Source organism: Ceratocystis lukuohia (assembly GCF_044167205.1).
Source record: "Ceratocystis lukuohia strain C4212 chromosome Unknown Supercontig7_pilon, whole genome shotgun sequence".
Taxonomy (NCBI): Eukaryota; Fungi; Ascomycota; class Sordariomycetes; order Microascales; family Ceratocystidaceae; genus Ceratocystis; species Ceratocystis lukuohia.
In genome coordinates, this window is record NW_027263526.1 from 169,992 (window position 1) to 241,565 (window position 71,574).

The 71,574-nt window shown below is 45.5% G+C and overlaps 10 protein-coding genes across 10 annotated transcripts in view; 5 read left to right on the forward strand and 5 right to left on the reverse strand.

The window, feature by feature from the left end:
- HOO65_070027 (reverse transcriptase family protein) overlaps positions 1 to 1,968 on the reverse strand; it is a gene marked incomplete at both ends in the record, with an annotated part of 4,599 nt that extends 2,631 nt beyond the window's left edge. The window contains one exon of the mRNA XM_071001222.1: positions 1 to 1,968. This exon is cut by the window's left edge and continues 2,631 nt beyond it. Coding sequence (XP_070856745.1) covers positions 1 to 1,968 — 1,968 coding nt within the window.
- A 1,183-nt stretch (positions 1,969 to 3,151) lies between these two features.
- On the reverse strand, positions 3,152 to 3,661 carry HOO65_070028 (Importin beta-related nuclear transport receptor; the record flags this gene model as incomplete). The annotated part of the gene is made up of 1 exon (XM_071001223.1): positions 3,152 to 3,661. One exon carries the CDS (start codon positions 3,659 to 3,661, stop codon positions 3,152 to 3,154), a length of 510 nt encoding a protein of 169 aa, XP_070856746.1.
- A 2,331-nt stretch (positions 3,662 to 5,992) lies between these two features.
- Positions 5,993 to 9,605, reverse strand: HOO65_070029 (Vegetative incompatibility protein HET-E-1; the record flags this gene model as incomplete). Its single annotated transcript, XM_071004832.1, has 7 exons — positions 5,993 to 6,751; positions 6,811 to 8,333; positions 8,392 to 8,470; positions 8,769 to 8,943; positions 9,006 to 9,287; positions 9,356 to 9,494; positions 9,551 to 9,605. 7 exons carry the CDS (start codon positions 9,603 to 9,605, stop codon positions 5,993 to 5,995), a joined length of 3,012 nt encoding a protein of 1,003 aa, XP_070856747.1.
- A 3,040-nt stretch (positions 9,606 to 12,645) lies between these two features.
- Positions 12,646 to 13,388, forward strand: HOO65_070030 (uncharacterized protein; the record flags this gene model as incomplete). Its single annotated transcript, XM_071005163.1, has 3 exons — positions 12,646 to 12,811; positions 12,912 to 13,152; positions 13,217 to 13,388. 3 exons carry the CDS (start codon positions 12,646 to 12,648, stop codon positions 13,386 to 13,388), a joined length of 579 nt encoding a protein of 192 aa, XP_070856748.1.
- A 3,854-nt stretch (positions 13,389 to 17,242) lies between these two features.
- Positions 17,243 to 21,226, forward strand: HOO65_070031 (Retrovirus-related Pol polyprotein from transposon TNT 1-94; the record flags this gene model as incomplete). Its single annotated transcript, XM_071004813.1, has 2 exons — positions 17,243 to 17,930; positions 18,165 to 21,226. The coding sequence occupies 2 exons, from the start codon at positions 17,243 to 17,245 to the stop codon at positions 21,224 to 21,226; spliced, it is 3,750 nt and encodes a 1,249-aa protein (XP_070856749.1).
- Positions 21,227 to 28,392: 7,166 nt separating this feature from the next.
- On the forward strand, positions 28,393 to 32,991 carry HOO65_070032 (reverse transcriptase family protein; the record flags this gene model as incomplete). Its single annotated transcript, XM_071001224.1, has 1 exon — positions 28,393 to 32,991. The coding sequence occupies one exon, from the start codon at positions 28,393 to 28,395 to the stop codon at positions 32,989 to 32,991; it is 4,599 nt and encodes a 1,532-aa protein (XP_070856750.1).
- Positions 32,992 to 50,432: 17,441 nt separating this feature from the next.
- On the reverse strand, positions 50,433 to 50,885 carry HOO65_070033 (uncharacterized protein; the record flags this gene model as incomplete). The annotated part of the gene is made up of 1 exon (XM_071001225.1): positions 50,433 to 50,885. The coding sequence occupies one exon, from the start codon at positions 50,883 to 50,885 to the stop codon at positions 50,433 to 50,435; it is 453 nt and encodes a 150-aa protein (XP_070856751.1).
- Positions 50,886 to 56,214: 5,329 nt separating this feature from the next.
- Positions 56,215 to 60,513, forward strand: HOO65_070034 (Retrovirus-related Pol polyprotein from transposon TNT 1-94; the record flags this gene model as incomplete). Its single annotated transcript, XM_071001226.1, has 1 exon — positions 56,215 to 60,513. One exon carries the CDS (start codon positions 56,215 to 56,217, stop codon positions 60,511 to 60,513), a length of 4,299 nt encoding a protein of 1,432 aa, XP_070856752.1.
- Positions 60,514 to 62,163: 1,650 nt separating this feature from the next.
- HOO65_070035 (Copia protease) lies at positions 62,164 to 63,117 on the reverse strand (the record flags this gene model as incomplete). The annotated part of the gene is made up of 4 exons (XM_071005128.1): positions 62,164 to 62,320; positions 62,377 to 62,640; positions 62,882 to 62,916; positions 63,097 to 63,117. The coding sequence occupies 4 exons, from the start codon at positions 63,115 to 63,117 to the stop codon at positions 62,164 to 62,166; spliced, it is 477 nt and encodes a 158-aa protein (XP_070856753.1).
- Positions 63,118 to 64,477: 1,360 nt separating this feature from the next.
- Positions 64,478 to 64,693, forward strand: HOO65_070036 (uncharacterized protein; the record flags this gene model as incomplete). Its single annotated transcript, XM_071001227.1, has 1 exon — positions 64,478 to 64,693. One exon carries the CDS (start codon positions 64,478 to 64,480, stop codon positions 64,691 to 64,693), a length of 216 nt encoding a protein of 71 aa, XP_070856754.1.
- Between the last annotated feature and the right edge of the window lie 6,881 nt (positions 64,694 to 71,574).

Here is a 71,574-nt window from a genome sequence, read left to right on the forward strand (position 1 = left end):
GACGCCAAATTCCTGGGTGAGCTCGCGGTATGGTGCTCCTAAGAGCGCCCAATCGTTGTCGGAGCGGAAACATTTGACGTTGCGGCCATGTTGATTTTTGACTAAAAGAATAAACGCGCGGAGATGTGGCACAACCTCCTTGCGCCGACGCAGAGGCCAAAACCAGTGTGCATGGCTGATCTGGTCGACCAGGTGGAGCCCCCATTCCATACCGTTGTAAGCGCGGTCCATCTGGATAAAGTCGAAGCAGACTCTGTCGAAAGGATTGATTGCCTGGATCTCATTTTGGTTTGATCGGCGTGAGACAATTGCGTGTGCCTTTGACAGAGCACAAGTCTGGCATTCGATGGTGGTTGGACCATGTTCCACCCCCTTCACGCCATCGACTGCTTTGACAAGATGTTTCATTACATCAGGGCCAGGGTGACCAAGCGCCTGATGCCATCTATTTTCTGCGGCGGTGATGGGCTTGCGGGGTGTTGCGCTTGTGACGGCAAACGCGCTGCTCTGGAAGAGCTCCATAGGCGTGTCATGGCCAAAGTTGACGAACAGGTGGCCATTTAGTTCTCGTAGGCGCGCAAAGACAGGTTCGTCGTCGGAAAAGAGCACATTGTCACGAGTGTTGAGGTACACTCCGCGAGATTTGAGCAGTTTGTTAGATACCAGGTTGGTGAGAAAGTCCGGCACGTAGGCAACATTGGTGAGTTTGATGAACTCGGTCTTTTCAGGGCCACTGATAGGTATGACAACCTCTCCGTAAGCCTCTATTTTGACCTTCTGGCTGCCGGCAGCGAGCCATTCATTCTGCACCTGGCGTGTCTCGGTGAAGGCCATACGTGAGTTGGTGACGTGGACGTCTGAACCAGTGTCATAAATCCAGCTGTCTCGGAGGCGCTCGAAGTGATCGTGATTTTGGACTGAGAAAGTCCCGGCGGTTGAGGAGGTTGCGAAGGCCTTCTTGATTTCGATGCCTGTACTCGCGTTCGACGGCTGATCTGGCTTGTTCTGCGCAGATTCTGGTTTCTTGACGTACTTGGTTGAGTTCTCGACTGACTTGCGTAGCTTCCAGCTATCAGCGAGTTTCTTGTTTATCGAATCGTGAATTTGCTGGTTCGCCTTCCAGTCCGATGGGCGAAGTGACGGGTGGAGGTACAGGCATGCACTGAACCGATGCATCTCTCCACATAGGCAAGCCTTTTCCACGGGCTTCTGTTTTGGCTGATCGGTGGTTGCGACAAAGGCTCCCGTCTGAGGCTGGTAACCTCTCAAAGCGTTGACCAACTGGCACTCCTGTCCGAATTGAACCAGAATATCTTCGAAGATGACTTCTTTGTTCTTTATCATTCGGGAGACCACTCGTTCTACCCAACCTGTCGGTGCGATGGGGCCAACAGACGCAAGCAGGGCTTCAACAGCGCTGGTGTTCTCAGCCTCTGACAACTCAAATTCTGTGAGAGTTGCGTGGGCTGCTAGCAGGTTGTTGATCCATACTTCAAGACCCTGCTTCTTCGGTGGCTGAAGGGCCGTCCTCCAGGCTTCACGAGCCTGTCTCTTCATCTGGGCGGTGGACTGATTGAACCGTTTGTAGAGAGCGGCGATCTGGTCCTTGGCTGTGTGTTTTTTCTTTAGCAAAAGCCGGCTGAGACTGCCGGAGACGGTTTGACCGATGAAGTCTGAGATTACTTGCAGAGCCTTCTGTTGCGCCTCATATCTCTTCAAATCGAGTGCGAAGACACGATACTTTCGCTCATACAAGGGGTCTTCCAGATCGGGGAGATGAGGTTCAGTAAGTAAGGTCTGGGTGGCGGGTGCCGCAGTTGCAGCTGCGTCAACAGTGGTTGGTGGTTCTGGTGTGAGGAGATCCCATACTGATAGGGAAATGGATTTAAGCTCTAAGCGGTGGTACCAGACATCCCAATCCGACTGAGAGGTCAGCGTGACCTCAAGTTGAAGCTTCTGAGTAGACATCTTGATTAGCGAATGTAAAGTTGCGTTAATACAAGTGAGGCGGGAAATGTGTTAGTTAGGGTGAAACAAAAGACGAGGTGACGAGAACAAGTGTAAAAAGTGAATCAGTAATAGCGAGTGCGAGTGAGCGTGAGATTCTGTGTTTTTTGCAAGTGGTAGACGTCAACCGGGCTCATAACTGTGAGAACCAACTTAGCGAGTAGTCTGAGTCTTTAGTGAAGACTTAGGTGCGGGAGCGTGTGTAAAGTTGATCTTGTATTGTCTGTCCGTTCTATCTGCTAACGAGTGATGGTACGAGCTACTTAAGTATCTGGAAGTGAACCCCTTCTCCAAACCATACCTGTCCTTGTGACTGAATCTCCAACCATTAGTTCACGATTAGTAGTTGGAGTATACGATTGTGACGTATGAAGAGTAGTCACGAGGGAAAGATGTGACATGGGTGAATTGCGCTCAGACCCATCCCTGCGATCACATGCTTGTAGTAGAGCCGAGGAAATGCTGCCGACGGAAGCCGAATTTTCACAGAGTCAACACTCCAGGCCATATCAATCCCAGTGCCTGTACTAGGGTCGTACTCTTGGTTGGATTTACAAGGCCCTTACCTACCAGCCTCAACATTACCCACCAGACCGTAGCATAGTCATCCAGTGCAGATTATCTCACCTGAACTTGCAATGACTGATAGGTTCAATTATGTTTTCCTCGACTTCCTTACTAGTAAAGAGTTTAGATGTTGATAAATGGACACATATATTCGTGATTTATGTCGCAGTTTCATGTTTTTTCTTCTGATCCTGACTGATCAGCTATAATTGTTGTCGCGTAGCGGCAGCAATGTATGTGAGCGGCGCAGAGGTTACTGTTGGGACATGACTATGACCTCTAGGTCCGAGTTGTTGTGGAGAATCTACCGGCCGGTAGAGCATCGGCTAATCGCATGGCTTATATACGTGTCCCGTCTAGTTAGTCTGAAAACTGCAGTTGCTTAATAGATGATATCGGCAATTACAACACTAGGCATATGTAGAATAGCTCGTATTGTTTGAATCAGTTGGTTTAGAATAGATCTTGATGTTTAAATCAGTTGATTTATCAAAGGCATTACTTTTACGCGACGTCCTTAGGCTTTCATCCCTTTTGTTTGGTGCTCATGATAGGGTGTCAACCCTTTTATGGGTGTTCAGCCACAAGAGGTGTGGGTCTTGATTGTGAAAAAATGGGGCATGCATGGGACGCCACTTAACCTGTATAGAGCGCCACTCAACACCCCCTCTCTGCCGTAGGTAGAGGCTGACTCGATCACGATCGACTCATGTGGAGGTTTGTCGGGATCCAAGCCACCAAAGAGGACCTTGTTGTACTTTTTTGTGAGGGGGGCCGACGACAGCGGCTTAGTTAGGGCGTCTGCTATTTGGTGCCTGGTGTCGGTAACAGATCCATCAGCAACCTTTTCTCGAATATAGAAGTGGTCGGCCCTAATATGCCTTGTGGCCCGCGATGTAGCGTCCGCCCGATTCGCTGTGGTAAGGGATGCCTTGTTCTCTGCGAAGCCTGTGATCTCAATGTCGTGTCCTGTTTGTGTTGCGAATGATTTCATGAACATTGCTGCTGCCATAGCGTCTGACATAGAAATGGGCTCGGCTTCAAGCGTGCTTCGTGCAACAACGTTTTGTCGTCGTGAATCCCACATGACAGGACCTCCAGCTTAGTATATGACAAACCCTGTAGTAGATTTGGCGCCGGGACCGTCAACCCAAGTCGAGTCTGAGTACATGTAGGCCTTTATGGGACCGGTGACATGTTTCTGTGGAGCTGTGTAGCTCGTTTTCAACCACTTGGTGGTGTTCATGTACCTTAGTAAGTGCGTGAGCATTCCGTCGTGCGAGATTCTTGGATTGTTGAAAGCTGGCACCAGTCTGCTCAGCGCTGGTGAAATGTCGGGTCTTGTCATAACACGCACATACATGAGACACCCAACAAGTCTTCTGAAGCGCTCGACTAACTCCTTGTCCAGTTATATCTCATGGGGATCTATTGGTCTGTCCTGCCACGGGTTTGATGGTGGTAGTGGAGCCGGGGTTTGGCTTGGCTAGCTGGCATTGGTTCATGCCTGCTTCTTCCAAAATGCTGTCAATGAGGATTATCTGGTCAGCATCGATTGCATTGGTAAGATCGATATTTCTAGCGTTTGTTCGGGGAAACGCAGGCTCATAACCTGTAGAATAGATCTTAATGTTTGAATCAGTTAATTTAATCAAGGTAACGTAAGTTACAAGTGAGCGCCTAATCCAAGTCAGTGCCCAATCTTTTTACCACCTACATTGTAGATTCTGAAAGACCCAACTTAGCGAGTAGTCTGAGTCTTTAGTGAAGACTTAGGTGCGAGAGCGTGTATAAAGTTGATCTTGTATTGTCTGTCTTCTATCTTCTAACGAGTGATTGTACGAGCTACTTAAATACCTGGAAGTGAACCCCTTCTCCAAACCATACCTGTCCTTGTGACTGAATCTCCAACCATTAGTTCACGGTTAGTAGTTGGAGAATACGATTGTGACGTATGAAGAGTAGTCACGAGGGAAAGATGCGACATGGGTGGTTTGCACTTAGCGCCGTCCCTGCGGTCCGAGTGCTTGCAGCAGAGCCGAAGAAATACTGCCGAAGGAAGCCGAATTTTCACAGATTCTTTTATAAAAACACAATAAAGCATCTTATTAATTAAAACCAAGTGTTATTCTCTTGTCTAGATATCTCAGAAGCAATGTGACATGATCTTGAGTTATGACCGGCTTTACTACAAATTCCACACCGCCTTTCCCTCGCCGGCCCCGACCTTCCCTGACTACCACTTCTGGATGATTCCGTCATCACCTGCGCATCAACATCTTTCTGATCAATTTCATCCCTTCCCTCGCCTACAGTGAGCTTTCCTCCATTTTGTAGCCGGGTCCTTTTTGCTCTACGCTGCTTACTAACAGTCACATTTGCCTGTCGAAGAATCTGGTTCTCAGACTTCAATAAGGCATTCTCATGCATTATTGTCTTTGTTCCCTTTGAAAATGACTTAAGTGCCTCAAGAATTGAACATCAAGCTTTGATATGACATTTTCTGCATTCATGGGAACAAGTCCAGCTCCTCGAAAACCTCCCTCAATATTACTTGTTGTCATGGCGGCTTCATGGGCGGCGTGAAAAGCTGAGAAGAATTCAGTCTTGGAAACATGGGTTATCGAGCACCGGGTCAGGTGCTTAATTTCTCGGCCATATGCCTTCTTTAGTGGTCCAAAGCACCCAACATCAAGAGGCTGAAGTAGTTGAGACGAATGAGCCGGCATACAAGGTGTAACGATGTGGTTTTCTTCACAATATTTCTCAAAATCAACTGAGTGGTGACTTTCATGCCCAACGAGGATCAAAAGACGATAGTGACCAGTTGATCGGCTCTTGGTATGTCGGTCAAAGTGCCTGAGCTAGTCAAGACCTGTCTTATTATCAGTCCAGCCATTATGGGTCGTCGTAATAGCCCAACTGATACAGTTCGCCCAAACGTTAGGGTTAACATCGGACATCAAGGGACTTCTTCCAAGGGCCAAGTATTCGATCCAGAACATGGTAGTGATGGATATATAAACCGGCCGAGATTCGTCCCTCGGACTAGACTTAGATAGACACAGAACAACTTCAATAATCACTGATTTTCCCTCTTCCTCTTCTTCACAGGACATTCAGTACGTCCTCCTAATATCTACTGATAAAAGGAAAGTTGTTTGATTTTTGGTGCTCATGCTTATCGTAAACGTTAGACGAGAAACCACCACAAATCACAGATCTCTTTTTCTTGTCAATCCACGAATATTCTGTATGTCCGACCAATTTGTACTATTAGTTCTGACTTTGGTAAATTGATGATTAAAACCAAAAACTTGATTTACGAAAATAACCGAATGATAAATATAATCTAATGAGGAATGGAATCTGCAATGTTATGGAAAAAGTTGGACTGGGCCGCTTTGATGCTAAAATGCTAAGGATGAGAGGTGGACTTGAATCCTGTAACGGTGATGTGATGAGAGGCGGAGGCTAGCGCAATAGTGTTAGATGAAAATGCTGATTTCTCAGGACGATATGATGGTGGCAGCCAAAGCACGCGTTGTTGATTCTGCATAATCCAGACATCATCCTTGCTAATAGTATAGCTGTGAGATCGAGGGGGAAACGAGGATGCCTTATCGACAAAGGGTGGCGAAGATGATTGTTCACTGTTCAAGAACACTGTTTGGTCCACCATGCCAAAATAGCCCTCAAGGGTCTGCAGACACGCACCAGAAGTCGCATCCCAGATCTTGACTGTGGAGTCACCTGACCCTGATGCCAGTCGCTGTCCATCATTCGAGAAGACCACTGAATTCACAGGATAACCATGGCCCGCAAGAGTGTGCAGACACGCACCAGAAGTCGCATCCCAGATCTTGACTGTCTTGTCACCTGACCCTGATGCCAGTCGCTGTCCATCATTTGAGAAGACCACTGAATTCACAGCATCACCATGGCCCTCAAGAGTCCGTAGGCAGACATCCCAGTTTTCTTCCACTCGTGGCTTCGGCTCAATCCAGTCTGGTTCTTCATGCCTGTATATTTGCCTTATCAAGCTATTTGTGGGACTGAATATGAGAGCCGAAACATAAACCTGCAGTGGCGCAGTTTCAATAACTCCCCCATAAGAGAGGAGGAATCGTTGAGCGTCTTTCACAATTCCTTGGAGATCTTGCGATGCTTTCTTCTGCTACACATTGTTAATCACTGTTCCATCGCAGTCCTTCTTTTCATCACAAATTTACTTACCAAAAACGGCGTCAGCTTTTCCATTATCCTTCCAGCACTTGAAATGGTGCGCAGAAGGCTGATTGCCTCTAACCACTGAAGGTACTTTTCTTTAAGAAAGGCCAAGATCCTATCATTCACATTGACTGCATCATCTGCTGCAGACTCGCAAAGATGATCAGCCCAGAAGATGCAGAAATACTGAATAGGAGCTAGTGGATTAGGCTCAGGGACTGAGACCTCATCAATCAGGCACCCGGGTGCCTGCAATCCGTAAATGTCACGCTGAAGCTTTTTGTGCAGTATATCAAGTGATCGCAAGAGGACCTTGTGGTGCTGGTGTGACAATCCAAAGGGTAGGATCTCTTGCAATGCCTTATTCTGAAAATAGTCCTTCGCTGACTGGTGCACAAAAGACACAACATTGTTATGAATTGTCAAGAAAGACCCGCACGAGGCGATGAGTTCTTCCACTTCTATTGTTCGCTCGTCTTCAAGTCCTTCGACAAGGACACGCAGCTCGTCCAAAGTGAGAGGTCGGTACACAATCAACACATAAGCAACAATATCTTTACAGAGCTGTGCATCCTTGGACTCGGAGATGTTCATCATCATTCGCTGGTACAGTGGATCAAGCCCAGGTGGGAGGGACTTCATCGTATCCAACATGTGCCGGTTTCTGACTTGTGAGTTGGAAAGCTCGTGGCAAACCAGGGCTACCCAGAGGAAAGTACCGTTTGAATTCGTCTTCAAATATTCGAGTATGGCCGCCTTCTTCGCCTCATCGCATTTTTTTGTGCGCATAAGTTGATCCACCTTGAACTCGATAAACGAATCGACTGCCGCAGAGACTGAATCTTGGTTTATTTCAAGGTGTATCTTGACCTTATGCTTCGCATCTTCTAGGGCGTCTTGAATATCTAGCCAATTGCGGCTCGACACAATCCATTTGACTGGTAAGGGCTTGATGATAAATTTTAGCAGCTTTGGTCGATCTGCACTGCACTCATCCAGGCCGTCGACAATAAGAATGACATCCTTGACGCCAGGGTCGTTCACCATCGCGGTTAGTATGTCGCAAAGATCGTGCCAAGGCATTTCAGTTTTGAAAAGCTCTCTCTTGTAATCATACTTTTCTCGCACATGTTTGATGAGCCGTGGATTGCAGCGTGCCAGATGATGTATGAGGCCTCGCAGTACAGAGGTAGCCGTATTGTGCCGATTGCTTGTAGCTTGGCAAAAGAAGTAGGACAGAGTCGATGAATTTTCCAGCATCAACTCATCGATGATGCCACAGAGCAGCATTGTTTTGCCCTTGCCGGGATCTCCTTTGATCCAGAGTATTTGTGATTCGCTTCCTTTTCGGAACTGTTCGAAGCTGTTGTGGCTGATAATCCATTTATAGGAGTCTTCGAGTAACCCCCCCTTTGTGCTTTCAATAGTTTTCTTGTCTGTGCCGGGATCGGCGATGAAGAGATCAGAGAGGCATTGCTTATCGTTTTCGTCCATGTCGTAGTTTTGTTGACCTTCTGTTTGATCATTTCCTGCCACGTAAGTATTAGCTCAAATCTAAACAAATTTGTCAAACGGGTCGAGTAATACCATTTGCAACCAAAGCGTTGACACAGTTAGTAACAAGGTCGTCATTCTCCTTGAGATAGTTTTCTGTATGTGCTGCGATCTGACTAGATAAGGTAGAATCTAACAGAGTAACATCCTCAAGACCAGTTATGACGTTGAGTCGGTGATAATTGTTTGTGCCTCTATATCTATGTTTGAGGCGTTGGTCGACGCCTTTTGAGCTTGACACCATTTTCTCAAAAGCCGAGGTTATAGAGCTTCGCAAATTCTTAATTTTAACGACATCGCCAAGGCCTGTGCCAAGGCTCACGGCTATCGTCTCGTGGCGTGGAAAAAGCTTCTCGGCCTCCTTGATGAGGGTCTCACACGGATTATTGTTGCCAAAAGCCTGCGTCGACGAATTCAATACGCTCTCGACCAAGTTCGATAGGCTTGAAAAAGGCTACAGCTGCGGATGTCGCCCTTGCAATCTCCCAAACCGTGCATTCGGCAAGCCTTGCACTAGGTGGAGGATATGTTGTGAAAATTGTCGGGAGTGCGTCAAGATTATCCTTGGTTACGGCCAGCACGGCGCTAAGAAATAAATGTGAGATGTTGGATGTGAGTTCTTCTGGCTGGATAAGGCTCAAACTTACGTCTTAACACAGTTTTCTTCGTAGAAGCACAAGTCGCCATGCGTACAATTACTGGGTGTAGAGGTTGTTCTTTCTCTGCGCTGTTCGACGCATGATGCCTCACAGCAGTTCTCCCGAATTGCTACCTTGATAGCAGCCTCCAGTTTCTTGTCTGAGAAGGCATATTTCCGCCACTTGAATATTTTGCGCTCCTCACAGAAGCCAGTCTCCGAAAGTTTCTTATATGCTTTAATCGATTCGTCAACATTCATTTTTAGCCGCCCAAGCATAATAGCGATGATGCTGCGATAGTCTTGTTAGCAAATTACTCGTAAGATAAAGGTAGAACTTGGACCTGGTAAAAGTCATACCCTCCAGTGCCTGTACCACCAATAAGATCAAATCTATCACAGGGCTTTGGAACTTCAGGTAAGTCTTCTACCTGCTGGATACATTCCATGATCTTTTCTAGAATCAGTAAGCTCGAGAGCCCACGAACACCACCGCCATCTATACAAATCAGTGACATGAAAGCACGCGAGTTTTATACGAATAAAGGGGCGTACCGATAGAGAGGATTCTTTTTGGCGGCCCAGTAGCTGGCCTCATAGATGAATCCATGACTGTTTGGTTCATACTGCAAAGCTGTAGAAATAGGAGTCTGTAATCAAGATAGAATATAGATGTAACAAAAAGAGCTGGCTGAAGAAAACGATATGGATGTACGCAATAGCTGTACTATGAATTTCGTGGTAAATAGCTTGGTAGCAACAACGACAAAGGAGGAGAAACAACAGAGACAAGAGAGACAGGGGAATGGGAAGCACACCATGAAGTGAGGGGAAGGACAGCAACTCGCCCAGTTTATTACATATGCAAAGATCAGGATGCTGTTGGCGATGATTGGCTCAACGTGCAGCTTTTGGTGGCCAACTACGCAGTGTAGTATTTTTGTTAATAACCTAGGTCAGGGTTACCAGAATTTCTGACCCTGATCCAGTTCACCCAAACTCTAGGGTTAGTATCAGACATGGGTCTTCCAAGGCCCATGTGCCTGATCTGAGATCCACGCTTCAGACTAGACCTAGATAGACACAGAACAACTTCAACAATCACTTATTTCTTCTTCTTTTCTTCACAGGATATTCAGTACGTCCTCCTAACATCTACTGTTAATTTTCGCTATGCAACATGGTGCAATAACAGTTTGTAGCACAGTCTTTTTTTAGTGCCATGCCCAATCCTATTGAATTTAACCAAGCATAAATGACGTAACGTACACGATAAGCATGCACACCGAAAAAATCAACACCCAAGACAGAACATGGCATAAAAGCACAACAAAGCATCTAAACAATTGGAACTGAGTGCTATGTTCTTCTACAGACATTGTAGAAACTATCTGACATGTTCTTGCATTGTGACCAGTTCTGTCACATGTCCTACAGTGCCTTTCATTCACTAGCCCCGACCCTCCTCGACCACCACTTCTCGATAACTCCCCCTCTATCTGTGTGCTAATGTCCTTTTGATCAATCGCCAGCCTACCATCACCTATAGTCATTGTTCCTGTATCCTGTAGCCGCCTTCTTTTTGCTGTGCGCTGCTTGCCAAGGGCCTCGTTTGACTGTCGAAGCGTCTGGCTCTCAGACTTCAATAATGTCATTTGATGCATTATTGCCTTTGTTCCCTTGGAAAATGACTTCAGGGCCTCAAGAGTAGATGCTGGAGAGCTACTTTGATCCTGCCTGATTCGTCTTTCGAGGTATTCAGATTGAGAAATGGTCTTAAGTACTGTCTTTGGTGTCCTGGGAACCTGGCCTCATCCTCGAGCGGTGTTGGGGTCTGTAGCCGCACATCAAGCTTAGAAATGACACTTTCAGGATCTGAAGAATCAAGTCCAGCTCCTCTAACTCCCCCCTTGATATTCTTTTCTGTCATGGTGGCTTGATGGGCAGCATAAAATGCTGCAAAGAAGTCAGTCTTGGAAACTTGGGTTATCGAACACCTGATCAGATGCTCGATTTCTTGAGCATATGCCTTCTTGAGAGGTCCCAAGCAGCTAATATCAAGAGGCTGGAGTATATGAGATGAATGAGATGGCAGACAAAGTGTGGTAATGTTGTTGTCCTTGCGGTGTGCCTCAAAGTCAACTGAGTGGTGGCTTTCCTGACCGTCGAAGATCAGAAAGCGATATCGACCACTAGATCATGCCGAGATTGATTACCATTGTGCTGGCGATGTAACTTATAATAGCCCACTTTGTATGTCTTTGCAACCTGTCGGAGACTTAATTCTCAGTCATTTTGAAGGGCTTGAAGAGCAAGAAGTATATTACCCTCATTATCTGGTTGGGGCATATCTAATGGTTGATAATTGTCAGTAACCTTAGTCACGGTTACCAAGATTGCTGACCCTGATCCAGTTCGCCCTTACGTTAGGGTTAGCATCAGACATCAAGGGTCTTCATCCAAGGCCCAAGCGCTCGACCCAGAACATGGTAGTAACGGATATATAAACCGGCCGAGATCCGTCCCTAGACTTAGGTAGAGATAGAACAACATCAATAATCACTCATTTCTCCTTCTTTCTCTTCTTCACAGGACATTCAGTACGTCCTCCTGATATCTACTATCAATAATTGATTGATCAAATGGAAGAAAGTAAAGTTGTTTGATTTCTGGTGTGCATACATGCTTATCGTGTACGTTACACTTATAAACATGCAAATCCTAAAAAGTGCAATTTCCAACGTGGGGCCCAAGAAATTCGCCTATACCACACTAGCTTGTCATGCTATGGTCTCCCCTCTGCATATGTGTATGTATGGCAAAGGAATCACAAAGCCAGAGGTAGAAGCAGTAGTGGAACGGGAAGAAGTGATAATGGCCTAGGGTCAGACTAGAAGACTGGCTATGCAATCAGGTAGATGGTGGTCTCATGTGTAGGCCTAGTGCCACGAATTGACCATAGCTTTAGCAGTTTTACATGTATGCAAGTATAAGAGGCATAATTAGGAAAAATTCTTCTTATTTCTAATACTCAAGCATACAAGCCTTCACCTAGACCTTGGGGCCCCGGACTTAACCCAAGGTCCCCCCACATTATTTGCCCTGTTAAAAGCTTCTTTAGTCATAGCCGGCCGGGCCTTGGAGAAAACTAGAGAAACACACGGGCCGGCGGATGGCATCTAGCAAGCGCCCACAACATATAGAGAACTCAGAAAATAAACACTAAGCCAGGGGTCTAGAGCACGATACAACGTCAGATGCCAATGCTAGCCAAAAGAAAGGCCTTGCAAAAGCTGGAGGAGAAAAGGAAATACAGTCAGGTTGACTAAGATTACGAAATGAAAATCCCAGCTTTGAGCATGAGAGAAAAGAAGTCGTGCACACCAACTGTCAAGTGACCTGACTATCACAGCTAGAGTGAAAGTGTGTGTACATGGCCCCACACTGCTAAGTAGGACATGGTCATATTATCAAAGATGTCTCATGGCATATAAGAAGGGCACGATGTCACTGGTAGAATGGGGTTTTAAAACTTGTCTTCATTGCAATCATCGCCTTCAACTTCATCTTCTCTTTACCAACTTTGCAACGTTTCAACTCTCATACCACTTACATCTTGTTCACAATACTTCTTCTTTCCCACTACAAAAATGATTTCCACTACTACTCTCGTCCTTGCTCTGGCTTCCACTGCCTTTGCTTCTCCCCTTGTTGCCCGCACTGGTGAAGAGGTCAAGCCCCTTGAAGTCTCTGATATGGAGGTTTCTTGTGTCAAAACTGCTCCCAGCGATCCTCTGTTCTACTGTACCTTGCAATGTAAGTTAAGATGAAGGAGCTTCACTGAAAATTCATAGTGATAGATCAGTCTCACTTCTATATCTACACAACTATACTGACAATCACTCTTTTTTCCCAGATGACTTGAACGACCCCAATGTCATTGATGCCAAGCCCAGTATCCGGCCCAAGGCTACTTGCACCCACCACTGGAACTGGGATGGCAAGACTGCTGAGAATGGTTTGGAGAACAGCTATGAGACTTCTACTCTGGAGTGCTTCTCTGACGGCGTTGGCCGCAATATCAGATCTGGCCTGTACCATTTCTCTTCACCTACAGACATCCAGCTAACCCTGCACTCTTCTTACTACAAGGATTAGTAAGTCACCAGAGAACAGCTGTAAACTGTTGAAAAGACCACTAACAGTTTTATTCAATTATAGTGATGCCAAGTTATTCATGAATCTGTACTATGCCCATGTTACTGTTGCAGCCCTCAAGTGTACCGAGGACTCTGAGATGTCCAAGACCTGGTCCTACAAGAGTGTCCAGACATTTGAGAACCCTAGTGTCTTCTCTTACCCCCCCACCAAACCTGATGAAACAGCTGCTTAGAGCTTAATGTAGCATAGGTTTGGAAATAAGTTAGTTCATAGCATAGCTAAACAAGAGAAATATTTCTATGTTGGCGTAACAGAGAAGATACAATGCATCCCATAAGAACAATAATGTGAGAAACAGCTGAATAATACTTGGTGCTTTATTTATAGTTTAGAGCTTACAAGGAAGTCAGGGATTCTGTAACAGCCAAGTTAGTGCAGCCAATACAGACAATAGTCCAAACTGAGAGGACATTCTGAAAGCCCTTGAGATGAGAAGAAAAGAGATCGTTGATTATAGTTGTTGTTTGTCCATGTAAGTCTTAGTCGAAGTGCAGATCTCAACCGATTATGTATTCTTCACTGCAGTGTCTAGACTGAACAAATAGGCTTGGAAAAGGCCCTTTGTGTCTGTCTTTTCTTTTTTTCTACAGTGTCACTGTATCAGTAACCTAAGTCAGGACTACCAGCATTGCTGGTCTTGATCTAGTTCGCCCAAACATCAGGGTTGCAATCAGACATAAAGGGCGTCTTTCCTCCAAGGCCCATGTGTTTGATTTAGACATGGTAGTGATGGTTTCATGAATCGGGTGAGATCCGCTCTTCAGACAAGAAACAGATGGAGATAGAACAATTTCAATAATCACTAATCCCTCCATCCAGAACATTCAGTACGTCCTCTTCATATCTACTGTTATACTGAAACTTGAAAGGCATCTTGTTATGGGCAAGGAAATACTACGTTGATTCCATATGAATAGGCTTTATTGTCAGATGAGGAAGAAAAGGAAGAATAATTGGGACACCGGCCTTAACTTCAAAGCACAGCGCCAGGAGATGGCAACCCAGGCACGCAAGACAGCAAACGTGCTGCAGTCCACAGCAGCACGCCCCTCCCTTGATGTCGGATACTAACCCTAAGGTTGGGCAAACTGGATCAGGGTCAGCAATCCTGGTAACCTTGACTCAGGTTACTGACAAGTTTAACAAATACAAGTAGTTTCACGACACTTATCATGCATGTTAACAAATAGACATTCTTCTAGACGCGTAGAGCCAGCTGATTGTCACAGTACAAGCCATGATTCTTGTGCAAAAGCTTGATGACCAATGCATATGGATTATGAATGATGTAACATGAAGAGGCGATCAGGAAACCTCGCATGGCAGGACCAGCAGAAGCCCAAAATTGCATATATCCTTTGTCTGTAGAGTCTAGGGGGTAGGCTGCCTGCAAAAAGGTGAATGGAAATCACAAGTGAGCGCCCAATCTTTTACCAGAAGCTCCCAAGTCAGCCTAGATAAAAAGGGTCAGCCAGGAGACATAGGCTATCTCATCGAATGGGTAGGATATGAAGAGACAACCTGGGAACCACTGAAGAATATGAAAAGCCCGAACGGCATGCAGGGAGCACTGGAGCAACAACTGTCTCGCAGAGCCCGAGATTGAAGAGGGGGGGGGGGGGGGGTGCTGTCACAGACCGGAGGCTAAGGTCAGGTTCCTTGGGCACCTTGAAGTTTGGACACCGAGGTATACAGGGAGCCGCCGGACCTGGCAGGAGGGGTGCCCTACAAAGGGCAAGGCAAGTTCGCCCGCTATGAAGATAGAGAAGAGATCCCCACCGAACGTCTTCGTCAACTCCCTCGTCTCTGGTTTCCCATTCCAAGTTACACCTACTAGTACTTATTGAAGTTACTTGCCCATTCTCCCATGTTCAACGTGACAAAAGAAGCGACTCCAGGCCTAGCCTTGTCATATACTCTAGAGGCCTAATACTACTGAAAACGAAAGACACTGGAAATAAGCAGGAAGATCATTTAGGAGACCAGAACCTATCAGGCAGCCCCTAAATTGGCTATGGAAAAATGGAATGGCTATGGTAATTTGACAAGGGCTCTGACTATTGCTCTTCTTCCACATTGAATAAAAAGTCATCTGTTTCAACCCATTGATCACGTATGTATACCAGCTGTTTCAAAACTTGATATAGTTGAAAACAAAGAAAGATAAAAGGCTTTGCTTGAAGAGAGCTCCGTACTGGGAATTGATGTAATTGAAATCGAGGCTAGAATGATGCTGGAGTTAAGGTTGGTTAAGTTGGACAAGCTATATGTATATTTGAGTCAAGTGATATTGTTTTATTGGATAACTGCTGCAAAGCTTTAACTATTGAACCACTTGAGATTGGGAAAAAAGAGGTAGGTGACGTGATCAAGAGTAGGCTGTTAGCCAGGAACTAAGTCCTATTAGCCCAGTTTTAAACTTCAGGAGCAATTGTCCATGTCTACAGCACGTCCAACTCCATCAGGACCCTGCTTCAGTTATTGAAGTTGGAGAGGAAAGCATACCACCTCGGCGAACCACTAGGCCTGCGACACGACCCAAAAGACCTAAAGTTCAATAGATACATCAACGGCAAACTCAAATGAGGCTACAATTTACAAACAGCTTTTATTTTGGCTAGATGCTCTGTAAGTGAAATAGCCGAGCTTTGGTAATGGAATTCCTTTTTTGCTAGACGAAAGGGTGGTGGTGCATGATAACGTACATGTATTGTGAGTGAAACACAAATCTCAACTTTCTTCCTAGAAATCACAATAAGAATGCAAAAAGCCATGTCATCAAACCAAAGTCTTCACCATACTCTTCCCCAGGTGTCTGAATTCCTTCCTCACATGTGCCTGCATGATGACCAGCCTTGCCACAGATACTACAATGCTGAACCTCCGGTTACACCAGCCCTCTGACACTTGCTTTGCGTCTCATCCTCCTATTGAAGGTCTTTGGCCATGTAGTGATGTGATGTTACCCTACATTGATGATAAACAGTGGGATCACTCAGGCAGCTACATTATGTGCTTGAATCACTGCAGTGCATTCCTAGCTTCCAAGCTGCAACAATTTTGGCTTTCCACACTTATTTGCGCCTGTGATTACCATTCTATCTGAGTCTTGTCGGAAGAGCGGATGTCAGCCGGTTTATCTATCTATCACTACCATGTTCTAGATCAAGCACATGGTGTTAGGGTCTGCAACCCATAGAGGCTTTGCCTAGGGCCTTTCCCTTAGACGCAACCACCGGAAACAGCCTATCCATTGGGACATGTCTCAGACGCGCCGGAGACGGCCTATCCATTAAGGCCTCTCTCAGACAGTCCCCCCGGAATGGTCCCGGAGGTCTAGACCTTCAGCAAGAAGCAGCACCTCTTCCCACCAGTATAAAGTAGTGTAGAACCCTCCACCATCTGTAGTATTAGTTAGCTCTTTCTTCTTCAACGATTGTTTCTGTTCTTATGCCAATACATCCTTTTGTTTGATTCGCTCCTTTACACATGGGCCTTGGAAGAAGACCCTTTACGTCTGAGACTAACCCTAGCGTTTGGGCGAACTGGATCAGGGTCAACAATCCTGGTACCCCTGACTGAGGTAACTAACACGGGTTCTGTAGAATAGATCTTAAATGTTGAATCAGTTGATTTATTGTAGAATATATCTTAAATGTTGAATCAGTTGGTTTATTAAAGGGTTCAAGTCTATGCTACGTCCTGGAACTATTCCTTTTGTTGAGAAAACGTCCACGAGTGCTCCGGAGAATGTTCGGGTAAATAGATAAGACTGGGTTCTTATCTGTGGGAAGGAGACGAAGATAAATGGAGAGAGGGGTGAACGAATTTTCACCTAACTTAATATATATACTTTAAGGACCAATTTTTACAGGTTATGAGCCTATATCGAATTACCTTCGGAGAACAATGATTGTTCTTAGAAAGCAAATCAAGGTTGCTTATTATATTATATTTTGTTATCTTTACATCATTTCCACTACACTTCAGATCCAGCGGAACGAACCGAGCGGAAAATTCACGACAATGGCGATCAAGCTCGACAACAACAATTGGAAGGAGTGGGAAGCAAGTTTTGTGCTTCAACTGCAGAATGAGGAACTGCATTACTTGCTGGATGAGAATCCAATGGAAGGTGTGGAGAGAAGCAACGGGGGTTCTGGTAGGAACCAAAAGAAAGACGAGGAGCTGGCTATGCGCATACTTCGCCTTAGCCTGAGTGAATCGTTTCAAGTGATAGGCAGTCAGGGTACAGTCCGAGAGGCCTATAAAGTGTTGGAGACGATTTGTGCTCCGGATACCGTTGATGCGGAGTTCGAGGATATGGGAAAATACCTACGGACAACATTGAGAAAGGATCTGAACATGATTCAGAATTGGTATTACTACAAGACGAAGTTTGCACTATACAACACCAAGCAGGAGGTCAACGACAAAGCGACGCTCAAATTTTTCCTGATAGGACTCCCGAAAGAGTATAGGGATGTGGCGAAGCAGTGCTATCGCGATGGACTGACAGCCGAGAAAGCCTTAAAACTGTTGCAGCCAATATCGGACTTGAAGAAGACCGAAGAGAAAATGAACACACGCGGCAAGTCCGGATTGAAGTGTTTCAACTGCAATAAGGGAGGACATAAGGCAGTGGATTGTTGGGCCAAGAAGAAAAACGATTCCCAACAGAAAGCAAATACGGCCGTCAAGGAGAACCAATGTGGTAAGTGCCCTAAACGCCATAACTGGATAATTGATTCCGGGTGCTCGTGTCATATGACGAAAGAGCTAACAGTGTTGAAAAACGCAAAGGAAACACAGGAGACAGTTAGGTTGGCGGATAGGAGTCGCATTGGGGCATCCAAGATTGGTTCAGTAGACGTTCGAGTTGGGAATAAAAGGCTCAATTTATCCAAAGTTTTATATGTGCCAGAATTGTCCGAAAATTTGATATCAGTTATGGCCTTGATGAAAGAAGGAAAATCAGTCCTGTTCAAGGACATGGAAGTTACTATTGACGATGGAAAAGAGAAAATCGTTATTCCATTGAGAAGGGATGACACGGTCACGAGTACGTGTTTGCTTGCATACGACGATTTGCATCGAAGATTTGGTCATGTTGATGACAAGAGGCTGAGGGTGATCAATCCAGACAAAACACCCCCGAGGCCAGAGGATTTTGCGTGTGAGGACTGCTCAAAAGGCAAAATGACAAGGAGTCATGGGAGTCCGACAATGTCAATGGCTGCAGAGGAACCTCTTGACAGCATATCAGTGGATGTATCTGGACCGCATGAGCCTGGGAGAAAGGGTCACCGATGGTATGCGATAATCGTTGACAGCTTCTCCAGGTACAAATGGGTGCTACCGCTGAAGAAGAAGAGTGAAGTCCAAAGAGCTCTGGATGAATGGCGAAAAGGGATTGAACTCAAGATGGGTAAAACTATTAAGAGGACAAGAAGCGATAATGCGCCGGAACTGAAGCAAATCTTCGAGGTATGGAGAAAGGCTAATGGGACGGAACCAACCTATACGCTTACAGACTCGTCAAGTCAGAATGGAATCGCAGAAAGAGCGATTAGGACAGTGAACGATGGTGTCAGAACGATGCTATCCGAAACAAGTTTGGGTGGCAGATTTTGGGTGGAAGCCGCAAAAGCGACAGTGTACATTGCAAACAGGACATTGAGTACGCAAGGTGTCCCACATACGCTCTTCTTTGGAATTGAGCCAAGAACCGACCATATTAGGAGATGGGGATGTCGAGTAATTAGACACTTGGCAACGTCTAAACATGGTTCTAGGGGGAGTGAATCTCTACTACTAGGATATGATGAAAACGTTGATGGCCGGTACGTTTTGTGGGATATTGATGCTAAGAAGGTCCGGGTTACCGAATTAGTGCACTTCTATGAAAAGATGAAACCTAAGAGCCCAAAAGAAGAGAAAGAGGTGGAGAGACCGGAGAGTAGTAGTACTCCCGAAGAACCTCGAATTTTTAATCCAAGGGATTCACGACAGGAAGAACTCACGGAGAGAGATCAGACACATGACGAGATAAAGATGCCTCAAGGTCAAGTCGAAGATCAGGGTAGAGAAGAGCAATCGGTGAAGCCCTTTTCGGAAACAAAGGCTATAACAGGCACGGACACAACACAACTGGATGCAGTCAATGCAAGGTTGAATCTCTTAATCGAGTCGCTGAATCTGAAAATACTGAAGAGAAGACTGAGTGAAGACGTTGAGGTGAAGGATGATCAACCGCCAAGTCAGAGGATCAGAATACACGAAGAGGATGGAACGCAACAGAGGGCCATGATAGCGCTGTCTGAACCTTCCATGACACTGGACGATGCGATTCGACATCCGACCGAGAGTGAGGGATGGAAAGGAGCAATCCAGAAGGAGTTGAAGGCGTTGACGGACTTCAGAACCTGGCATTTCGTCCCTAAACCAGAGGGGTGTATCCCGATCGACACGCGATTTGTGTTTACAAAGAAGTATGACCTTGATGGGAAACTTGAGAAATACAAAGCTAGACTGGTGGTGAGAGGCTTTCGACAAGAATACGGAGTGAATTTCTTTGAGAGTTTTGCACCGACTCCTAGCAGCGCTACATTGAGATTGTTTTTGGCGACCGTATGCCAGTACAACATGGAATGCCATCAAGTGGATGCGTGCAATGCGTTTGCGCAATCCAAGATAAAAGAGGAAGTCTTCATTGAGCTTCCAGCGAATGTTGAATGTCCCAAGGGAATGGTGGCAAAACTGGATCGCTGTCTATATGGGTTGAAACAAGCAGCATACCAGTGGAATGAGGACTGCACAGGGTACCTTAAATCTTTGGGATTTGAGAACATAGTCACAGAGCCGTGTTTGTTGTATCATGCAGGACGAAAGATGCTGGTTTTGCTTTATGTGGACGACATAACCATAGCAGCGATGGACGACAAATCGATAAAATGGTTCAAGCAGTTATTTTCGAAGAGATTCGTCATCAAGGATTTGGGTGAGACAACTCAGATCATCGGGATACAAGTATCACGAGACAGGCCACAGAGAAGACTCTGGATAAATCAGAGGCAATACATCCGGAGGATGGTGGAGGAAGCGAGGTTCGATGAACACCGGAGGTCACCCATCCGTACGCCAGTGGGAGATTGGGGGGACGTCGAGCCAGCACATGAGGACGAGAAGGTCTTGGACTCGAAGAGTTACCAGTCAATCCTGGGAAAGATAATGTACCCAGCCATGATGACGAGACCGGACATAGCATTTGCAGTGTCAAGCCTTGCACAGGCATCTGCGAGACCAACACCCAGACACCTTGGTGGAGTAAAGAGGGTGTTACGCTATTTGCGTGATACTGCCGAATTCTCTATTTGCTTCGAAGCACGCCGAGGGGGGATGGATATCGTTGGATACAGCGATGCCGACTATGCGAACGCAAATGATCGGAAGTCTGTCAGCGGATTAATTTTCGTTGGGCTTGGGGGAGCGATAAGCTGGAGTTCAAAGAAACAAGCAGCGATCGCAACATCAACTACGGAGGCCGAATATATCGGACTAACTCCATGCGCCAAGGAAGGAATCCATCTTCGACGGATACTCAATAAGATTCTGGAAATTTTCGAAACTGGAACTGGGAAAAGTCAGACATTGTGTTTGAAAGACGAGACCCTAGTTCTAGGAGATAACCAAGCGGCAATTAAAATTGCAAAATCCCTGGGTGTGAAGAAGGCGACTAAGCACATCGACATACAGCACCATGCCATCAAGCAATGGATTAAGGAAGGTCGGATTAAGATCGGATATATTCCAACAGCGAAAATGGCGGCAGACGGGTTGACAAAACCGCTTGGTCCTCAGAAAATGCCAGAATTCAGATTGATGATCGGAGTACGAGATCCACAAGTACAATGGCCAGATGTACCCACTTCTCCGGAGCTCCGGGAAAGTGGGGGGGATGTTGAGAAAACGTCCACGAGTGCTCCGGAGAATGTTCGGGTAAATAGATAAGACTGGGTTCTTATCTGTGGGAAGGAGACGAAGATAAATGGAGAGAGGGGTGAACGAATTTTCACCTAACTTAATATATATACTTTAAGGACCAATTTTTACACCTTTTGTATTGTGGTGTCAACCATGTCACGTGATCAGCCACAATAGGTTCGGATAAGTGGGGCACGTATGGGACGCCACTTAACATATATACCGCGCCACGCAACATTTATTAAAGGGATAACTTCTACACTACGTCCGTGGACTTCACCCCTTTCATAATGGTCATGAGGATTCATGATAGGGTGTCAACCCTATCATGGATCTTCAGCCACAAGAGGTATGAATAAGTGGGACATGTATGAGACGCCACTTAACCTGGATAGTGCGCCACGCAACAGGTTCAGTACAACATGGTTTTGTCACTGGTTCAAATGGTCAGAACACATGCATTAAGGGGAAAAGGGGAAGAAACTATCTTAACTATCTAGATGTGAGGAGGGGCTTGGTATGGTATTGTCATATGTAAGTGGGTTCAAGTGGGGGCCCGCTATGTCCGTAGGCGCAGCCCTAACACTTCGTAGCCAGAATGAAGTGAAGGGTGAGGCAGCTGTTTAGCGGTATGCTTATATCAAATTAATAGTTAGATTGTAAAGGAGTTACAGTCTGGGTGTCACGAGGCCGAGCCTTGGAGTCACCTTCTGTGTGACAAGGTGAGGCAAGGCAGGATAATGTGTAATGGAGACTTGAGAAGTGAGCTTGAATTGAACTATGTGAAGTCTCTAACAAGGCAAGGATGAGGAGGTTGACAAGGACATTTGATAGAAACCTTTGCTTTCCTCTTTACTGTAGTGTAGCTTGCCGCCCATTGAAAGGTGATCACTTCCTGAGTTCAACAGCTTGCTTGCATGATCTGTGAGGGCCCTATGCCATCACTCATGCCTGGTGTCTTCTACTGCTTCCGTTTCAGAAATCGCTCACCGCTAGCACTGCGTTGTAGAAGTGCTTGGGTTCGTGCTGATCCTTAGGGTTCTTGTTTCCTGGTGTGCAGTGGAGTGTATCTAAGGATCCAGACACGAGTCTCTGGTCTGTGGCACTGGGAAGCTTGATACAACCAAACGACCAACATGCCGAAAAAGAAAAGCATTGCAAAATATGGAATGAGATTATTCCGGGTATCAGAGCTTGTCAGCGAACCCGTTAAATGGACAGGGAAGAATATTGTGGGTGTACCGAAGGGATTTGCTGAAATAGAGTCCCTGTCTTGTACTGTTATAACTGAAGCTGAGACTAACAGACAATTGAAAAGAAAGTCAGACAGATTGCACAACATGCCCTTTGCTGCAGTGAAATTGCTAAATGGGATAACTATTGCAAACATTCATCTATTACGACACTTGGTGCGATGGGTTTCACCAAGGATGAGAGAATATCATATATGATCAAACACTGTTTATTATGGAAATCGGAAAGAAGGCGGAGAAATACCGAGTACCTAGAAAGCATAATACAGAGCCTGCTTTTTGCATTTGAGGACTAGAAAACCTGTCTGCATGTGTAGGGGACACAAATGATGTAATCAGAACAATGGGCCTTATGATTCAACCAAAGATGATCTGAAATTCCAGGCCAATCACTCAGGACAGTCACCTGCATCCGCACAGAATACCATATCCACAGCACGGAGCATCCCATCGCTGGACTCTATACAAAAGCAGCCTGAAAATGCGCGGCAACAGCCTGTCAATTCTCGCGCAGCAATGTTACCATCGGTGTTGGCTACATCGACAGCAGGTAGTGCAATAGCAGTGCCAGCAAGGGCGAGGAGAAAGGTAATAGACCAGGGCTGCATTTTGTTGGTTTGGTTGTTGGTATAAATGAAGTTGAGACTTGCGAAGACAAGAAGATCAGGAGGAAGTGTAGAGTAGAAGTGAAGTTTCGAAGGGCTATAGGTAAAGGAAAGTGTATGAAGTCAGAGAGCTGGTGAGATGTGAAGAAGTAGTAAGAAGACTGATTATCATGGAGGAAGGAGACGTCTTATATACATGTCGGAATAGATTGTGGAGCTAAATTTAGTCAAGTATGTAAAGCCGTTGATGCTTCTACATCACAGGACCTCTTCTTAGCAATGGACCACAGAGCAGACAGAGGCCTGCGTATAGGCTTCCGGAAACTTACTTGTTATTAGATTTTGGCTATAATACAGTAGTTGTGGAAGAAATGGATTACATACTAGTTATGTTATAGACTGTAGTCTACACACTCCATACTCTACATTTTGTCATGTGTCTAGCCTTCCCTGTATGAATCAATAGGAGTATGTTTGCAATGCCTTTATCATTTCTGATACACAGGGCCACTTGAAAAGGTACTATCTTCCGTAGATTCCAAGGTTAATGTCGCACTGGCAAGCCATTAATAAGACCTGAAGTTCAATGTTGAACTACAGGAATCAATGCTATCCAATTACTTTGCCAGTGGACAAACGGACAAGGCAATGAGTAATGATTGGGCTTGGTAAAAGCACTAGGCTAGCCACATGTTTAATGTTGGAACGGTAATGAATGACTGAACCAGCCGAAGCTTGGCTAGTTTACATGAGTTTAGGTAATATAGTTACGTATCTTTCATGTTGTTAGGTGGTGGAATCTTTGTAAAGAAGTCAAGGGCTCGGACCCGGGTTCTCGAGATAAAGTCCAACGGAAAGAGAACAGACTCTTTTGCACTATAATCCCGGAGCCAGGGGTAAGAGTATACACAGAAACCCGTTCTTTTTTGCCTGTGCTTTTGAGAACAGTAAAGAAGGAAGAAAACGGCATGCCGAAGTGTCCATAACTGGTTAGAAGCAGATATCAGAACTGAGTGTTTATTGATCCAAGCTGGCTCTCTACTTTTGTTAAATTGCAGATGAGTGGATTCAGGAGTTCTCGGAGAACTGAATGAGACTTCCCAAGCCCACTTGACTGTGGTGTCAATATGCTATTTTGTTCACAGTTTGTCTCAAATTTAGTCGAGTGGTAGCCTTCATGCACATTAAAGATCAGAGGGCATACGATACGATGTGGTCGTGCCAGCTCCTAAATTCCCAGAGCTCTCCCCTTCGCATCTAACCGACCAACTAGGCAAAACCCACAAAACGAGGCTAATATTGTTCTCAATCTTCAGCCCCTTCGAAGACAACGCTGAGCTAGGTCCCTGGCCTGCCGTAAGGATGTACGAGGCGGGTAGTTATCATCCTCTCCGCCGCCGATCAACTGCATTCAAGGTCAGTGCAACACCATGCCCAACGCACAGAGAATATCCATTCTAGAGGAGGAGGTCGTTGTCCAGTTCATTCTCGGCCTGGGTTCGCAAGGGCTTCGCTTGCAACTGCGTGGTGTCCAAGAGTTGTGAAGATCAAATGCGCAAAACATGCTATCAGCCTAGTTGTCACGTACAACTTTGACAAGACTGGCTTAACGATGGGCATTATTGCAAGTGGAATTGCCGTGAAAAGTTCAGTAAGCCGTGGAAAGCCTACATGAGTGCAACTTAGAAACATATAATAGGCCATAGCTACTCAGGCGATCAATGCTGAAGGCTAGGCGGTGATGCCATTCATTGTAGCTTCAGGTCAATACATCCTCGCTAGCTAGTACTAAGAAAGTAATCTTCTAGGGGATAGGGTCATTGCCTCGACTGACAATAGCTGGACTGGCAATGACACAGGTCTTAAGTGGCTCAAGCGCTTTGATCATGAGATAAATGTCTGATCAGGGAGTCACTATCGACATCTGATCTCCGACGCCGATCGAGGAGGAGGCCGCTCCCGCGTCGAACAGGGTTTCTAAGACGGCAAAGATACTGCTGGAAGCTAATTCTGAATCTGAATATCTTGAAAGGCGAGGTAGAATGCATCGAAGTAGCGCGCCAACATCAATTATGCGGTCACTTAGGTCACTTTCAAAAGGAACGAAGGTAATAATGGACCAGTTAAAGCCTAAGGTTCAGATCACTTGATGGACAAATGAGACTCGTGTCCAACACCATATAGCAAAAGGAAACTCAGCTACGGAATAGAGGGGAGACGGCTATGAATGAGACAACGTGTGAGACTGATGTAGGTTTTAGGGTTCAGGGTCACATGACAATCAGACCCTGACCCCGCTCTGAGATAGACTTACGAAGCGCCAGCTTCGGAAGTCTGTCACAGAGTTTGCTTCCTTCTTCATCAAGCTTTTAGAATCAGAGAATCGACCTAAATTTTAGGATAGCTATTCATACGAGACTCACGTATTTATACGCATCAACGTGAGTGATTATAGCGCTTGTTTACTGTGGTCAATAGTCGCAGGGTTACAACTGCCGTATCATAGACGCAGGCGTAACACCCACACTGATCAAAAAGATGTCGATATGCCGGTGATGGCAGAACTATCCAGGAATTGTAACAGTAGATATTAGGAGGACGTACTGATTGTCCTGTGAAGAAGAGAAAGAAGGAGGATGAGTGATTATTGATGTTGTCTATGTCTATCTAAGTCTAGTCCCAGGGACGGATCTCGGCCGGTTTATATATCCATTGCTACCATGTTCTGGGTCGAGCGCTTGGGCCTTGGATGAAGACCCTTGATGTCTTGACGCTAACCCTAACGTAAGGGTGAACTGGATCAGGGTCAACAATCTTGGTAACCGTGATTTAGGTTACTGACACGCCCTTATCAACCTGAGAATCAGTGAGGCCGAGAAGTCGAGTGAACTCTGCATGCTTCACTTTATCTAGGGCTTTAGTCAAGCCATCGGCCGCCATGTCTTGAGTGCTGACGTGTACTGGTTTGATCCATCCTTGTTAGACTGCGTCGTGAACAAAATGATAGGCGGCGTCGATGTGTAACGATCGCTTCGTGATCTCGGGGCGGTTCATGTTTGCTATGGCGTTCGTGCTGTCGCATTGTAGAACCAGAGGCTGCTGTAGATTCGCGATTTCGCGAGCGGGTAGCTCGTATAGGAGATTGCGGAAGAAGCGAGCCTGCTTGGTGGCTAGGGTAGCCGCGATGTATTCAGCATCGGCCGTGGATCCTGCTTGGATAGTTTGTTTGACTGTTCTCCAAGAGACCGGGGAGCCCGCAAGTTTGAACAGGCAGCCAGAAGTGCTTTTGCGATGGAGATGGTCACCGAAAGCCGCGTCAGTGTAGGCCTCTAACCCTAACCGTGACTTAGGTTGCTGACAGAAGCAGATATCAGAAGTGAGTGTTTATTGATCCAAGCTGGCTCTCTACTTTTGTTACATTGCAGAGACCAGTGGGTTCAGGAGGTCTTGCAGGGCGGAATGAGACTTCCTAAGCACTGGACTATGGTGTGATTATCCTATTTTGTTCACAATTTGCCTTGAATTTAGTCGAGTTGTAGCTTTCATGCACATTAAATATTAAAGGGCATACGGTACCATTTGGTGGTGCCCGTTCCTAAGATCCCAAAACTCTCCCCTTCGTATCTAACTGACTAACTAGGCAAAGTCCACAAAATAGGGCTAATATTGTTCTCGATTCTGAGCCCCTTCCATACAACTCTTGGCTAGGTCTCTGACCTGCCGCAAGGTTGTGCCGGGTGGATTCTCACCCTCTCGATCGTCGGCCGAGTGCATTCAAGGTCAGTGCAACATCATACCCAGCGCAAAGTGAATATACAATCTACGGGAGTAGGTCATTGTCCAGTTCATTCTCAACCTTGATCCGCGAGGGCTTTCCCTGCAACTTCGTGGTGTTCAAGAGTCGTGAAGAACAAAGTCGCAAAAAATGGCATTAGCCTAGCTATCACCTTCAACTTTGACAAGAGTAGCTTAGCGACGGGCATTATTGCAAGTGCAATTAACATGAGAAGTACAGAGAGCCGCGGAAAGCCTAAATAAGCGCAACCTTGAAACATAGAATAGGCCACGGCTATTGGCGCGACTAATGCTGAAGGCTGGGCGGTTATGCCATTCATTCTAACTTCAGGTCAATTTAGCCTCGTCAGCTAGTACCAAGAAGGTAATCTCCTAGGGATAGGGCCATTGCCTTGACTAACAATAGCCGGGCTTGCAATGACACAGGTCTTAAGTGGCTCAAGCGCTTTGATCATGATCCATCGGTCATTATCGGCATCCGATCCCCGACACTGATCGAGCAGGAGGAAGCCGCCCTAGCGTTGGACAGGGTTTCTAGAACGCCAAAGATAATGCTGGATGCTAGTTCTCAATTTGAATATCTTGGAAGACGAGAAGGAATATGTGAATATTGAAGTTGTTCTGTACCTGTCTAACTCTAGTCTGAGGAGCGGATCACAGCCGGTTAACATATCCATCACCACCATGGTCTAGATCAGGCAAGAAGACCCTTGATGTCTAAGACTAACCCTAACGCTTTGGCGAACTGGATCAGGGTCAGCAATCCTGGTAACCCTGGCTTGGGTTACTGACAACTATCAATGAGACAAGTTGTGAGATATATGAGAAAGATGTTGATACGCTGGCGATGGCAGATCTCTCTAGGAATTGTGGCTAGGGGAGACGACGTGGAACTTGTGGTAAGGCTAGTCATAGCTTGAGAACATCTAATGGCATCATTAAAATACTGGGAGAAGCTGATGATGTTCAGTTTCAATCGATCAAAAGCTGTTTTGTGTTGGACCGATGCAATGTGTGAAAATTCGGCTTCCGTCGGCAGCATTTCCTCGGCTCTACTACAAGCATGTGATCGCAGGGATGGGTCTGAGCGCAATTCACCCATGTCACATCTTTCCCTCGTGACTACTCTTCATACGTCACAATCGTATACTCCAACTACTAATCGTGAACTAATGGTTGGAGATTCAGTCACAAGGACAGGTATGGTTTGGAGAAGGGGTTCACTTCCAGATACTTAAGTAGCTCGTACCATCACTCGTTAGCAGATAGAACGGACAGACAATACAAGATCAACTTTACACACGCTCCCGCACCTAAGTCTTCACTAAAGACTCAGACTACTCGCTAAGTTGGTTCTCACAGTTATGAGCCCGGTTGACGTCTACCACTTGCAAAAAACACAGAATCTCACGCTCACTCGCACTCGCTATTACTGATTCACTTTTTACACTTGTTCTCGTCACCTCGTCTTTTGTTTCACCCTAACTAACACATTTCCCGCCTCACTTGTATTAACGCAACTTTACATTCGCTAATCAAGATGTCTACTCAGAAGCTTCAACTTGAGGTCACGCTGACCTCTCAGTCGGATTGGGATGTCTGGTACCACCGCTTAGAGCTTAAATCCATTTCCCTATCAGTATGGGATCTCCTCACACCAGAACCACCAACCACTGTTGACGCAGCTGCAACTGCGGCACCCGCCACCCAGACCTTACTTACTGAACCTCATCTCCCCGATCTGGAAGACCCCTTGTATGAGCGAAAGTATCGTGTCTTCGCACTCGATTTGAAGAGATATGAGGCGCAACAGAAGGCTCTGCAAGTAATCTCAGACTTCATCGGTCAAACCGTCTCCGGCAGTCTCAGCCGGCTTTTGCTAAAGAAAAAACACACAGCCAAGGACCAGATCGCCGCTCTCTACAAACGGTTCAATCAGTCCACCGCCCAGATGAAGAGACAGGCTCGTGAAGCCTGGAGGACGGCCCTTCAGCCACCGAAGAAGCAGGGTCTTGAAGTATGGATCAACAACCTGCTAGCAGCCCACGCAACTCTCACAGAATTTGAGTTGTCAGAGGCTGAGAACACCAGCGCTGTTGAAGCCCTGCTTGCGTCTGTTGGCCCCATCGCACCGACAGGTTGGGTAGAACGAGTGGTCTCCCGAATGATAAAGAACAAAGAAGTCATCTTCGAAGATATTCTGGTTCAATTCGGACAGGAGTGCCAGTTGGTCAACGCTTTGAGAGGTTACCAGCCTCAGACGGGAGCCTTTGTCGCAACCACCGATCAGCCAAAACAGAAGCCCGTGGAAAAGGCTTGCCTATGTGGAGAGATGCATCGGTTCAGTGCATGCCTGTACCTCCACCCGTCACTTCGCCCATCGGACTGGAAGGCGAACCAGCAAATTCACGATTCGATAAACAAGAAACTCGCTGATAGCTGGAAGCTACGCAAGTCAGTCGAGAACTCAACCAAGTACGTCAAGAAACCAGAATCTGCGCAGAACAAGCCAGATCAGCCGTCGAACGCGAGTACAGGCATCGAAATCAAGAAGGCCTTCGCAACCTCCTCAACCGCCGGGACTTTCTCAGTCCAAAATCACGATCACTTCGAGCGCCTCCGAGACAGCTGGATTTATGACACTGGTTCAGACGTCCACGTCACCAACTCACGTATGGCCTTCACCGAGACACGCCAGGTGCAGAATGAATGGCTCGCTGCCGGCAGCCAGAAGGTCAAAATAGAGGCTTACGGAGAGGTTGTCATACCTATCAGTGGCCCTGAAAAGACTGAGTTCATCAAACTCACCAATGTTGCCTACGTGCCGGACTTTCTCACCAACCTGGTATCTAACAAACTGCTCAAATCTCGCGGAGTGTACCTCAACACTCGTGACAATGTGCTCTTTTCCGACGACGAACCTGTCTTTGCGCGCCTACGAGAACTAAATGGCCACCTGTTCGTCAACTTTGGCCATGACACGCCTATGGAGCTCTTCCAGAGCAGCGCGTTTGCCGTCACAAGCGCAACACCCCGCAAGCCCATCACCGCCGCAGAAAATAGATGGCATCAGGCGCTTGGTCACCCTGGCCCTGATGTAATGAAACATCTTGTCAAAGCAGTCGATGGCGTGAAGGGGGTGGAACATGGTCCAACCACCATCGAATGCCAGACTTGTGCTCTGTCAAAGGCACACGCAATTGTCTCACGCCGATCAAACCAAAATGAGATCCAGGCAATCAATCCTTTCGACAGAGTCTGCTTCGACTTTATCCAGATGGACCGCGCTTACAACGGTATGGAATGGGGGCTCCACCTGGTCGACCAGATCAGCCATGCACACTGGTTTTGGCCTCTGCGTCGGCGCAAGGAGGTTGTGCCACATCTCCGCGCGTTTATTCTTTTAGTCAAAAATCAACATGGCCGCAACGTCAAATGTTTCCGCTCCGACAACGATTGGGCGCTCTTAGGAGCACCATACCGCGAGCTCACCCAGGAATTTGGCGTCATCACTGAATCGAGCGCCGCCTCCACTCAAGCACAGAATGGTCGTGCTGAACATGCTGGTAAGATGATTGTCCAGAAGGCTCGTACGCTTCGAGGACCTCTTCCACATGATCTATGGCCAGAAGTCATGGAAGCGGCCGTGTATCTCCTGAATCGGACTCCCACTCGCGCACTCGCAGTTGAAGATGAAGGTAAACTTAGATATCGGACGCCCTTCGAAGCGCTATACGGACACAAACCTTCGCTCGCCCACATCCGTCCCTACGGATGCAAGGCATATCCGTTGATCCGCAATATCCCGCATCGAATGAAGCTCCAATATCGAGCGCACATTGGTTATCTTGTCGGATACCATTCTACCAATATCTTCCAGATCTGGGTGCCGAGTCAGCAGGCAGTCATCCGCACACGAGACGTCACTTTTGACGAGACAGACTTTTACGACCCACGAAGTGTCGACCTGGCAATCCTGCAGCCAATACAACACTTCGTCAGCACGATCGAGCCAGACTCCGCTGCGGAACCTGATGAGGATATATGGGAAACCGTTCTTCAAGAAACAGTCCAGCAACCAGTGGAAACACCCGTACCAGATGCCATCTCGCCCTCAGAAACAGAAAAAATAACAATGAAAAAACCCGTCAAACCTTGGAGTGGCCAACCTACGCCCTCACCAGAAGCCTCGCCTTCACAATCCAACACTCAGAACGAGACGGCCACGGCAGCACCTCCCGTGAACCCTCGCACGCCCAGTCCCACGCCAGACATTGATTTTCCGGAAACAGAAAACTCACAGTTTGATCTCCTTCCTCCATCATCGCCTACACAGCTCACTGGGGCGTCGCAAACTCTACCATCACAATCACGCAGAGTCAATGTGGCGCCTCGTGCCAACACGATCAGCGCGGATGTCGATACTGCGAACATCCTTCCAAATCGCAGAACACGCCGACGAAACGCTGCACTTGCCGTAGCACAGCTTGCTGAGGGACAATTTCATGCTTCCTTCGCTGGGGGGGTCAAGAACAGTCGTCCGCATCGCGACTCCATGCCTCCAGAGCCAAAAACGTACTGGCAAGCCATGAAATCCCAATACGCCAGTCAATGGCGTGCAGCATGCGAGAAGGAAATCAATACGCTGATCAGCAAAGAAGCATTTAATTGGGCATCCAAAGAATCCGCCGACCAACAAGGAGTCCTACCTTTGGTATGGGTCTTGAAGTATAAGTTCGATGAAGATGGCTATCTCAAGAAGTTCAAAGCACGTATTTGCGTACGCGGAGACTTACAGCCAACCCCAGAAGAAACTTTCGCCGCCACTGCTGCAATGCGAGTCTTCCGCTACTTCATGTCAATAATAGCAGCCTACGATCTGGAAACTGCTCAAGCGGACATGGTCAACGCTTTCATCAATCCGAACATCGATAAACAGACCTTTGTACAGGCACCAGACGGCTTCTCGCAAGGCACTGACATCTGGGAACTGTTAAAGGCTCTCTACGGACTAAAGCAGTCACCATACCTCTGGTACCAACACCTCACCAACACGCTTTTAGACATCGGACTGGTACCCGTGAATGGTTGCAACTGTCTGTACAAGGATCCCAATGGCACTCTCCTGGTCATGTACTACGTCGATGACCTGATATACGCAGCCACAGCAACTGACGAACTACGCGCATTCGAAAGAAAGATCTCAAAGATTTATGAAACCAATTTCCTCGGACCAGCAAGTTGGTTCTTGGGAGTCAGAATTCTACGAGATCGCAGTCAACGGAAGCTTTGGCTTGTACAAGACGCGTATATCAAACGACTTATCACTAAGTTCAACATCGTCACCACGCACAAGTACCAGACACCCATGAGGCCTGACAACATGGCACCACGAGAAGGCACGCAAGCACAGCCCGACTTTGTCAATCTATATCAACAGAAGGTAGGGTCATTAAATTGGCCAGCTGTTGTCACACGTCCAGACATCGCTTTTGCGGCTTCACAACTTGCACGCTTTATGTCGAATCCCTCCAATGAACACATGGCTGCTGCTGACAGAGCACTGGCATATCTCGCTTCCACACCTACACTTGCGATTGAGTACTCATCCGATGCCATGGAATCTGCCTTCAAAGTTTACGAAACAGACGTCAAGGTCTACTCAGATTCTGCTTTTGCAGACAACATCGATACTCGTCGCTCCTCGTACGGATCTCTCTTTCTGCTACACAACGGGGCTATTGATTGGAAGGCCGCACGCCAATCCACGGTCACTACTTCCTCCACAGAGGCCGAGCTTCTTGCACTATCGCAAACTGCAAGAGATTTAGTTGCTTTCATGCGCCTTATGAAATCGGCTGGATACCCAGCAACTACGCCAGAGATCTATTGTGATAATCAGCAGACGATTCGCCTTCTCAAGGCTCCAGACGCTCAGCTCACCACGAAGCTTCGTCACGTCGACATCCACAGGCACTGGCTTCGTCAAGAAGTCCAGCAAGGTCGTTTAGTACCTCAATGGATAAAGACATCTGAAATGGCTGCTGATGGACTCACCAAGCCTCTCGCTACGGACGCCTACAAGCGCTTCGTCCAACAGCTGCGTCTAGTCGACATAGGCACCAAACTTGCGCCGTAATTCAGTTCAGCCCCATACTATCAAGCGTCAGCAATGGCACTGACCTGGGGGGTCTGTGAAAATTCGGCTTCCGTCGGCAGCATTTCCTCGGCTCTACTACAAGCATGTGATCGCAGGGATGGGTCTGAGCGCAATTCACCCATGTCACATCTTTCCCTCGTGACTACTCTTCATACGTCACAATCGTATACTCCAACTACTAATCGTGAACTAATGGTTGGAGATTCAGTCACAAGGACAGGTATGGTTTGGAGAAGGGGTTCACTTCCAGATACTTAAGTAGCTCGTACCATCACTCGTTAGCAGATAGAACGGACAGACAATACAAGATCAACTTTACACACGCTCCCGCACCTAAGTCTTCACTAAAGACTCAGACTACTCGCTAAGTTGGTTCTCACACAATGGTAATATCCTTGCTTACCTGGCTTGAGGCTACTGCAAACCGATCTAGGGACGAACAGGTAGCTACATGCTGTTTGAGTAATTTTTACTGCTGCTACCTTTGAGCAAATTGCTCCCATGGACTTCAGCCATTAGATAATGGAGCGTTTAATGCCTGTAAAGCTACAGATCGCCGAGGAATGGCAAGCTTCGCGTCCCTGACGGATTCTGCTCCAATGGGTAAAGCTCATTTCATCAGACCCTATGCCAAGACCCACGATGTAGGAATGATTAAGAAGAATATACTCTCTGGCAGGCGTGTTACTGGGAATTGGCCAATTTCTCGAGCCAAAGCCATGCGGAATCCAGGAATTCTAGAGGATAGGCTGAATGACAGTCACAAGACAACTCCAAAGCGGGCGACACATTTCAGGTCGGATGATACGCCAAAGTCCAGCCGGCACATTCGTGATTTTGTGCTATAGAACACCAAAGACACAGAAACGGTACAAGGGGATAGCCAAAGGGTTTGAGGCGCCGCAGCAGACGTTGCCACGGTATGCCATGAGGATTGCCGATATAGAGGAGCAACTAGCTCGTCTGGAAAGAGGCAAGAAGAGAAAGGCCTCCCTGAATCCCAATAAGGGCTTCACGACCCTAAGTTAAGCTCTAGTAGCGCGACGCGGTCTTGACGAAAAAGAAAGTAAAAAGAAGCCCCAAACATTAGCGTTGGCATCAGAGATGAAGAGCCTTCTTCCAAGGCCCATTGCGATGGCTATATAAATCGGTTAGGATCTGCTGTTCAAACAACACATATATAAGCATAGAACAACCGCAATAATGGCTTATCCCTTCTTCTCCCCTCTACAGAACATTCTGTACGTCCTCCTAATATTTACTATTACTATAACGCTGGGAAGCTTCATACAACTGAACAACAACAAACATGACAACAGAAAAAGGCATTGCAAAATACGCAACAAGATCATTCGGGATACTAGAGCTTGCCAAGCAGGCCCTCGAATGGTTAGGGCAATATAATGTGGCTAGACTGACGGGATTTCCATGAAGAGAGTCCCTGTCATATAGTTTCACAACTGAAGCTGAGACTAGACTACAATAGAACTGAAGACAAATTTGGACAAGTTGCACAACATCTCCTTGGTTGCAGCAACATTGTAATTAGATAACTATTGTAAACATTCCACTATTGAAGCACTTGATTTGATGTCGCTCATCAAGCATGAGAGAATCTTATTTATGATGAAATACTGTTTATTATCGAAATCGTAGAGAAAAGGAAGAGAAAGTAGGTACCTAAAGACCTTAATGCTGGACCTGCTTTATGCGTTTGGAGGACTAGAAATCCTGTGTGCGTTTGTAGGGCAACACAAATGATGTAATCAGCACAATGGGCCTCGTGAATTAGTCAAAGATGATCTAAAGTTCCAGGCCTATTCCTCAGGACAGTCACCTGCGTCCTTGCAGTTTGACATATCCACACCGCGTGGAATGCCATCACTAGACTCTATGCAAAAGCAGCTTGAAAATGCAATGCAACAGTCGGTCAATTCTCTGGCAACAATGTTACCATTGGTGTTGGCTACATCGACTGCAGGCAGTGCAATAGCAGTGCCAGCAAGGGCGAGGAAGAAGGTAACAGACCAGGGCTGCATTCTGTTGGTTGGTGATTGGTATAAATGAAGTTGAGGCTTGCGAAGACAAGAAGATCAGAAAGAAGTGTAAAGTAGAAATGAAGTTTCAAAGGACTGTAGGTAAAGGAAAGTGTATGGAGTGAGAGAAGTGACGTAGGTGTGAAGAAGTAGTGAAAAGACGAATCATTGGGGGAGCAAGAAGAGGTCTTATATACATGTCGGAATAGCTAGATGCTTGAGCAAAACCTAGTCGAGTATGTAAAGCAATTAATAGTTCTATATCGTAAGAGCTCTTGTCAGCAATGGGCCACAGAGCATCTAGAGGCCTGCGTAAAAGCTTCCAGGAACTTACTTGTTATTAGCTTTTGGCTATAATACCGTGATCGTGGAAGCAATAGATTACATACAAGGATAGCCATCTAACCTCTGCTCAAACTTCCCTTATAAACTGAACCTAACTATCGATTTTCGGAATAAATAGCTATGATATAGAAGGTGCTCTATACCCTTTATACTGATCGTTTTGTCATGTTTCTAGGCTTCCCTCTATGAATGAATAGTGATATGTTGGTTAGGCCTTCATACTTTCTGATATGTAGAGCCACCTGCATAGCTAGGATCACCGTTATATTCAATGCCCAGTTTAGGGCTGCATTAGTGCGCCATTAATAGGACCTGACGCTCATTGTTGATCAATAGGAAAAAGTCCTATCCCACTTCTTAGCCAACGGACAAACGGACAAGGCAATGAGTAATGGAGGGGCTTGGTAAAAGCACTAGGCCAGCCACATGTTTAATGTTGGAACTGCAATGAATCACTGAACCAGACTAAGCTTGACTAGTTTACACATGTTTAGGTAATTTAGTTACATATAAGACGGTAGAGCAGGAAGAAAAAGACACGCCGAAGCATCTATAACAGGTTAGAAACAGATATCAGAACTGAGTGTTTTTTGATCCAAGCTGGCTCTATGCTTGTTACATGGCAGAGACGAGTGGATTAAGAAGTTTTTGCAGCACTGCATGAGGCTTCCCAAGCCCACTGGACTATGCTGTGATTATGCTATCTTGTTCACAATTTACCTCAAATTCAGCCGAGTGGTAGCTTTCATGCACATTAAAAATTAGAGAGCATACTGTACCATGTGGTCGTGCCCGCTCCTAAGATCCCAAAGCTCTCCCCTTCGCATCTAACCGACCAAGTAGGCAAAATCCACACAATGAGGGTAATATTGTTCTCAATTTTCAGCCCCTTTAATACATCGCTGAGCTAGGTCTCCGACCTGCCGCTAGGTTGTACCACATGGATTATGAACCTCTCCGTCGCCGACCGAGTGCATTCAAGGTCAGTGTAACATCGTACCCAGCGCAAAGATAAAGATAATATCCAGGTCATTGTGCAGTTCATTATCAACCTGGATCCGCGAGGGCTTCCCCTGCAACTGCGTGGTGTTCAAGAGTTGTGAAGAACAAAGTCGAAAAACATGATATTAGTCTACCTGTCACCTGCAACTTTGACAAGACTAGCGTAACGATGGGCATTATTCCAAGTCAATTACCATGAGAAGTACAGAAAGCCGTGGAAAGCCTAAATAAGCGCAACCTTGAAACATAGAATAGGCCACGGCTATTGACGCGATTAATGCTGAAGGCTAGGCGGTGCTATTCATCGTAGCTTTAGGTTAATTTAGCCTCGCCAGCTAGTACTAAGAAGTAATCTCCTAGAGGATAGGACCATTACCTTGACTAACAAGAGCTGTACTGGCAATGACACAGGTCTTAAGTGACTGAAGCGCCTTGATCAAAATAAAAGCCCGATCAAACTGTCACTATCGGCATCCGATCTCCGACACCGATCGAGGAGGATGCCGCCCCAGCGTCGGACCGGGTTTCTAAGACGCCAAAGATAATGCTGGAAGCTCATTCTCAACCTGAATGTCTTGAAAGGTGAGTTAGAAGGCATCGAAGCAGCGCCTCAGCATCAATTATCCAGTCACTTAAGTCACTCTCAAAAGGAACGAAGGTAATGATGACCCTGTTACAGTCTAAGGTACATGGAGGGGTGGGGAATCTGCCTTCAGTCGGACTAACCCTAGGTAAACCCTAGCTTAAATACTCCAGCTTATTTGTGCATGATGCATGAACTTCACACTTTAGAAGGAGAATAGAAAGACAAGCTTCATCAATTCAATCGATCTGTATATCAGCACGGTTCCACGTGCGGCTGTACAGGATCACGAGTCACTTGAAAAATGATAAAACTGAAATCAGTAGATGTTCCGACAACACCAAAGACAATAGGCCAAGGGTTTGGGGCGCCGCAGTAGACATTGACAGCGTATGCCATGGGGATTTCCGGGCTAGAGGAGAAACTGGCGCGTCTGACAAGATGGAAGAAGAGGAAGGCGTTACCTGATCCCAATAAGAGTTTCATGACCCTAAGCGAAGCTGTAGTAGGTCGACAAGGTCTTTCCGAAAAAGAAAGTAAATAGAAGCCCCAAACATCAGGGCCGGCATCAGACATAAAGAGCCTTCCTGCAAGGCCGACTGTGATGGAGACATAAATCGGTTGAGATCCGCTCTTCAGACAAGCCATAGATAGGCGTAGAACAACTTCAAGAATGACTTATCCCTTCTTCTTCTCCCCTCTACAGGACATTCAGTACGTCCTCCTCCTAAAATGGCTAGTCAAGAATAATGTGGCTAGACTGAAGGGATTCTGTGAGTAACCTGAGTCCGGGTTACCAACATTGCTGACCCTGATCCAGTTCGCCAAGGCGTTAGGCTTAGCACCAGATATCAAGGGTCTTCTTCCAAGGCCCAAGTGCTTGATCTAGAACATGGTAACGCACATGTCACCCGAGCGCCGCACTTTTCTTGGCCTCTCTTTAAAAGTCGCGATAAAAACACCACAACCCATTTAATCAATTAAAATTACTCACTATACCCTTCCCCAGATGTCTCAATCACTACTTGACAAGTCCTTGAATTATTGCCAGGCTGGCTGCAGACACCACAACGCTGATTACCCGGTCGTGCTGCCCCCCTTTGACCACTCCTCCGCGATGATTCAGCCACTACCTGCGCATCAATATCCATCTGATCAATTGCTTCCCTTCCTTCTCGTACTGTATTGACCCCTCTATTCTGTAGTCCAGCTCTTTTTGCCCGCTGGCGCCGGCTAAGTATCTCATTTGCCTCCTGAAGACTTTTGTTCTCAGCAGCTAATAGGGAAACCTGATGCATAACTGCCTTTGTGCCCTTCCCAAGAGACTTTAGGGCTTCAAGAATTCACTCTGGAGCTTTGAACGCCTTTCTGAGCCCATGACGACTATTCTGTTTGCAATCATGCCCATAAGGAAAGCAGTCTCATCAAAGTTATAGATATCATCTCATCAGATGCCATACTTTGCAATCATGTTCACCACAAGCTGAAACCAATCGCGGATAATGGTTAGATCCTCACACTTAGCTCTCTGGTAGTCGTATTTCCGAAAGAAAAACGTGTCTTGAGGTCTGGGTGTCGCTTGACAAACTTTGAAGCCCAGCGCTTGCCGACGGATGGCGCATCGTGGTCAACAAGCAATTGATCAGCCATTTCTTTAACACCATGAAGCTGGGGGGGAAATCCTCACGAATCTAGGCCAGGAATAAAGTTCTTAAGGATCTGTTCCTCTAGGTCAGAAAGTCGACGCGATTTATTGAAGATATCGCCTTGAGATTGGATGCCTTGCTGGCGGCGACGTAGTCAACGCTCATCAATTTTATAGGTGCTTGCGGCCCGCCAGATACTTAGATTTGAGTTATTTTGAAGGGCCTGAAGGGCCTGAAGGGTTCTAGCTTCAATAGTAGTAGCAGGCATCTTAGGTTGTTGAGAATCAATTGATCAAATGCAAAGTTAGGTGTAGGAGGAAAAAGTGCGGCGCTCGGTTGACTGCGGCGCTCGGGTGACATGTGCGTTGGTGATGGTCGTTGGATGAATGTTGGAGGATGGGTATTGTGGGGAATTCGCCTTCGGTCGGGCTAACCCTTGGTAAACCCTAGCCTGAATACTCCAGCTTAGTTGTGCATGATGGATGAACTTCACACTTTAGAAAGAGAATAGAAAGACAAGCTTCATCAATTCGATAGATCTGTATACCAGCACGGTTCCACGTGTGGTTGTACAGGATCACGAGTGACTTCCCAAGTGATAAAATCTGAATTCCGACAATGGATATATGACACGGCTGAGATCCGTCCCTCGGACTAGACTTGGATAGACATAGAACAACTTCAAAAATCACTTATTCCCTCTTCCTCTTCTTCGCAGGACATCCACTACGTCGTCCTAATAGTTTCTGGTAGATTTGCTTGAAGGGAGTCCCTGTCTTTAGTTTTATAACTGAAGCCGACACTAAAACAAAACTAAAGAGAAAGTTGGACAGGCTGCAGAACATCTGCTTTGTTGGGAGATTATACAAGTATTGTAAACATTCAACTATTGAAGCACTTGGCGTGATGGGTTTCACAAAGCATAAGAGAATCTCATTTATAATCAAAAACTGTTTATTATCGAAATCGCGAAGAAAATAAAGAGAAACTGGGTTCCTAAAGAGAATAATGCAGAGCCTGCTTTCTGCATTTCAAACACTAGAAAAACTTTGTGAATGTGTAGGGCAACACAAATGATGCAATCAGAACGATGGCCCGGGACCCTCATGAATTAGCCAAAGATGATCTGTAGTTCCAGGCCTATCACTCAACACAGTCAGCTGCGCCGTTACAGTTTGACATAGCCACACCGCGTGGAATGCCATCACTAGACTCTATGCAAAAGCAGTTTGAAAATGCAATGCAACAGCTGGTCAATTCTCTCGCAGCAATGCTACCATCGGTGTTGGCTACATCGACAGCAGGCAGTGCAATAGCAGTGCCAGCAAGGGCGAGGAGGAAGGTAACAGACCAGGGCTGCATTCTGTTAGTTGGTGATTGGTATAAATGAAGTTGAGGCTTGCGAAGACAAGAAGATCAGAAAGAAGTGTAAAGCAGAAATGAAGTTTCCAAGGACTGTAGGTGAAGGAAAGTGTGTGAAGTCAGAGAACTGATGTAGGTGTGAAGAAGTAGTGAAAAGACGAATCATTGGGGGAGCAAGACGAGGTCTTATATACATGTCGGAATAGATGCTTCAGCAAAGCTTAGTCGAGTATGTAAACCCATTGATGCTTCTACATCACAAGAGCTCTTCTCAGCAATGGATGACAGAGCACACAGAGGTCTGTGCATAGGATCCCAGAAACTTACTTGTTATTAGCTTTTGGCTATCTTCAAGTAGTTGTGGAAGGAATGGATTACATACTATCCTTTGCTCAAACTTCCCTTTTAAAATGAACCTAACTCTCGATCTTTGGGATAAATTGCCATGTCATCGGCAGTAGTCTACACAATTTATACTAAACAATTCGTCATCTTTCTAGCCTTCCCTCTATCAATCAATAGTATTACGTTTGTAATACCTTCATACTTCCTGATATGTAGAGCCACTTCCATAGCTAGGATCTCCCTTATATTCCAAGTTTAGTGTTGCATTGGCGAGCAATTAATAGGAACTGAAGCTCGTTGTTGATGAATGGGAATCAATACTAACCCATTTCTTTGTCAGTAATTAATGGGCTTGGTAAAGGCACTAGGCCAGCCACATGTTTATTGTTGGAACTGTAATGAATGACTGTACCGGCCTAAGCTTAACTTCTTTTCACAAGTTCGGGTAATATGGTTACATATCTTACATGTTGTGAGGTGATGGGATATTTGTAATCAAGCCAAGGGCTTAAACCCGGGTTGTCGAGATGAAGTCCAACTGCAAGAGAACAGACTCTTTTACACCATAACTCCGGGGCCAGAGGTAAGCGTACACGCATAAATCTCTTTTTGTTTGTCCGTGTTTTATAAAACGCTAGCGTAGGAAGAAAAAAGACTCGCCGAAGCGTCTATAACGGCTTAGAAACAGATATCAGAACTGAGTGTTTTTTGATCCAAGCTGGCCCTCTACTTGTTATATGGCAGAGACCAGTGGATTCAGGAGTTCTTGCAGAACTGAATGAGGCTTTCCAAGCCCACTGGGCTATTGTGTGATTATGCTCTTTTGTTTCCGATGTACCTCAAATTCAGCCGAGTGGTAGCTTTCATACACATTAAACATGAGAGAGCATACGGTACCATGTGGTCGTGCCCGCTCCTCAGATCCCAAAGCTCTCCCCTTCGGATGTGACCGACCGACTAGGCAAAGTCCACAAAAGGAGGCTAATATTGTTCTCGATTTTCAGCCCCTTCAATAAAACGCTCAGCTAGGTCTCCGACCAGTCGCAAGGTTGTACCAGATGGATTATCACCATCTACGTCGCCGAATGAGTGCATTCAAGGTCAGTGCAACACCATACCCAACACCGAGACAATATCCAATCTAGAGGAGCGGGTCATTGTCCAGTTCATTCTCGGCCTGGATCCGCGAGGGCTTCCCCTACAACTACGCGGTGTTCAAGATTTATGAAGAACAAAGTCGTGAAACATCGTATTGACCTAGCTATCACCTACAACTTTGACAAGACTAGCTTAGGGACGGGCATTATTGCAAGTGAAATCACCATATGAAGTACAGAAAGCCGCGGAAAGCCTAAATAAGCGCAACCGTGAAACATAGAATAGGCGACGGCTATTGACGCGATTAATGCTGATGGCTAGGCGGTCTTACCATTCATTTATTGTACCTTCAGGTCATTATAGCCTCGTCAGCTCGTACCAAGAAAGTAGTCTCCTAGGGGATAGGGGCAATGCCTCAACTAACAACAGCTGGACTGGCAATGACACAGGCCTTAAGTGGCTCAAGCGCTTTGATCAAAATAAAAGCCCGATCAAACTGTCACTATCGGCATCCGATCTCCGACACCGATCGAGGAGGATGCCGCCCCAGCGTCGGACAGGGTTTCTAAGACGCCAAAGATAATGCTGGAAGCTAATTCTCAATCTAAACATCTTGAAAGGCGAGTTAGAAGGCATCGAAGCAGCGCCTCAGCATCAAATATCCAGTCACTTAAGTCACTCTCACAAGGAACGCTGGTAATAATGGCCCAGTTAAAGTCTAAAGTCTAGATCACTTGATACGCAAACTAGACTCGTGTCCAGCGCCATATAGTAAAAGGAAACTCAGCTACGGAATAGAGGCGAGCCGGCTATAAGTGAGATAAGGTGTGAGACTGATCAGAAAGATCTTGATACGCCGGTGATGGTGGAACTATCCAGGAATTGTAGCCAGTAGAGGTTGAGGCCAGCGAGGGTAAAGCGGTGTGGAACTTGTGGTAAGACTGGCCATAGCATAAGAACATATAAGAGTGTTGTTAAAATACTGAGAGAAGCTAATGATGGTCAGTTTCAATCCATCAAATGCTGTTTTGTCTTTATTTGCTACATTTTGTCTTGAGCGTCGATATTTTTGGTACACTCACATAGTTGGTGCATTCGCCCTATACTACATGTTACCAAATTTAATTAGTTGCTTTGAGGTATTAGATGGTCAAGGAAGTAGAAAACAGTGCTACCATGTAAGACAAAGTAAGACATGAACAGACACGGTCTGACTTTATAGGAAAGGAATGGCTGCTTACTGACTACCGTGTGTCTGTCTATCCAAGGTTCTTGATCCATCTGGCCGGTGTTAAGGTCCTCCGATGGTTTAGTGTGGATTATTGTCAGGATTGCCAGGATTGCCAGGATTGCTGGCCCTAGTCTAGTTCGCCCAAACGGTAGGGTCAGTATCCGAATAAAGGGCCTTCTTCCAAGGCCCATGTGTTTTATCGAGACACGTTAGTGAAGAATATATCAATCGGTTGAGATCCGCTCTTCAGGCCAGAAACAGATAGAGATAGAACAACTTCAATAATCAGGCATTCCTCCTTTCCTTCCGTGTGAGAACATAGGTCCAGTAATTCCATCAAGTTTATTACCGTTATATCTTTTCCCTCACTCCCAAGGTTCATTACCCCTTTTCTTGTATGGTGACCTCTCTGCTAGAGACCATGTTCTTATCAGTCTATCCAGACTTCAACCGGCTAGAACCCTTCCCAGGGTCCCCTTCCCGCCAGCTTAGTGGCCAAATCTCCACATTCCAGGACATTCAGTACGTCTTATTAATTATTCTACGCGCCCTCAAGGTCTGTGCAATACTCTGAATCGGATTAGCTTTTCTCCCCCTGTCCTTGCATGCGCAATGTTAGGCTATCCCTGGGCTTGAAAGAGGGGCACATCTGCATCCATGTCATGTAAGCAGGCTCGGACATGGTCGAATATTATGCACCTTAGCAAAAAGAAAAATGGGCAAAGAAAAAGGATGGCCGTTGAGAGACAGCTCTCACAAACTATGTTAGAGCATGTCGAAGCCGACGTTCAGGCAATGATGGCTGTAAGCCCAAGTATAAACTGCTCATAGTTGACCTCGGGACAGAGAAGAAGGAAGAGATTTAGATCAATACAAGCAATTTCACGACACTTATCAGGCACCTTACCAAACAGACATAGATCTCAAGGTGCAGAGTCCCCTGGCTGTCATAGTACAGGCCATGGCTCTTACGCAAAAGCCTGGTAACCAATGCATACGAATTATGAATGATCCAGTATGAAGAAGCCGTCAAAAGACCTCACAGGGCGGGACTAACAGGAGCGTAAAATTCCATATATCCCTTGTCTCCAGATCGTAGGTTGCCTGAAAAAGGAACACTCAACTACATACAACTAGATATCATGAGTTCCAATGGCCAGCTACTTGTATCAAAGCATCGATATCCTTCATTCACAAACAGCAATATAACCATTGTATCGAGGTTGAGAGATATTGTGGGGGGAACAAGATCATCAGGCTTTGTATGCCGCCTCATTCGTCTTATCTGCTTCAGCCCCTTGACATCTGGTGCTTTGGTGTGGTCAGAATGCTGGCATTCGAGAAATAGAGCACTTGATGAGTGATGGTACAAGCTGGTAGGACATACCGAGTGTCCTTGGAATGAAAAGAAAACGAGGTCTGTTGTTTATGGTTGTTCTTTTCCTATCTCATTGCTGATTTCAGAGCGGATCTCACCTGACTGATAAGTTCCTCACTGTAGTGTTTAGACTAAACAAACCAAACGTCCATGGAAAAGACCCTGATCAGGGTCGGCAAGCCTAGTAATCCCGACTCTGATTACTGGCAAGATCCCGTATTTTATACGATGGACTAAAAGCTTGTGTATGAACTTTTTCATGTCAAATTATGGTGCTACAAACTGCGTATTCCGCGTACCTTGAATTTTGAGCTTAACATTATGTCTTCAATAGCACAGATTATAGGACGTACTAAATGTCCTGAAGTGAAAAGATGAAGGATCTGTTTACAGCATCTTCGGATGCATAAATACCGGCATATATGGCTAACGCTATGTGTATCTCACTGAGCAAAACCTATCATTTTGTCAATCATGTAGGACGGCATGGCATGTATGTGATAACAGAGTACATGTGTAATAGTTACCTAACGGGGTACTTTCAAGACCTTACTACATCGAACCATCCAACATTCCACTGTCACGCAGCATCACTGTTGGCAGTCAGAATAGATCGACAGGTGGCTTAAAGGGCACACAAGTAGCCCTAGAGTCAATTCCAAAAGCTATAGAGTCTTTCTTCAAGGGAAAAAGGACACTTAGACATGGATATGCCAGATTGCAGGTCTCGGGACAAGACTTTGAATAGTTTGAAGGAGATGCCAAGTCAGCGCTGGGGGGCAAAGAAAACCCTGCTTCAGACAAAAGGGGCAATGGCAGTAGGAGTAGGAGGAGGAAAGTAATCAGTTGGCCAGATGGATGTTGATCTGCAGGTAGTGGCTGAATTTTTGAGTAGTGGTCGTTGAGGAAGGCCGGCACGCCTAGGGATTCGGCATTGTGAGAGCATTCCTATTTGCACCTAAAAGATTTGATGGGCTAGGTAATTGAACCAATCACATAGCCAATTCAAGAGCAATCCAGCCAATAAAACAGCCGTATTAGCCCCGCTATTCAACGTCCATATGACCTGTAGTTGTTGCGTGGCGCGGTATATATGTTAAGTGGCGTCCCATACGTGCCCCACTTATCCGAACCTATTGTGGCTGATCACGTGACATGGTTGACACCACAATACAAAAGGAATAAGTTCCAGGACGTAGCATAGACTTGAACCCTTTAATAAACCAACTGATTCAATCATTAAGATCTATTCCACAGTAGTTGTAGTTACTCTAATTATCAGTAACATAAGTCAGGGTTATCAGGCTTGCTGACCCTGATCCAGTTCGCCCGAACATTAGGGTTAGTATCAGACATAAAGGGCTTTCGTCCAAGGCCCATGTGCTTCATCTAGACATGGTAGTGATGGCTATATGAATCAGTTGAGATCCGCTCTTCAAGCAAGAAAGAGATACACGTAGAATAACTTTAATAATAACTTATTTCCTGCTTCTCGGATATCCAGTACGTCCTCCTAATATCTACTGTTAATAATGTCAGCACATGTTGGATAGTAAAACATCTTGGGAAGAATATAAGAATATTGTGGATTGATTAAATACCTTGCTGTGTTCTCATTGCAATTTCTATCTTGACGGCATAAGAAAAGTGTGATGCATGCGTGAGTGAGACAAGTGGTTATATCTCAATAACTATGCGGCTAGTAGCTGGAGAACTCGGAGTGATCTTACAGCCATCATCTCGTTTATCTATGTCGCAATCTAAAACTTCACAATTCGATACTCAATTGAAGAAGCTCTTTGAATACTATTCAGATGCCAGTAGGAACACAAGTTCCTACACGAATCTAACTTCTTCCTTGATGCGCATAACAACTGTCAAGCTCGACAAAGGACGAAATGAGACTACTAGGATCAGTGCTCCCCGAGACACCTACCTAGCACAAGAAGCAGTATATCCTTGGTGTCAACAAAACTAAAAACACACTTGAGATGTCGATGCTAGCACAAAGCTACGAACATAACATCGAACATAACGTGTCCTCTCATAGTGTCCACATGTTCAGAGCCACTATGACCCAAAGAATCACCGGTGATTAATCAAAGAAACTACCCTTTAATGGACAAGGAGACTAAGGCGATGTGTATAAGTGATGCGCTAAAGTCTGCAAAAAAGCATCCTAATAAGATTGCTAAACTGAGAATCTGCGCAACGCTAACGAAAGACGAAATATCGTGGCGTTGGGCACCAGCGCGATCTCATAGACTGTGTGAGAACATCTAGAAGAAAAATAAACGACATAGACGATGGCACGACGGCAGACTGGTTAAATACAATGAACTGAATTTCCATGAAAGCTCAAGCGAGCACTTCCACACCATCAAGCTAGTAGGTTAGCTACAACAGATTGTAGGGTGGAATCCATTGTCTGTCATCCATAACTGCGATTACATGATAGGGAATATTGCAAGGGGTGTTATAGGGAAGAGCCCAAAGCTCAGTGCTTCATCATCATCAAGATCGGCAACAAAGCTAGAGGTAGGAAAGTAGTAAAGGCACCTCGTGTTGCTGTAAATGTTGGTGTTAGATCTGATCCTAGAAGTGAGGGTCACATAAGTTCCACAAGATATACTCGGTTGAATACTACTACTCGCTCGTAACTGAGATACCTTCTTCCTTTTCTTCCTCAATATGGAATGTTTGATCATCTCCAAACCTGCTTGTACCACCCATCTACAATCCAACCTGTGATAAGCGTGATCAGTCTGACTCTAGAGCTGTATGTTCCTAGTGCTAGCCTTTGTGCCCCGCACATTCAAAGATTTAGACCTCTCCAGATAGTTCAAACTCTTTCCCATTATCTCTTTCCTCTTAATTTGCAATGTTTAGTAATTTCCAAGCCGACTTTGCAGCACCTCTTAGAATGCTGACGCGCGGGTCTGGGCTTATACAAAGTCTGATGATTTTATTCTCCTCACAACATCTCTCGAATTCGATGCAGTGGTGACTTTCGTGGCCACCGGTGATCACGGGACGATAGAGACTGTACTATTACTTTCCTGTGCACCGATCGAAGTGTTTGAGCCACTCGAGACTAGTCTCACTACCTGCCTAGACATTTCGGCTCGCCGCAATAACTCGATCGCCTAGGAGGTTGCTTTTTCAGTACCAGTTAGCAACGTTATATCAGCCTGGGCCGATGGTAGACAGTCGGATCGTCCGGCCATCTGTCTCAATCGCCTAAATGACGGTAATTCATCCCCAGTTTCCAGACTGCACTAGCTTTGGCTATCCACACCTCCCCGTGCCTATGACAGTCATTACGTTCTGAGTAACACCCATCATAAAGCCAGTCTCACCAACGTTATAGAGATCATCCAGCAAGATGCTGTACTTCGCGATTGCATTCACTGTAACCATGACCTGGTTTTAGAGTCCGTACAAGTAGGTTGAGATCCGTACTTCAACGAAGAATTAGATTGACAAGATACAACCCAGAAATGATAGATCCCTCTTCTTCTAACTCAAAGCACATTCAGTACGTCCTACAAATTTGTGCCATCCATAATAGACCCAGGGATGTCAATCTGGCAGAATCGGATTACCCCTGTGCAAGATGGGCAAGACTGTTAGACTCCACAGGACAGAGCCAACAACGAAGGGGAGACAAGAAAACCAGAAGAAGGGATATGCTGCAGTTGTTAAATGGTGTGCAAAGGGTGAGGAACTAGGCCGAAGAGGGAAAGCAGAGACGAGTGGCAGAACACCTACAAGAAGGAACATTGCTGGCAAGAGCTTTAGATAGTTTCTTCCATCCCCCTGATATGGTGATAAAGCTGATCAGTATAACTGTGTAATACTTGCAAGTCCTGCCACAGAGCCCGTGACCGAATACTGTGGTAAGACCATTCCTGTCGGAACAATCCACTGAATTCAGTTTTTCTCACTTATGAAGTCACTCGTGATCCTGTACAGCCGCACGTGGAACCGTGCTGGTATACAGATTGATCGAATTGGTGAAGCTTGTCTCTCTATTCTTTTTCTCAAGCGTTAAGTTCTTCCATCAAAGCTGGAGTATTCAGGCTCGGGTTTACCCAGGGTTAATCCAACTGAAGGCAGATTCCCCTCAATACTTATCCTCCATGTAGTTCATCCAACAATTCCCGTAATGCTTTCTAGCGTCAATGGAGGGAAAGATTGCCATAAGCAGGGAATAAGATAAAAACAAAATTATAGTCAGTAACCTGAGTCAGGGTTACCAAGATTGCTGACCCTGATCCAGTTCGCCGAAACGTTAGGGTTAGCAGGAGACATCAAGGGTCTTCTTCCAAGGCCCATGTGCTTGATCTAGAACATGGTAGTGATGGATATATAAAGCAGCTGAGATAGGCTCCCTAGACTAGACTTAGATAGATATAGAACAACTTCAATATTCACTTATCCCTTCTTCCTCTTCTTCACATGACATTTCAGTACGCCCTCCTAATATCTACTGTTAATTATGCTTAATACTTCCATATTAATGCTTTGAAGTCGGAGGTTTGACAAATTACACTAGCCTGGCTACGAGATGTCTGATCCGTGAAGACAAAGAGATAAGCTTCACTCGACTGCTGTGAGGAACTGTACAACCATCGGTCTGCTGCTTGAATATGTGGCAACTCTGAATTAGTTGTATTATGACTTTTGTCAACGGTCGGAATAGTTTAGCTGACCAGAACGTGTATATTTAATAGGCCAGGCTGCTCAGGAATTGATCCATGCAGCGTCGGACATGGTCAAAACTTTCTCTTGTTAAGCTCGTTTTTGCAAGATGCCAAGCTTTTCGCATGCAACAAAGCTCAAACTTAATTAGGACATGTATAGTTACTCATGGTACGAAATGACGATCGGGTGTATAACAAAGTGTAAAAGGCGCAGTATTCTAGAAGCTCGACATAATCCACACTCCAACATGCTACCAGTTGTATTCTTGCCCATTTATCTTGAAGACTAACCGCTCTAAAGTATCTCGCATGTGCTTTGTTGAAATATTGGGCAGAGTTATTTCACTAATCGACGTATATTTCCAATTGCGGGTCGTTGTCACCCTGTTCTACGCTCTAATGTTAGGCAAGAAAGCGTAAAATCACTACTGCATGGTTGATCTAGCCCGTGGTGGACATGGCTGGCATGATACAATATGTACCCAGGCTTGCGGAGATACACCGGCTAGACAAGGTACGGGCTTCTCAGAAATTAGTGGTGAATGGACGATCTATTTTCAGTTCCGCAACAGATGTCATGATATATTCCAAGGCCAAGAATGGAATACCTTGGTAGGCGGAAGGAAGTATAGGTCAAGGACGCATACGGCCGATCTATAGTGCCAAGGGCACGCTTTGACCAAATAGACGGGGCATCTAAACCACAGACGGCAGCAGTGCTCAGTCTCCTAGTGGTCCAGCCTCCTCCTCATTTACTACTTTTGTTAGTATTCCAACTCATCACAACGCTTCCCTTACTGCACAGTGTCGGCAACTTACGGCGCAGTGGTCATAGGGACGTTCTCCATCTCGTCCTCGCCATGGCTACCGCACTCACTAGGAACTAAATAGGTAACTGGTGTATCATTGCATTCGTCTGTTCGATGCTACATGAGGTAATATCAAGTGGAAGCACATACACCCTCGTAGGAGCTATAAAACATAGTGGGACCTATAAGCTCTGTGTCGATCAGGACAGTGGCACGGGTTAGTTCACAGATTGGTTCTTGTGGTCAGGTCAAAAAAGGTGAAATTTTAGGATACTCTGTGCTCGTAGTGGTGGGTAGGCGAGCAGACAAGCGAACGAATAAGTATCCTTCCGTCTTATTTATGTCCATGCAGAGAATCCTTGCTTCCACTCAAGGGATTTACCATAAGCTCCAAGTCGAATTAGTGCTTATTTCATTGCATGGGTGTTGTTGACTCTATAGTGTGGGTCTCCAGAGCCATGTGCCACTGTCATGGAGATAAGGTATTGGCTTCTTGGGAGACTAGTAGCACTTCCATTCGAAATTACAAGACTTGCCAGGGGAAGTGCATGCTTAGTGGTGAAGATGCGCGAGAAGATGTGCATCTCTCCATGTTACAGCGTGTACTGTACTGCCTATTGTAACGAGAGTGGTCGCTTACAAAATATGATCTGATTTGGAGAATACAAGGAGCTATATAGAACATGAATGCGAGTAGCAAGCAGCTAGGCTGTATCAGCTGCAAAGACACATTACTTTTGCGCTAGACATGGTGTTTTTCCCCAGATTGTGGTGTTCGGCCCGCCCGCCCCTATGCTAACTAGTGCTATGCATGTTTGTGATTCCAAGTAGCAAGGAGGTGGAAAAATAATGGTTGGAAATGGAGCAATGGGCTCGTGGCTAAACCTTATCCGGTTCGGACTCATCGTCTGAGTTTGGTGGTGGCCGAAAGTCAAAGTCGTCGTTGGAAGTGTGTGTTGGCCAAAAACTAAAGTCTTCTTGCTCCTGCGCCTGGTTATACTCCTCCGCCTGGTTGTACTCCTGCACCTGGTGGTACTCCTCCGCCACTGCCCCCTCCTCCTCATCCTCATCGTCCGACCAATCTAGGTTTGGTAGCGCTGGAGAGGGTGGTCTTGGAACGTAATTGGCCTGCCAGTCTTCTTCATCTTGAATATAGAAGCAGAAGTCATCAGAGACTGTTACCGTATAGCCGTTTATGTTGGTACACCAGCATACTCTCGCCATCCAAAAGCAGTCTATGAAGACTGGTCTCGGTTCTGGAATATATGGTGGCATTGCCAATGCGGCTTTGCTAATAAGTGTGAGGAGTGCGGCTGCGACCCGGGGATGCATGGCTGTTGAGTTTGGGCTATTGCTGACAGTAGAAAGGGTAGAAATGAATTATATGAGTAAGGTTGGAGTGCACAGTATGTAGGCAAGGAACGAACACTGGAATGAAAAGAAGAAGAACGATGCTCTACTCTGGACAGCACAAGGGGGTTTTAAATGTAGGAGGAAGCCTTGGTGCCATCGCAGCTCAACTATTGTTCATCCAGTCTTGGTTCCCGACAAGTTCAAGGCCGCTTACTATACTTCAACGAACCGAGGGAGACATCACACTATGACGGGTGAGTCCGCCCTGGGATCGCAGCCGGGTAACCAATTGTAACGTGAGCCATTATGCTTACTAGATAGTAAATAGAATAAGATTGTTAAGAAATATAGTTAAGAAGAAGGGTTTCGCACTTAGTGGAGTGATTGTGAGTGGTATTTCAAATATTAAGACGGACGAAAAGACATCGTATATGCTAATTATATAGGCAAGGATGCCGTCAAGTAGCATGACGAAAAGGGCTTTACGACTGTGACTGGACGCTAGCTGGCAGCATTCAACGGATCATGGAATACATGAGTAACTAACTACACGATAGACTGGATAGCCGGTTGCTAGAACTTGAACTTGGATATTTCTCACAGTAGCTATGTATACCTACGCCTAGCTACAAACATGTCTTGATTAAAGTACAGTAAGTTTTGTTGTCTGCAAGAGCTTGACATGGTGAACATGAGAGTACTCACTAAGTCCGAAGAAGCATCCAGGGGCCACTGCCTTATATGAGCTTAGTTGGTCCATTAAATAGACGTTTCGTAGGGATCTTGTGAAAAAGGGGAAGCAAAAAGCTATCACTAGGAGAGCACATTAGTTGCTACTCTTTTGAGCCGGCAAGCAACCGACTCAACTACAGAATCAGTTCCTCAGGATGGGATAAAGAAGCTTAAGTCTTGCCTCGTATTTATCAGAAGCTTCTGACTAGACGTGCCTGTTAACTTGGTCGGGATTACCGGATTGTTGCCCTGACCAAGTTCAGCCAAACGCTCTCGCCAGTAGTTTCAAGCATGATGAAAAGGGCCTCTTCCAGGGCCTTTTGTTCGGTCCGGACAGTTAGATCAGGATTATGACAATCGGTTGAGATCCACACTTCAATCATGAATAAGATAGACAAGACAGAACCGAGAAATCATAGATAGTTTTTGTTCTTATTCAAGGACATTTAACATTAATATTAGGAGGGCGCATCAAGTGTCCTAGAAGGAGGAATAAGTGATTGTTGTTGAAGTTGTTCTATGTCTATCTGTTTCTTGCATGAAGAGCAGATCTCAACCGATTTATATATCCATCATGACCACATCTACATCAAGCACATGGGCCTTGAGGGATACTAACCCTAACACTTAGACGAACTTGACTAGGGTCAGAAATCCCGGTAACCCTCACTTAGGCTACTAACACAATGATTAACCCATGTGGGCTAAGGGTCTAAGGGTCACATGACAATCTGACACTGTCCCCACTATTGGAAGTCTGTCACAGAGGTTCCTTCCTTCCTCATCAAGCATTAAGCATCAGAAGAATCGACATACACTTTTTGGATCGCTATACTTACGAGTCTACCGTATATATATGCATCTACGTGAGTGATTATAGCGTTCTGTTTACCGTGGTCAATAGCTGCAGGGTTATAACTGCCGTATCATGGACGCAGGTGCAACACCCACACCCTTATGAAAAATAAAATGTACCCTAGACAAACATAGCCTGCAGCTCTCGTAATTATACGATGAACCAAACGCTTGGGACACACTTCTTTGTCTGGAATTACATGGTGCTGTAGACTGCGTATTACTCGTATCTTTATTTTTAAGCTTAGTATGATATCTTGTTGTCAGTAACCTAAGTCACGGTTACCAAGATTCCTGATCCTGATCCAGTTCGCCCTTACGTTAGGGTTAGCATTAGACATTAAGGGTCTTCATCCAAGGCCCAAGCGCTCGACCCAGAACATGGTAGTGATGGATATATAAACCGGCCGAGATCCGCTCCTGGGACTAGACTTAGATAGAAGAACACAACATCAATAATCACTCATCCTCCCTTCTTTCTCTTCTTCACAGGACATTCAGTACGTCCTCCTAATATCTTCTGTTACTTGTTCATTTACATTCTATCAAAGCTCACATACATTTCAACTGATTGAAACAGACAAGTCAGTAAAACAAAAATCACACAACCTACACATTCTCTATTTGCTGAATTGATTCTGAACCACCTAGGATATCACTTTCTAATTATGAGGCTATAATGTTTCTGGCTCTCAGGCCCTTCGGAGTACCCCAAACGTAAGGCTCCGATGTGCTGCAGCAATCTGTACAGCCAACCTAACAACGCAATGATGTCGACAGAAGTGTTTCTAAGCTAGGCCGATGTTATCCCCAAACCACGCAAGCTATCCGACCTAGAGGAAGAGATCCTTACTCAATTTTCTCTTGACCCATGTTTGGGAGGACTTTCCCTGGCTGCGTAGTGTAAACGAAATGCCGGCTCAATTGCTTGCAGACAACAACGCACCGCCGGTCAGCACTTGTTGGGCTTCAAACTTCGGCAGGTAACACCTAGATCTCAAGACATGTTTTGTTTAGGTGTACCCACTAGAAAGCCAAGTGTAAAGATCTAGCCATTGTCTGTAGCTGGTTTATACTTTTGTCAATCACAATATTGAAGTATCGCATCGGATTCTGAAGGCTGGCTAATCGCGCCGTTTATCGGTAGTGCGCACCAATATCGCCATGCCAGCTGGAACTGGGAAAGTAATATTCTTGGCGATTGGGCTATTGCCACGATTCGCAATGGCCAGATTGATAATCAGACTAGTCTCGGGTGGCTCAAATATTTTGACCATTACCGAACTAATTGAGCAGTTGGTTTCCATCGTCTCTTGACGCTGGATGGCCATGGCAGTCACTACTCGATTAAATTTGACACATGTTGCAAGCAGAACAATATCACAATGCTTTGTGTGCCAACTCATGTGTTTTGTGTCTTCCAGCCAGCCCCTTGGTGTCGAATGCTTTGGTGTATTTGAGAATGCTTATAGTCGAGAAATAGAGCATTTGATTACATGCTCTATAGCCTACATTCCTAAGACCTAGCTCTTTTCAGCCTTCCACGCTGAATTTCAGGCTGCGATGGCGGAAAGAAACTCCAGACCAACCTTCAGAGGGGACATGTTTGTTCCTCTTGACCTAGAACGGCTGGTCTCGGAGCTTGATGTGCAGCTACGGACTCCAGTGCCGCCTAGGGAGAAGACTGAACCGTTGACCCCTTGAGTCTTAAGACCCCAAAGACTAAGCTTGAGGCTCAATCTCAGACACATTGCACCAACAAACGAGTTGCAAGATTTAAAAGCACCCCTTCAGAGTCAATTCTAAAAGCTAGAAGATCTTCTTCTAAGGAGTGAAAGGCTCGTCTGCACACATTGTAGCAACTATCCAACATGGTCCCGCATTATAACCAGTTCCGTCACATGTCCTGCAGCGCCTTCAACTCACTAACCCTGGCCCTCCTTGACTGCCACTTCTCGATAGTTCTGCCGCAATCTGCGTGTTATTGTCGCTGTGACCAATCCCTTGCCTATCATAATCCACAGTCATTATTTCTGTATTCTGTGGCGGCCTTCCTTTCGTGCTTGATGAGCATCTTCTTTGACTGTCAAAGCATCTGGTTCTTAGACGTCGATAATGTCATCTGAAGCATTGTTGCCCCGGTCCTCTTGGAAAATGACTTGAGCACCTCAAGAGCAGACGCTGGAGAGCTACTTTGATGCAACCTGGTTCGTCTTTCAAGGCAACCAGACTGAGAAGTGGCCCCAAGTACTGTCTTTGACATGTTGGGAACCCAAGGGTTGGGAAGCCTGGCCTTCTTCTCAAGTGGTGTCGTTGCTGGACATCAAGTTTAGAGATGACAATTTCCGGATCTAAAGACACAAGTCCACTTCCTCTACATCCCCTACTGATTTTCGTTTCTGTCATAATGGCTTCATGGGCGGCGTATAATGCTGCCAGGAAGTGGAGTCGGTCTTGGAAACGTGGGTCATCGAGGACCCGAGCAGATGCTCCATTTCTTGACCATATGTCTTCTTCCAAGGCGCCCATGTGGTTGATCTAGAACATGGTAGTGTTGGATATATAAACCGGCTGAGATCCGCTCCTCGGACTAGACTTAGGCAGATACAGAACAACTTCAATAATCACTTATTTCTTTTTCTTCTTCTTAACAGGACATTCAGTACGTCCTAATATCTACTGTTATTTCGAGACCTTACATCGCCACCACCACACCACGCAATGTTATTTCAAAGTCACGAAGACTATCTGATTTAGAGAAAAAGACAATCCTCCAATTCATCCTAGACCTAGATTCGTGAGGGTTTCCCTTGTGAATGTGTTTTGTGGAAGCAATGGCCAAGTCCCTGCAAGCCCACCGCGATGCATCACCTGTCGGCAAGTGCAGGGCTCATGACTTCGTCAATCGACAACCAGAGCCAAAAGCACGTGTATTTCGCAAACACAACTAATAGGGGGAAGCTAAATATGAAGATCTAGAGATTACTCGTGGCCATTTTAGACTTGTAAAGAACACAATCGTGAAGTATAGTATCCAATCAATGCAGAAGGTCAATCGATCGCACTGTTAATGGTTAGTGCAGGCCAATGTCACTGTGCGAATTGGTGCCGAGATTACGACCTCCTGTAGAATAGATCTTAAATGTTGAATCAGTTGGTTTATTAAAGGGTTTAAGTCTATGCTACGTCCTGGAACTATTCCTTTTGTATTGTGGTTGTCAATCATGTCACGTGACCAGCCACAATAGGTTCGGATAAGTGGGGCACGTATGGGACGCCACTTGTTGTGGAGAATCTGTCCTCAGTCGGGTTAACACTGGGTAAACCTGTGCATAAATACACCGGCCTAGTTGTGCATAGTGATAGAACTTAAACCTTTAATAAATCAATAGAAAATCAATACACTTCACAACAGGTTATGAGCCCGGTGTTTCTAGCACACTAAAAATCACCTTCGAAAACAGACAATTGAGACGACAACCGTGAACGAGAAACAAGTCGAGAACCGAACCGATAAATCTTGAAGACGGAATTGAAAGACGTGTCAACGTTACCACCATCAGGACTAGGACTGAAGAGGTTTTCTATTCAAAAAAAAAACAAAAAAACCTACTATCTCAGCCTAATCAACAACACATACAACATAATCTACCCTAATTCTCAACCTCTCCTACCAAAAAAAAAAAAAAAAATCCAGTCGTCGCTACAATCTCACAACAAAATGAGCAACCCACCCGCCCAGAACCAATACCTGACCCAAGAGGATGTCACAAAAATGATCAAGGGGATCTTTGAGACCCTTGAATCAAACAAGGCGACAACTACGAAGGAAAGCAGACAAGATGCCCAGCCATCAATCCTAGCCAGGGAAATGATACTTCACAATTTCCCGAAACTAAATGCAAATAACTGGGACAAATGGGTGAAGCACGCGGTTCGTGCTTTGAAAGGCGTTAAGGTACTCTATTTGTTCAAGGACACTGGAGAAAAAGAATTTGAGGACGCGATGGACCTCGTCAAAACCGAAGCAGAACGGTCAATCGATGAGCAACAAGCGTTCACAATCCTACGTGCCGGCATGGACGAAGAAACACAGCTGGCAACTGAGGGGATAGAAACTGTCTCCAAATGCTGGACTACCTTGAAGGCACAATTCGCCATCTCCACAAGCCGCAAACATTGCAACATGATGGAAGAAATCGCGGAGCATATGAAGTGGCAAGATGGAGATCAAGCAACCAGCAAATGGCATAGCATCAGGCACAGGTTGGCAGAAACGACAGAGTATGCACCCCTAGGCAGGGACCAGTTGATCACACACTTCATGGCTAGGCCCATCGTGAAATGCTGGATGATGCATCTGCCACCTAAAATCGCCGAAATCTTTGAAAGACAAATTCGGCAGGGAAATGGCACCTGGAATGATGTTATGGAGAAGATAGATGATGAGATCCTAATATCATCTAACAGACAGAGAGAATCCAATCAGACTGACTCCTCGAAAGCGAAACAAACGAGGAATGCTGGAAAGCCAAAATGCTTTTTCTGCCAAAAGATCGGACACAAAGAAGAGGAATGCAGGAACAAGCAGACCTGGGAGCAGAGGAAGATTTCCGCCAACATGAGTCACATGGACCCCTCAAGTAAGAAGACCCCCGACTACTGGATAGTTGACAGTGGTACCACACATCATTTGACAGGCGATCTAACGAGACTTTACAGCTTCCAAAGAATAGACCCCATACCGGTTCATTGGGGAGGTCTCCGCTTAGTAACCAACACATACGGCCTGGCCAAGATTGATGTGGGGGGATCAGAGGTTACTATAAATGTGTATCATGTAGACGGTTTAAATCAAAATCTGTTATCAGTAAGACAATTGTGCCGAAAAAGAATCGAGGTTCTAGCATTGGAACATGGAGCCTTCATCAGAAAGAATTACAAAAGAACCGACCTCACTGAGAAGGACGGACTGTATACAATTCCATGCATGGGAGGAATGGATATGCGTATGAAGACAATACCATATGAGGAAGCTCATGTCAAGTTTGGGCATGTAGGTGAACAAAAACTTAGAAAACTACACCAACAGTCAGCAGACAAGCATTCTTGGAAGATTGCTGCGAAGCCGACAAACTTTCACTGTCAAACATGTGTAAAAGGGAAGATCACCAAGACGAATGGACACTCCCACACACTGCCTAGCCAAGAACCACTCGACCTGATACACATGGACATATCAGGCAATCACCCAATTGGTATCGACAAGACGCAATACTACATCATCATAGTCGACGATGCGTCAAAGTACAAATGGGTACTCCCCATACAGCAAAGAAAGGACACAGCGGAGGTTCTAAACAGCTGGAAAAAGAGAATTGAGTTAAAAATGAACAAAACAATCAAAGCGTTCAGAACTGATAACGCCCCAGAACTCAAGAAACTGACATTGCAATGGCAGGCAAGCCACGGCTCTGAAGCGCAGTTCACTATCCCAGGAACGTCGAGTCAAAACGGTATAGCTGAAAGGGCAATCAGAACGATCAATGATTCAGTTCGCACGATACTAGCGGACTCATCAATGCCCACCAGTTTCTGGCCCTACGCAGCCACACACTCGGCATACATAGCGAATAGAGCGAGCATCAGAGACGCAAAATCGCCATTCGAACTATTCTTCAACATAGCTCCAAACAACATGCATATACACAGATGGGGCTGCAAAGTAGTATTCCACAACGTCTACAACAAGAATCCAAACACACGGCAGAGAAACAAACTGGAAACTCGTGGACGGGAAGGAATCCTACTGGCAATTGATGAGAAGGTAACTGGGAGGTACACATGCTGGGACATCATGAAGAACAAAACATTTGTTACAGAGTCATTGCAATTTTTCGAAAATATATCCGGTGGAGACTTGCTGGAGTCGGATCAACCCAACAAAGATGTCTCGACACCCGAGGAACTCGTGCAAGAAGAACAGGCAAACCATGAAGACGATCAGTCAACACCAAGACAAGGAATGAACACTCTGGGGGAAAACAACCAAGTTGATCACCAGGTCAATGAGCTGGAGACACAGGACGACAACCTGGCAATTCAGGAACCACAAAACCCAAACATGGATGACGATGAATATGTCACCCCAGAGGGACAAGACATGATGATCGATGGGCAAGACGAGGACACAGAAGCAGAAGAGACACAGAAGGATGTGGAGCAAGACTCAACGAATGAAATTGAGGACACTCCCGACACGGTCCAAAGAAGGATCGACAGCCAATTACACGATCTATATATCCGTGGAATCTTGAAAAGGCCGTACAACATCTTTCAACAGGATGAAAAGAACGATGAAAACCCACAAGCAAAGAGAATCAGAGCAATGATGGCTACAATGCTGAAACGGGAACCAGGAACATATGCCGAAGCCATCATGCACCCGACACATGCATCAGAATGGCGAGAAGCGATAGACGCAGAAATACGAACTCTGCGAAAATTCGGAACTTGGACAGAAGTGCCATTCAGAAACGGCATAAAACTAGTAAACACCAAGTTTATCTTCAAGATCAAACCGAGCACCGATGAACAGCCAGAAAGGTTCAAAGCTAGACTTGTGGCACAAGGCTTCAGACAGGAACAAGGTGTTGACTTCCATGAAACTTACGCACCAACCCCAAAACAAACAACAACCAGAGCTTTCTTTGCAATGGTATGTGGTCTTAATCTGGAGTGCCGCAAAGTAGACGCGAGGAATGCATTTGCTCAAGCCAAACTGGAAGAAATGGTGTATGTGAATCCACCTCCACACCTCAAGAAGCCGGACACCATCTGGAAACTGAACAAGGCTCTATATGGTCTGAGACAAGCATCCCATGCCTGGCGCAACACAATAATACCATGCCTAAACAAACTTGGACTAGTCAAATGCCCGGATGACGAGTGCATCATGATTAATCCACAGAAACGAATTATTGTGCTTGTATACGTTGATGACATAGCCGTGGCAGGCCCTGACAAACCCCAGATCAGTCAACTCATAGAGGGACTTGCGAAAATGATTGAGATCAAGGACATGGGGGAATTGAAAACTTTCCTAGGCATGGAAGTCAATCGAAACAGAGACAAAGGAAAGATGTGGCTCAGTCAAAAGCAATACATCATGAAGATGTCTGAAGAGCTCGACATCACTGCACCACGAGCAAAACCGGTCAGCACCCCAATAGCAGCATGGGAAACGTTGGAACCAATACGCGAAGAAGAAAAGAGCGTCGACAAGAAAACATATCAGTCACTGATTGGAACACTGATGTACCCAAGCGTTATGACAAGACCGGACATAGCTTTCGCTACAGCAATGCTATCACAACACAACTCGAATCCAGCCGAAAGGCATTTAGATGCTGCCAAACGAGTTGCAAGATATCTTAGAGATACTGCCTCACTGGGCATTGGATTTAGCTTACGGCGCTCTGGGGGAATGGAGGAATCCTTGATAGGATACTCTGACGCGGACTACGCGAACTCCAAAGACAGAAAGTCGGTATCAGGTATGGTGTTTACCCTAGCTGGTGGCCCTATAAAATGGAAAGCTCAGAAACAACGAAGCGTAGCAACCTCAACAACCGAGGCTGAGTATGTCGGATTTACTCCCTGTGCTAAAGAAGGCATCTGGATACACAGAATGATACAGTGGTGTCTCGAAAGGCTACAATTCGACGGAAAAAGAAGTAAAACTGCGCAAACCATTAAGCTAAGAGCCAACACTCTGATATACGGAGACAATCAAGCTGCCTTAAAGATCGCCAACAACCTAGGAGCCAGCGACAAAACCAAGCACATTGACATACAGCATCATGCAGTTAAGGACTGGATTCAACAGGGGAAAGTGAAACTTGAATACGTTGCAACAGAAGACATGCTGGCAGATGGACTTACAAAACCACTCAACAACGTCAAGTTCAACAAGTTCAGATCACAGATGAACATCAGTATACCTGGCGAATCCGAATGATGTTGATTCTGGGGGAATGTTGTGGAGAATCTGTCCTCAGTCGGGTTAACACTGGGTAAACCTGTGCATAAATACACCGGCCTAGTTGTGCATAGTGATAGAACTTAAACCTTTAATAAATCAATAGAAAATCAATACACTTCACAACACCACTTAACATGTATACCGCGCCACGCAACACCTCCCGGACGATTGGGTTATTGTAGCCAGCAAAAATGGATGGAAAGATAACCAGATGGGACTCATTTGGCTAAAGCATTTTAGCCAGCCTTCAACCAACCGATCAACTAGTCCCTATCATCTTCTGAGCGTTGACAGTCACGAAAGCCACCACTCGGCTGATTTTGAGAGAAATTGTGTTGTTAGAATTGCTTTTATTCTATCATCTCTCTCCTTCGTCAGCCCCTGAGTACTTCGACTATGAGATATATACACTTGGGTTTACAGTCACGTGTCCTTTCCGGTATGTTTCCCTACTCATGCTCTGACGACAAGCAGGAATGTTTAACCAATGATGCTGACGATGATTATTACTCGATATTCAAGAACACTATTGGGTACACTATTCTATCGCAGTCCTCGATAGTCTGCAGATGTGGACTAGAAGTCACATCCGAGATCCTCACTGTGCCTGCCTGCCATGTCATAACAACATGATTCTATCCGCTGCCCATCACTTGAGAAAACCACTGATGTCACCCATCCATGGCAGTCCCCAAGAGTCCGAGGTAGATATCCCAATTTCCCCCAACTCATGGCTTCAGCTCAAGTCTAGGCATCCATGGCTGCTTATATGCACGATCACCATACTTGCAAAACTTATTGCGAAAGAGCTACAGTGCAGTAATCTCTATATCTGAACGATAAGTTGAGACAAGTTATTGGGTGTGTTTGATGGCGTTTAGGAGATTTTGCAATGGTTTCATCTGCTATACGTTGTCAACCACTTCTTCATTGAAGGCCCACCCATTATCAAAATAGTCCTTGGTACAAAAGGCGTGAACGTTACCATCAAATAGACATTCGGATGCTTTCAATCCCGACATCCGACATGTTGCACCGTAGTGTTTCTTAAACCTTGCCCGACGTTTGCTTACACTTTGCCAACACGAGCCAGGCTTACTACATTGGAGTGGTCACAAGGGCCCGGTTCCCCCTCCCCCCCCCAGTGCTTATCCCACATCCCACATAGCCGGAGTTAAGCTACCTGGGCAAGAGGATTCTAGATCTGGCCGGGGTGAACATGATCCTAGCACAAAATGAAGTTAATGATATAGTAGTCATCAATTTGTGGTCTGAAATGGTATCAAATGTCTAAGACCATTAACAATGAAAAGTCGAAAATAATTTATCATGGGAATATAGTTGCAAATCAAGGTCCAATTAGCACTGGGCCTATGGCAGTGACCGGGTGCACCATATCACCTAAAATTGCGCATGTATTCTTCTGATATATCACACCTGTGGCATTGCACAGCCCTGAGCTTGTCTTTAGTAAACAAGATACCACCCACCCCACGCATCTATTGCATAAGATTGTGAATGACCGAGCTTGGTTACCAACAACTACGAAGTTAAAAGGAGAACACCGGGAACTCGGCTTTTACAACAGGGCCGTTGTAGGTTGCTTGGAGGGAGAGGTAGGACAACTTAGTAGATAGCCTTGACAGTCCTCTCACTGCGGCCATTCTGGGCCGGTGAGTACGTCGGGGAAGTCCGAATGTCAGCCCCGACCGAACGCACAAAAGCAGTCAACTCCTGAATGTTGACATCTGTGCCGTTATCGACAGTGATTCTCTTCAACTGTCTACCCGTCTGGTTGCGGTACCACGTGCTATATCGTGGTCTGCATGACAAGGTAACCGTGTAACTGAAGGACGCATCTTCTTCAGCTCACATCGCGTGCGGTAAACATTCTGTAGGTCCTTCTTCATGGCCTTCAGTGCTTCCGCGGCCTGGGCGTCATTGCCCTGGCCCAACTGGTCTCGTAGACCCGCCGCATCGTCTCCATCTTCGCCCTCAGCATCCTCGTACCGCCCGTCCTCTGACAGGCGGTCGTCAACGTCGGAGGCACCTGCCTCATTATTGGTGTTGAATTGGTCGCGTGATTCGTCACGGACAGATGCTCTAGCATCGCGTGCTTAGGACATGGTCTCGATTGTCGGTTGTGCAGCGCCTCGGCGTCAGCACGGTCAATTGAAAATAGGATTTTCGCCGTACTAGTCACCGCGGTGATCTAGTAATTCCATTTAGTTTTTGTGTAGTATAGCTCTACCGGGCTCATAACCTGTAAATTCAAATATGCGTTATCATTCAAACTATCGAACTATCTAGATTCTAAGCAGAAGAGGGGTAGAGAAGTACATACCCCTGACAACAACCAGAAGGATCATCGTGCAGGGTCTGTCAGCTGACCAGTCATGTGACACACCCTGGTCTCGAGGACTCACAGAATGTCTGCCTCTTACAAAAAGCCAGGGTGAGAATTCTTATGAATATAGGACAAGTATGACTTGAGCAAGGTTCTCTACCTCTAGATCACATAGCTTGCACGATTTACGGATAATTTGGGACTGGGCTTACATGCCCTTCTGTTGTTGGCATGGTGTTGTTAGGCTGACTGTATCAATGGCTATAGCACATCAGAGGGTCAATGCTACATTTTTTACCACGCGTAAAGGGCGAGGAGTATTCTAGGATCACAAGTAGACGGTAGCATGCTAGGTGGCTGAGGGTCAATTGATCAAGGAGGGAAGGTGTAGGTTGGAGGACTTTTGTTTCACCCACTTATCACGTACATGAGCGGTAGTATCAATGATATGTGTAAGACTATGACTTGCTTCCATGCAGTATTACATAAAGGTTACCACACTGAGGCTAGGTCATACACTACATTACTACTTCGGTTACTTCAGATGGCCCGTATTACACGAGAAGCAGCTCATTTTAGCTTATCGGAGTTAATGATATTTTTACTACGTATTAATAATCGCAACACCCCGCGAAGCTATGGTACCAAGACCAGGATAATAGATGACAAGGGCAAGTTGAACATTTTAGTAATACAGAAAGACGTGCGTGTGAAGAGAAAAGTATAGTTCAGGGTATTCCACATTAATTACCGAGTGACTTCTTTGTAATATAGACTGCTTCATAAAATGTGTTAAATCAAGAAGCCAGTGAGTAAGTCTTCTATCGCCTTTTAGACAATGAGAGTACCAGGGTATGGTAGATCTTTCCATACTGATTAATCTATGAACCAAGGGAAATCTTGAACCCTACGTAGATTTATTTGGCTGGCTAGTACAAATGAACATTTTCATACGAAACAGAACATTATGTGTTAATGGTGAGATATTGAATAGTCTCCTAGATTGCTAAGCATACAGTTCTCCATTCACATACCTACAGAAGTATTCCTGAAAAATGCTCTCAAGATGAAGAACAGTATATTGAAGGGCTATATCATGTATTCTATCTTGAGTAAACATGGAAGGCACTGAAATGTGATAGATTCATTTCAAAGCAACAGTACAGTATCTATGGTGGTGAATTTGAGGCATGAGAAATTTATTTGTCATTGCACGTGGTGATAATATCAAGTGGCTATCTATAACGTAGGTTCAATAGCTTTTTATGATAGGTGATATTTTGTAATTAGCAGTATTGCCAATGTTTAGAAGCCACTGAGATCTGTATAAAAGGGCATCGACATCGCGTTTGGTCGAGAAAAGTTAGTATCTATCCTCCCACAGTCTACATCGGCATTCATAGATCACATCTATCTACAGACCTTTTCAAGACATCCGGTCTAAGACTACCTCACAAGATTCACATCATTTGTACGCCTTTTCCCGGCCTCTTTCCATTACTTGCCCCATTTTAACTTTTCAAGTGTACGATTCCCTCCGGATATCATGTATCCCATGTCAGGTTCTAACACATCAATCAGCAGTTCGCAAAGATGCACGCTTGGTCCATTGCCCTTATTTTTGCCTTTACTGGCAACGCTATCGCAGCCGCTATCGGAAATGATGTCGAGTCTGCCAAAACAGGCTCTAAGCTGGTTGCCAGATTCGAAAATTGTTGGTGGGATGATGGTAACTGCTGGTGTGATGACTTTGGCATTGGACCAGGTATTTATGATGATGAAAACTGCGATGGAATTCCCAAGGATTAGATAGTCAGGATTTCAATCATTTCTGATTCACTATTACAATTGTGTCCTGAAGTAGTCTTATAAAATTAACAAGATTGTGTCAAGCATGAAATTGAGTCGGGTCAACGCTACTGAAGGCCAGGTAAACGATCACTTGACAATGATAGTCTTAGCATGTAACTTGAAGGATAAAAAGGTAAAGCGTACATGTCCAGTATCCGTTGCACTTCTTCTTCCCAAGTGTACCTTTTGTTTTTGATCAACCGATTGTTCAGAGATTAAATATGTCAACCACAAATACTGAGCCTAGAATGCGTTCCGCACTTGGCGGCCTTTACCATAACTCAAAACTAAGTATCTGAAGCGCGGGGAATTTGTATATGATCTCTCGAGATGAGCTATGTCGCCGGCAGAAGAGTATTGAATTGCGACATGATGGGACCCCCTCATCCGGTCGGGTGAGTGTTTTTGACCAGGAGATCATTATTTGGTTTTTCTGGATCTCGATTGGCAAGCATTTCACTTCCGAAGCAATTGCTGGTCACTTGCTTGCTTACTGCGACAGGCTACCAGTCGGCACGCATTGGCCGTCAAACCTTTTCAGGCAACAACCAATCCCTACCAAACGCTTTACTTTTCGCAAATGAGGCGACTAGAGAGCCAAGCCTGAGCACCTAGGCAAGATCCATATCTGGCTTTTGCTTGTGGAGAGCACAACTGTGAGGTATGGCACATGGTTAGACGATTTCTGTAACGTTTGTGAGATTGGTTCTGTTATCGACGTATTTGAGAACGGAATGGTTGTCACAAGCATGGATAAGTGTCGAAAGCCACAGTCGGTGCATCCTGGAACTCAACAATGGATTACTGCCATAGAAATGATTAATATTCCACTATTTATTATTAGTGTAGATAAATATCACCTCACTACCTGGTCAAACATCTTGAACAGGTCAACCAGTTGCCAATTCGATACCAGAGGACAAAAAGAACTGGCCTATAGATAAGACGGGTAATGAAAGCAGAGGAGAGAAATCCAGGTTAAGCATAGATGGACGTACCATTGAATTCTGAGCCATGTTCAGTAAGTACAAATAAAAGTATTCGCACCTCGTATATACCAAGCGATCGTATCTGGGACACTCACTGTATGGTATGTTGGATCAAGCAGAGGCAATCCTCCTATGTCTAAGAGACAGAGAAAGAATAAGGTAGCTACACTATCTTGTGGCAAGAAACAGTGGACCACAGGACAGAGTACACAGTGGTCAGGGCACACATGATACTATAGACCTAGGCAGGCAGATTAGACACCTAAAAGACTCATCCAAGTCTGCCAAATCCCAGGGCATGTGACGTGCAGAAACAATGTCAAGTAGAAGGAACAAGGTTTCATTGCATTGCCCATACCCCCTCAACGGGTATCAGCAAGTTTACCACTGCATTTATTCAGCTTCTATCTCATGTTAGTTTGGATAGAATAAATAGATTAACTGTTTATTGGTGAAAACATCTCGTGTTAGTTAGCCTTAAACACCAAGTATAAGACAGACATGGCCTGCGGCACAATTACTGCATCACTATGCATGTTTGTGAATGTCCATTTGATCGATTGTCACACACGCTGCGTGCATCACCATGTACACACAGCTCTGGGGATATCCCCTTGTATGAAGCACTTGATCTTCTAACGAGAAATATAGGAACACTGATGCTTGTACTTACTTCATTGGCGTTTGCTTGTGTTAGATTCATCATGCCCTTGTGTAGGACTTGCTCAGAGGATTACCTAATTCCAGTTCGTGAAATACTGAAGATCATTGTGTCTACATTGGTAACGCGTGTACTGGATCCAGCCCGGCACTGGTATGATTAGTATTTCCTTAGGGTGAGGGTTTTCTCAGGTGCCTGGCATCACGGCCAAAACTGGCATTATGATGGATGCAGATATCATACTGCAAAGGATGTCGAGATGATAAGATCTATAACCAACTGCCATTACATGATGCTGCATGGCAGCAGTCTTAGAAATTGGTGGTGTAGAGGTAGTTACTGTCGCACGACATAAAGACACTAACCACCCATGTCGTAGAGAATCTTCTGGTAGCCAAATTCACACTGGGTGAACCCCAAGATAATTAGTCCAGGCCTAGTTGTGCCATGTGGTGTTAACTAGACCTCTTTATGAGATAGCAGGTTCCATGAAGTTCAATACATGGCCTACATCTGTGTCAGAACATGACGAAACAGAGATGCTAGAAATGAGACATAACTGTAAACACAAGTATATATCTCATAGCTGTAGTACTCAGGGGTTGACGAAAGAGAGAGAGGGGAATGACGACCAACAATTCAACAACCATCCGCCGGCACTTTTCCTTTGATGTCTGTACTCATACGGGTTTGTAGTATGGTGTGACCCCCTTCATGGGTATTCAGCCATAGGAGGTCTATGCCTTGATTTTGAGGAACTAGGGGATATGGGATGCACTCACCATGTATAGAGTGTTCATGCAAAAGGTGGTAACTTAGCAGCTGAAGAAATCATTCAAGAAGCAAACTATCAATAATAATACATGGTAGCTCCTGTTATGAAAAATGCCCATGACTCCACTTTTTACAATGGCCCTTGCAGCTCCCCCTTCGGCTCCCGCTTCGGCCTCCGCTACGGCTCCCGACTCGACGTCCGCTTCGGCTTCCGCTTCGGCTTCCGTTTACACGTCCGCTTCGATTCGCATTCTCCATCACATCTGGCCACTTGAGGCTCTCGCATGTAGACAGACTTTGATCTATTCTACATTTTCTAAAGCGTGAAGTATTCATGCTTGGGTTTACCCAGGGTTAATCCGACTGAAGGTAGATTGCCCACAATACTTATCCTCCATGTAGTTCATCCAACAGACACCATATATATATAACATAGGTTCAGAAGCATTTGATGATGCGTGATATTTGGTCGTTAACAGTATTCCAGGAGTATTTGTAAGCTAGTAAGAAATCTATAAAAGGGCAACGTCATATCCTCTTGTTGAGAGAAGCTGGTGTCTGTCAATAACCAGTCTACATTGGCATTCATACGTCAAATGTATGTACAGTCTTTCTCAAGATATCAGGTCTATGACTACCTCATCAGATTTAAACTATTTCCAAGCCCTTTACTGGCCGCTTTCCATTTCTTTGTCGATTCTAACTTTTCAAGTCTGTGATACCCCTCCTATATCATCTCAGCAACGTCAAGTTCTAACACAGTAATTAGCAGTTGACGAAGATGCACCCCTGGTCTATTGGTCGTACCTTTGCCTTTACTGGCAACACTATTGCAGCTGCCATCAGAAACGATGTCGAGTCTGCCAAAACACACTGCAACGTTGCTGTTAGAGGTCTTAAGTCTTCGTGGAACGGGCGTATTTGCAATCAAGATTTTGGTGGCGAAATAAGCATTTAGGATGTGTGAGTTTTAGGGTCCAGGGTCACATGACAATCTGACCCTGACCCCACTCTGAGATATACTTACGAAGCGTCAGCTTCGGAAGTCTGTCACAGCGTTTCCTTCCTTCATCATCAAGCAATTAAGAATCAGAAGAATCGACATACATTTTTAGGATCGCTATACGTACGAGACTCACGTATCGATATGCATCAACGTGAGTGATTATAGCGCTTGTTTACTGTGGTCAACAGCTGCAGGGTTACAACTGCCGTATCATAGACGCAGGCGTAACACCCACAGATGGTCAGAACTGCGAAGGAAAATCACAGGGCTAGTTAGTTAGAACCTTGGTCATTTCTAATTAAATAGTACAAGGATTGGTTGAAGTAGAATAATAGAATTGAAAAGATCGTGGCCAGCATTAGTGATAACACTAAGACAGAGTCAGTGTTATTCAAGGCCTGGCAGTTTAGGAGTTGACCGAGTATCAGCGTGTGACGTGGAAGATGAAGGGATGCAGTTACGCTTGTTTATATTATTTAATGTCTATCTACTGGTATTCCATGGCAATACGGTGGCATATTCTAAACAGAAGTGGCGAAGGAGATGTTGTCCTGGGACAGCTCTTCTAGGCAGTCAGTAGTGGTTGGTATGTGTGTGTCTACTGCACGCAGCCGCTACGACTTTCTTAAGGCCCGGTCTTGCAACCATGGGATTCTTCCCCTCGACATTGCTTAAGGCCTTCAATTCTAGGCAGGTTTCTAGGACTGGTTACCTGGTGCTTTTAGTTTGTGGTGCCCTTCCTGTTTGGTAGTCTAAGAGTCTCATGGCTTTCAACCAAGGTAGTGGCCCTAGCAGAGTATGTTAGCTTTGTCATTTATCCAGTAAAGCAGCTCCTGCATTTGTCAATAGCATCTGGCCATTGCGAAAGAGAATGTAAGGCTTCACGAAAGGCAAGAAGATTCATTTGCATAACGGCTCTATTATAAAGAAGAACTCCATAGTTCTAAAAGAAACTAAAGTGAGCTATTCTAACTACGGTGGTTGAGTGGTTTATATATACATTGGGAAAAAGGGGCTTTGGCAGAGGGACTAGAGGAAGACACTAGAGGAAGACACTAGGGAAAGACACTAGGGAGAGGAACTAGGAAAAAGGGGCTAGAGGGAAAGGGGCTTTTGGCGCATCGTATGGTTTCTTGGGTGAGGGCAGGGCCTGAACCATACATGATCCATAGATCATTACAGAGAACGCTCTCTTCAGATGCTCTGAGACATCTCCCCATACTCATGTCCCATTTACGGATGATTCAGGACTTATGGATACTACACAGTTTACCAGTTAGGCTGAATTCACTGTCAGAAGAGGGAGAAGGGAAGAGACCATGCAAAGTGGTTGTCGACAGTGTCCCCGTTTGTCAGTAACTTAAGTCAAGACTTCTAGGATTGCTAGCCCTAACCAAGTTTGGTCAATCGTTAGGGTTAGTTCTAGACATAAGTGTCCTTTCTAAGGCCATATGTTTAGTCTAGACACAGCTGTGATCGATGTATAAATTAGCTGGGATCTGATCTTCAAGCAAGAATTAGATAGATAAATCTCATCATCAATAATCACTCGATCCTTCCTCTTCTCACTATAGGTCTCAGGATAACATCTTGTGACATGCAGTCGCTAATTTCAGGTACATAGGAGAACTCTTCATATCAATCCTTTGTCAAGGGCCGGGGTCCATAAGGTATATAGCAATCGTTGAGCTAGAGGCTCTAGCAAAACTTCTTTACTTGTACTGAAGGTGTTGGAGCTTAGTGTCTTAAGGATTGGCCGAGAGTCGTTCTCTGTGTAACATTGTGTAACAGTGTGTAACACAGAGCTGGGAAGTATGCTTGGCTTGAACTAACTGCAGTTATTGCGGTTTAGTACCGAATATGGAAGGCGGTGAAGCCGGGCAGGAACATAGTGGAGCAAGTAGAGATAGTTCACCCCGCACACCATCACAACCTTCTAGTTAGACTCCTTTTACATGCCATCGATTAATAGAGATTCTATACGTTCTACAGCATTGTGCCTTGTGTCCGTAAGAATTTGTTGTAAGCAATACGAAATGACTGTGCAAAAGCGATGTACTGCACAGCCATCGGTAGTGGTAAATTACTGCAGGACAAGGGTTTGAAGTCTATAATGTATCTTATAGCACTTCAGAGTTACATTCTAAATAGTTCAACTAGAATCTAGGCTTTCTTCAGCAGAACGCCTAGAAAGGGTTAGTGCAATGGCATGAGTCTCTAGAACTAGCGAAGGCATGGGGCTTGAGCCAAGTAATAGTACCCAGAGACAGGGTTAGTTGGGGATGAGGAATACAGGGAGGAATACAAATATCACTAGTTCCAGTCGTCGTGTTATAGCAGATGGCGGATACATTGTGTATATAGAGTATCAAAATTGAGATGTCGCATTAAAGGAAAGACAACTAATAGTGGATAATAGGAGGACGTACTGAATGACCCAGAATGAAGAATAAGTGGGTATTATTGTTCATCTACGGCTATCTGATTCGTGCCTGAAGAGCGGATCTTAACTGATTTATATATCGGTCAGAACATGACTGAGCAGACAAGCAGGAAAGGACATGGAACTATAAACCCATGTGTAAATATCTCAGAGTCGAAGTACTCAGTGGTTGACGAAGGAGAGAGGGGAGAATAAAATAGAAGCAATTGCACAACAATATCCATGACTACCATGCCTACACCAAACACCCGGCCTTGGAATGGACCCTTGTGTCTGATATCAACACACTATCCCTAACGTTTGGCCGAATTTGGTAAGGGTCACACATAGGCCTTGGAAGAAGACCCTTGATGTCTGATAATAACCCTAACGTTTGGGCGAACTGGATCAGGGTCAGCAATCTTGGTAACCCTGACTTAGGTTACTGACACTTACCACTACTGAATTCCCCCTAACCCTCAGCTTTCAATAATTAAGCACTCACCTGTGCCTCAACGTATTCCCCCTCTTTTGCAGCCAGATTCTTTTGGCTCTGCGTCGTTTACTAAGGATCTCATGTGGCTGTCAAAGTTTTTGAATCTGAGAGTCCAATAACATCTTCTTATGCATTACCACTCTTGTTCCCTTAGTTAATGACATCAGGGCTTCAAAAATAGACACAGGTGAGCTGATCTTGTGAGTTTGGATTTGTTTTTCAAGATATCCAAATTGAGGGCTATACTAAACCATCGTCTTTGGGGTCCTGGAAACCCAAGGGCTAGGGAGAGACCGGCCTTCTCCTCGGCCGGCGTTCGAGTCCGTAGCTGCACATTGAGCTTGGATATCCCATTTTCCACATCCAAAGGAACAATCCTACCCTCTCTGAAACCCCCGTTGATATTGCTATCTGTCGTAGCTGCTTGGTGGGCAGCATAAAAAGCCAGAAAGAAATCAGTGTTAGAAACATGGCTAATCGAGCACTTGATA